Genomic DNA, 72,089 nt, shown 5'->3' on the forward strand with positions numbered 1-72,089 from the left:
AGCAGCATTGGAGGATAAGGCACCAGTAGCATGTTGGTTTGGAAATAACCTTGTTGGTTATTTTACGTTGAATCTGATATTAAGGTTGTCTGGTAACAGAAGTTTTCCTTTAACAACATGGAACTCTGTAGAATCTGTTGCCCCATTGGCTGAGCCGTCTGAAGTCCGTGCGGTGGCAGCTGAAGAGGCGGCTTCCCCATGGAGGAAGCCGCTGGATTGGCAGGAGGCACCGCCCTTGATTGAGGGAGTGAGGCGCCTTTGCAGGGACCACTACACCGCACCTGCGGCTCTCTCCTGCCCCTGCTGGCTGGCCAAGCAGCCTCGCGACAGTGTGCTCAGCGTGAATGTTCACGGCGCAGGCCAAGGCTTTTGTTCCAGAAACACTGACTTCAGAAACGGCCGGTCGTGTGTGTTGAGCATGGCAAGAAAGACTTACGTGTGTTTAAAGCTCTTGAACAGAGCAAGCTGATGTTTCAAAGGGTATTGACTTTGCTATGATCAATATTCAGGAGAAAATAGGGTTTGACGAAATAGAAAGACTGGAGTGGCAAGTGACGTGCTTGTGCCCCGTATGACTAAGCGATGACCTGGCCCTTCCACACCATGGCCTCTGAGCAGCCAGCGTTGCAGATACTGGATCAATTTAGATGGGACTCCTGGAGCTGTCAGCCCCCCGGGGGAAGCACGAGGAGTTCTGTGTGCCCATGATCATGATTCCCGCTAGTGTGTCCAACAATGTGCCGGGTTCCGATTTCAGCATCGGGGCAGACACAGCCCTGAACACTATCACCGACGTAAGTCCGTGTGTGCCTCACCAGGCGGGTGCCGGCCCTTTTTTATCTACCAGTGCGCTAGAAACAGCCTTTTACAAATACCCTGAATGAGAGCTTCTCGTTATTTCCCCACCCCCTAGAAAATTATGTTTTTAGACTCTGAACATTTTTGATCTCCTTCCCAAAAATGTTTTACTGCCTCTTCCTCTGTGTGGTCACCGGCGGGGGATGTAGCGTGGCCAATACCCCGGGAGTGCCCGTGAGTACCTGCAGTGCTGAGGAGGGCTGGGCCGCAGTCTCCTGTGATTGCACCAGCATTAAAATTCGCCTTTTTTTTTTTTTTTTTTTTTTTTTGGACATGCTGAGCCTAAATTTTCTTTAAGCCTCCAATACCCGTTATGATGAACCCCTGCCTTGATGCTGAGGGTAGAAATTGAACTGAATATTTTATAAGTGTAGTCATTGTCCTGAGCACACCATTGCATTTGTTATCTCTTTGGTCTTGTCTGTTGACCTCATTTTCCTCTTTGTAAACCGGGGCTGTTAAATTACATCTAAGGCAATATTGGGGCTAGTTTAGGTTTTTGCCAAGAGACAATAATAAAACATAGAAATATATTCTTCTGTTTTTTTGTTTTGTTTTGTTTTCTTTGTGGGACAAGGTCTTACTCTGTCACCCAGGCTTGAGTGCAGTGCTGTGATCTCGGCTCACTGCAGCCTCGACCTCCTGGGCTGAGATGATCCTCCCACCTCAGCCTCCCGAGTACCTGGGACCACAGGCACGTGCCGCCATTCCCGGCTATTCACGTGGGAGCCTGAAATCCATACCTAATGCAGGAAGCATTTCATTTTTTTAAAATTTTGGTGTCTAAAATTTTTCACTAATTCTCAAGTTTTAATTTTTCTTGTGTGACTTAGTTCTCATGAATATTTTTCAGTTTTTCTTTTCCTTTTTTTTTTTTTTTTTTTTGCAAATCCTTGGCATGAAACTTATTTCTAGCACTGGTAAATAAAAAAAAGCATTTACCATACAGCACATATAGTAAGTAACGCTTAGCACTTGATTCTTGCTTTTCTGAGCATCTTAAACTTTCTTCACTTTCTTTGCGAAGGAAACCTGCCCAGGTTTTCCCGTGTTCACTGGCTTTGGGGGCAACTTTCACCTTTTTTTTGGCAGTCACTAATCTCTGACCTAGACGTTGCTTCTCTTCTCCCGGTGATGGGTGTCACGGCTTTGCTGCTGCGGGGCTGGCCCAGCTCTGGGCTGACCTTCACGCTGGGAACATGAACATGAGTGTCAGTTTCACAGAGGGGATGCCAGCATGGCTTTCGCTGCTCTTTCGCTGGCTTTAGCTGGATTTTTGGGTCCGTGAAAGTTGGGTGTGCAATGGGAGGGATTGAAACTTCTTTTTTCCCAAATTGTTACCTAATAGGAACTTGCCCAGAGGGAATGGGTGGAGAATTTGAGAGCAGTCACTGCAGTTAGCTGAGCATCTGAAGATGTGGGACAAAGCTGCTGTTGATCTCCCTGTGACTTTTTTTATTTTCAACTTTCCACACAAAGCAGAGGTCCTTGTGGTATGTGATGTACACTTTCAGGCATAAAAAAATCTCTCTTTAATTCCAGGGTCCTCCGCTATAAATAACTTTTTTGTTGTTGTTTTTCAGATTGTAAATATGTAATAAATGTGTAGGGTCAAAATTTGAAAACCAAAATACGTGAGGCAAACACCCCCCAAATGATCAGTTCTACCCACTTTGACTTCCCTTGGAGGGACTGTGTAATTTATTATGCGATTGTTTTAAATTCAGTTTTTCATTCATTCAAGTTTCTCAAAGCTAGGTTAAACAATTTCGTTTTCTTTCTTTTTTCTTTTGTTTTCTTTTCTTTTTTTTTGAGACAGGTCCTTACTCTGTTTCTCAGGCTGGAATGGAGTGGTGCAATCACGATTCACTGCAGCCTCCACCTCCCAGGCTTAGGAGATCCTCCCACCTCAGCCTCCTGAATAGCTGGGACTACACGTGCATGCCACCGTGAGCAGCTAATTTTTTGTATTTCTATAGAAATGAGGTCTCCCTGTGTTGCCCAGGCTGGTCTCAAACTTCTGGGCTCAAGCAGTCCCCCTGTCTTGGCCTCTCAAAGTGCAGGGGTTACAGGGATGAGCCACCACGCTGGGCCTTAAGTTAACTGATTACAATAGAGAAAGAACTAGAAAGTGTAGTTAGTTGAGGCTCCCGTTGGCCAGGCACAGCCACCTTGGTAAGGGTATGTGTGTGTCCTCATTGCCCTTCTGATCCTGAGCTCCGAGGAATGAGGCTGTCTTGGGAGTGCTGTGCTTCTAGTCTCGTGATGGATGAGTGACACCGGCCGATCAAGGTCACCCCGGCGAATGCAGCAGCTGCTTGGGAGCCAGGACAGGGATGAGAAAGCTGCTGAGGGGTCCCTCTGTGGACGCCTGAAGGGAGAGGGACGGAGATGTGAACATGGCAGCTGTTTTCTCCAGAGTCCTGTTTACTGACGGCAAAACAGGATGAAGCCTGAGAAGGTTTGGATTTGGGTCTGAACTGGGCTTGTCTGGCCGTAGAACAGGAGCTGGTGACGAACTCAGGACATGAGGGTGTGAGGCGACTTGATGTGGATGGCTCCGGGTCGCTCCAGCCACTGTCCTGAAGCCATCGGAGGTTGAGGATGTGTGGGAGTGAGCGTCTCTTCCCTGTCCGGCCACACCCTCTGTGCCCCATGACTCATGGCCTGGTCCTGGGCAGCATTTATGTTTGGGGTCTGTGGATGGCTCCAGTTGTTCAGTATATTCGGTGATTCTCATTGGGATGATTGTGCCCCAGGGGATGTTTGCACCGTCCAGGGAGGTTTCTGGTTAGAACTGGGAGAAGGGATGCTCCCAGCTTCTGGGGCTGGAGACAAGGGACACTGCGGAAAGTCCCTCCAAGCACAGGGCGGGCTCCATAGTAGGAGTCTGGCTCAGGACGTGGCCGTGTTGTGCTTCAGAAGCCTTGGGCGGATCTGATACGGTGAAGTCATCATCTTCTTTGGACACGTGTGTCCTCATCCTCACTCGTGATTTCCTTCTCGCCAGCATTGATGCTTAGCTGATGCCACAGCCCCTCAGAATCTATGCGGTGCTGGTGAGTGGGTCTTCCAGGCAGAACAGAGTGAATGAAATACCTCAGAGCAGGTGTTACACATTCTCAGGATGTGGCTGCAGGGAGTTTCGGTTGGACTCCTTTCATTCCCTAGCGCTGGCTGATGCATTACTCTGTCCTGTAAGCTTGATCAGGTCACATCAGAAACACAGTAGGTGGGTGCCACGCTGCCGTCAGGTGTCGCGAAGGTGGCGGTGACCACAGCATTGAGAGTAATTCCTTGTCATAGTGCCCCCCCCCCCACGTACCCAGGGGCCCGGCTGTATTCGGTCTTGAGAGTTTTATGCTTTTCTGGGCAGGGTCTCCCCCGTCTTGAAGCTTCCCTCCCCTTTTTTGGAGACTGAAGGAAGGAGAAGAGGAGCGATAGGGAAGGAGGGGAGAGAGGATTTGCAGCAATGGGTCCATTCCCACAGATTTCAATGTGGAGTTAAGGAGCCGAGACCTCCCCCACCTGCCCTCTTGTGTGCCTCAGGCACCAGGTTACACACACCCTCTGGCTTCCAGTGAGGGCTTCTTGGAGAAGCAACCAGCTCCCCGCAGCCAGTCTTGGTCATTCCTGAGCTAGGGCATTCCACAGTAAAGGAGTGACATCACCTGTCTGAAAAGCATAAGGAGCCCCCCACGTGATGGTGCTGACGGGGCCACATCCTGGGCACCAGGCCAGCGAGTATCTCCAGATGAGTGTTTCTGGCTGGCAAGCAGGCTGGCATTTGGATTGAAGTCCTGCACAAACTGCCATGGCCAGAGCCTGCAAGGCAGAGCCTGTACAGAGCAGCCCAAGAGCTGGGCATGTGCTGGGCCTGGGTGGACGTGGAGGCCATGCCATGGGGCGTGGGGGACCCTGCTCACAGCTCACCTCGTGGTCGCCCAGCACTGACCCATCCACCTTACCCTCCTACCCACCACGCTGTGAACTCACCTGCCACAGATCTCCACCCACTGTCGGAAGCCCTCGGCCCACACGGACTCCTGGCCTTGGGATGCTTTGGGTTGCACCAGGGCTGCAGAGCCTGGGTCGCTCACTGTCCAACTCTCCTGGGGCGATGTGGGCCCCGCCCTGCGTCCCAGCAGTAGCATTTCTGCAGCAGATGTGGAGATATTCACAGGAAGAGGGACAAGTCCAAGTCCATAAACAGTTGGTTTTGCCGCCAAGTGGATGACAAAAATACCTTGCTGTGTGGGGCCGCTTGGAGGTGGGAACAGTGAGCGTGTAGACCTGTCCTGCTGTTACCTTGGTTAACACCTTGAGGTGGAGTCTGGGAAACCCCGGTGCACATGGGCTCCAGAACCGCTCCCCTTTCTGACACCAGAGCCCATTTCCCAGTGGAACCCCAGAGCAGCAACTCGGGCTCTTGCTCGCCTGTGTGGCTTTGTGTGCGGCTTCCTGCCGGTGAGCAGAGATGTGGCGTGGGGCTGAGTGTGGCCCGCCGGTAATCCAGCTGCCTGCCTCCTTCCCTGCCTGAGCGTGGAGGCTGCCTCTGCACGATGAAGGCTGTCACTTGGTGTGGTCCTTACGGCTGTGTGCCCATCCCACTGATCGTGGCCTGCCTGCAGGAAGCTACAGGAATGGCTTTGCCTTTAAACCTGCTGACCGCCCCGGCCTCCCTTACCCACGATGAGATGCCGAGAGCTGAGCTGTCCCGCTTGTGACTAACTCGCCACTGCCTGCAACCTGCTCTGCTGCCTGCCTCACCCCCACCCTGCTGTGCTGCCTGCAGGCCTCCCCTTTCACGAGGACCTGGGCTGTGCCCAGGCAGTCCCCTGTGTCGCTGAGGCCTGTCCTGCTACCGCACAGCCTCCAGAGCTCCCCTCGGCCCCTTGACCCGCAAGAACCGGCTTCCGCTGGTGATTCAGGCCCCTTCTGTCCCTTCCTGGACCTCAGCACAGGCCCTGGGGCTGGCAGGTGAGCACCCAGCACCCCCCGCTAACCGCTTGGCCCTGCTGCTTCAGGCTTACAAGAGCGCGTGCGACATGGCCGAGGCGTGAGGCCGCCACCAGGAGCTTTGCATCCACCTGTGTGTGGTGCCGGCCACGATTAGCAACAATGTCCCGGGCACAGAAATAAGCCTGGGCGCTGACACTGGCCTGAATGCTGTTGTCCAGGTAAGAGAACCCCGTTTCCTCCCATTGCTTTCTTTCATTTATTTTAGCAATTTGTTTTTTCTGTGCTAAGAATGAGCCAGATTTATTATTACTCTTCTCCACCCACCCCCACTCTTTATTAGCTTGACTTTATGTCGATCACACTGGCCAGAACAGGGTAAATTTTTTAGCTTCTCTGCCTTAGGGAGAATCTGTCTTTACTGACTAAAAGTGAGATGATATATTCAGTCCTAGGGGTCATGTTTCTATCCCACCTAGACTAGGGGAGCGGTGAGCACCATTTCTCTGGAGCCTGCCTCTCCTGCCTGCATTGACTAGTGAGGCTGCAGGGCCAGCTGTGGGAGCCTGCAGGAAGGGGTTTGAGTGCGTGGTACGTAAGAGCTCTGGGACACAGCCGTGTCCACTGGGGGCCGCTGCCTGGAACCACAGCCTTCCTGGTGAGATGAGAGGTTCTTGAGAGAGCTGAAATCAAGTCCTCCTGGGCAGGCAGCTTCACCAACATGTGCTATAGGAGGAGTGGATCCTGCCGGTCATGGGCGTGGTGCTGACAGCCACATGGTGGCCCCTCAGGTCCCTGATAAGCTGACCCACCTCTATGGTCATGAGCTGGACATGAGGACCTGTGGGAGTTTCACAGGCCTTTGCTGCGGAGAGGGTCCTCACTCAGCTGCAGACGGGACGGTGGCCACCTTGGCAAGTAGGGTCACATCAGTGGCTTGTCCGCCTGGTGCCTTCTGAAGAGCAGCCGCTGTCCTTTACCTTAGATCTTCACGTCCAAACCACCTCCGGAGTTTGCGGTGAAAACTCCCAGCCCTGTTGGATGCTCCTTAGTTCAGCTTGGCACAGAACCTCGGAAAACAGCAGTTCTGTTCCGGGTTCAGCCTCCTGTGCCTCCCACTCGAGCTGAGGGCCATCTCTCTCCTGGGCTTCTCCTTGTCGTGTTCCCTGGTGCTGTGCTGGCCTTGCAGAGGCTGGCCCAGGCTCGTTCCCTGGACTTTCTTGGGCCCCGTGCTTGTCCCCTGTTCATTGAATGCCGTTAGGTTCGGGCCATCGCTGGCTTAGCTCTCCTTTAGCACCTTGTAGATGTCCACACATGCTTCCACCCTCGCACCCCACACGTGGCGCAGCACAAGCCCGGCCAGCGGCTGTGCTTTGCTGTGGGTCCCTTGCTGTAGCAGGGACGGGACCCCCACCCCCTGCCCTGTCTGGCCACCGACTTCAGTAGAGGCTCGGCTGCCGTGAGGGATAGCAGTCATGGGAAAACTGGCCTCCCTGCAGATTCACAGAGCAAAGTGGTTCTCACAGAGAAGTCAGTGGCTTTTTTCTACCTTAACGCTGTAGCAAACGCCACCTTATCTTTCACCACCAATTTATAGTTCTTTACACCCACGGAGCAACGTGCCGGTGATGTTTGAACTGTAGCCTGGGCTCTCGCTCCCATGGGACTCCTTAGGGAATTTCCTAGCAGGATCGTGTGTGTGCCCTTGCAGGGGGTTGTGTCTGCCAGGCACATCCCATTGTGTGGCAAGAATGGCTGAGGTCACAGGCTCTGCCTGACGAGTGCGGCTCACAGCTGCTGTCCACACAGGGCCACGCTTGGGATCGGCTTTTTTCTTGTCAGTGCTACTTTGACTAATTGCCTGAGGCACGGCTGGAGTGACTTGCTATTTTTAGAGGCTAATTCAGGCTTCAGATGCCATCTAGGTAATGAGGAGAGAGTTCAGGAAAGCTGTATCTAAGCTCCAGCAAAGGCGGGTTCTTCCATCCCAGCTTTCACTGCGTTTACAATGAGAGGAGCACACGGTCGGGGGCGTGGCTCAGGTGTCAGGGCTGCGCTGTTCCACGCACCCACAGCAGCAGCCTGGCGGGAGCAGAACTCAGACACTCTCGGGCACAAATCAGCCTCTTGGGAGAGCTGTTTTGCCTGCGGAATTCTTTTGCCATTAAGTGGTTGATGTCATTCTTTGAATGAGTGACAGTAATTCCCCACCTCAGGGTGGGCTGCGGGGGAGATTCAGTAGGAAAAATAACCCATGAGGCTTTGTGCCTCTGGGGGTCCTGACGCCCCACCCACATTTTCCTTCCCATGCCCAGGATTCTCTAACACCAAGGGCAAGTCTTAAAGCCTTATGGCATCTTAAGTCTTAGATCGCAATTAGAGAGAGAGCCGGTACAGGTGGAACAGTGACACCGTCAGAATTCTGCACTGGCCCTTCAAGAAGGCAGTTGTGGGCTCTTTGGACCCTTGACGGGCTTCTGTCCTCTGTCCTTCCTAAGCACAAAGACAGGAATTCTTCCCATTGCCTGTTTCTCTCCCCACCTCGGCTTCTACACAATGCAAAGTGGCCCGCTAACTAGAGCCCGTGTTCAGTTTTGAATACATCAACCAATTATTTTGGGAGAAAAAGAATCTGTCAAACGAAGTATAGGTTGGAATGGTTTAATCAAGCCTGTGTTTATTCAACAAAGTGCGCTTTTAAATGTCATCCGAGGCACTCAAGTGAACATTTCCCAGTGGGTGTTAAACTTTCGTGCACAGACTCTCATATGGCTCCCAGTCTCAAGTCCACACCCCCACTTCATGCTTTTACTCTTGGCTGAGTCCCATGGAGGCCGGTTAGGGAATCCTGCAGGATCAGCCCTTGACCTGGACAGACGGATGGACAGACGACTGGCTGGGGAATACTGTGCTTATGTCATTCAGTGACAAGTATTTCTTGAGCGCCTGCTGTTTGGGCTCGGCCGGGTCCTGCTGATGGTGCAGTGGTGTGAGCCCAGCCCACCGTTCCTGCCCTCATGGAATTTGCAGCCTAGTGAGGACTGCAAGTCAAATAACCACGAGGTAACTGCAGGGAGAGACACCGGGGTGATTTCTATGAAGAGAGAACATGAGGTGCCCCGAGAGCCCATGACAGAGGGAACTTTGCGGTCCTAGAAACCAGGCGGTGTTTTCCTGAGGAAATGGCATTTCCCTCTGGGTCAGAGCTGAGGAAGGTGCCTGTGTGTGTCCCGTGGCCGCTGTGACCCTGACCATACACCTGGGGCTGGAAAATAATACTCCCTCTCCCACAGCTCTGGAGGGCAGGAGCCATGGACTGAGACCGGAGTGTTTGCTCCAGGAGAGTCCCTCGTGGCCCATTCAGGTGCCCAGAGCTGCGGGCCTTGCACGCCTTGTTCCCTGGCGCCGCCTCCTCCCATGTGGGTGTGCAGCATCCTGCTCCAGGGCCTTCAGCCTCTGCACCCCTCATCTGCCGATGCAGGTCGTGGCACTTAGGGCCCACCTGGGTAGTCATCAGAATTCACCTTTATCACCGCATGAGGGAACAGTCCCAGGTTGCAGGGATTGGAACCGGGATTCCTTTGGGGGTCGCTCTCCCGCCCACCACTGTGCCTGAATGTGACGCACACGGCGGCCAGCATATCCAGAGGCCCCAGGAGGACCTGGGGTGGCTGGAGCTACAGTGGGACCTGGTGTCAGAACCAGGCGAAGCAGGGATTCTCGAGAAAGGCTTGACGTGTACTTGAAGTGAGCAAAGGGTTTTGAATGACTGGATCAGATTTATGTTTTTTATAGATGGGTCTCCAGTCTGTGTGAACAGATTGGAGAGTGCCGGGGTGGGAGCTGAGGCACAGGTAGAGGCCCCGCGAGGTGGGGTCCAATAGCCATCCCCTCTCCCCTCCTTGGCTATTGGGAGCCATGGTGGACTCATAGCCTGTTTAAGATATTGTGAGTAATATTGTCTCCCCCTCTGGAAATAATGAACTCTTTCACAGACGGGTGTACACCTTCAGTGTATTGCTCAGGGAACAGTGATATAATTAATTATTAAACGTCAAGAATCGATTGTAATAATTATCAGTAATACTATCAATTAAAATTTTACCATTAATATGGATAATTATTTTAAATAGATGATGTCAAATTACCGTTTAATAATTATATCATTTATTAATGTTACTAATTTTTAATATTATCGTTTTTTGCCAGCATCACTCAGTATTGATTTAAGATTAATTGTTGATATCTTTATTTTATTAATAGTGTTAATATTAATACTCATCGTTAATATTTTTAATCAGTATTAATATTTAGTATCTTTATTGTCATTATTAATCTCGATGATTAACATTAATTTGTATTATATTTATTAATATTAATAATAGACTTGTTCCTCATATGCGGTGGGTAGAAGATGATATTCCTCCCAATATCGCAGAAAGTGTACATTCCTCTATGATGTTTTTCCTAATAACCAGGGGATAGAAGATGATATTATTGAAACTACCGCAGTCTGTGTACATCCTTTCGATCATCTTGTTCCTTCTATCCAGGGTACGAGAGGATGATATTACTCCCAATATCGCAAGGGACCTGGACCTCCACTGTGATATTTTCCCTCACATCCAGCCGGGGAGAGGAAGATATTACCCCTAATATCACAGGGGTGTACATCACCTTGTGATGTTGTTCTGTATATCCTGGGATGGAGAAGATAATACTAATGGCAATATCGCAGGGGTTTTACACACCCACTATGCTATTGTTCCGAACAACATGGTATGACTCCCAGTATCACAGGAGGGGTACATCCTCCTGTGATATTGTTTCTTATATTCAAGGGGAGAGAATGATATTACTCCCAATATCGCAGGGGTTGCACACACCTCCTGCGATATTGTTCCTAATATCCCGAAGAGGAGAGCATAATATTACTCTCAATATCTCAGCGGGTGTACACCTCGTTTGTAATATTTTTCATAATATCCAAGATGGGAGAGGATGATAAGACTCCCAATAGGCCAAGAAGTGTACATCCGCCTGTGATATAGTTCCTAACATCCAGGTGGGGATAGGATGATATTACTGCCCATATCGCACGAGTTATAAAACCCTTTCGATATTTAGCCTACGATCCTGTGGGGAGGGGATGATATTACTCCCAATATCAAAGGAGGTGTACACCCCCTTGAGACACTGCACCCAATATCCACGTTGGGTGACGATGACAATATGCCCAATATCGCAAGGGATGTACACAAACCCTGGGATATTGTTCCTTATATCTAGAGTGGGAGAAGACACTATTACTTCCAATAACACAGGGACTGTGGCTGTACACCCTTCCTGTGATATTATTCTTAATATCCTAGGCAAGAGAGGATGATACTACACCCAATATCGCAGGGGGAGTAAACCCACCCCGTGATGTTGTTCTTAATGTACTCAACCTCCCACCTCCAGGGATATCGTTTCTAATATCCAGGGGAAGAGAGGATAACATTATGCCCAATATTGCAGGGGAGTGTGCACACCCTCTCTGATGTTGTTCCTAGTATCCAAAGGTAGAGACAATGATGTTACTGGCCATATCGCAGGGGGTGTACACCCTTCTGTGATATCATTTTTGACATTCAGTGGGGGAGAGGATAACATGAATCCCAATATCGCTGAAGGTGTACAGACCCCTGTGCTGTAGTTTCTAATGTACAGGGATGAGACAAGAATATTGCTCTCAATATCACCGGGGGGTGTAACCACCCTGCCCCCTGTATGTTGTTCCTGATATGCAGTGGGGTGGAGGCTGATAGTACTCCCAATATCCCAGAAGGTTCACACACACCTGTGATATAGTTCCTAATATTCAGCGAGAAAGAGGCTGATTTTACTTTCGATATCGCAGTGGGTTTACACCGCCCCCAACCCCGGGGTATCTTTCCTAATATCCAGGCGGGAAGAGGATGACATGGCTGACAATATCGAAGGGGGTGGACACCTCTACTGTGATATGGTTCCTGATATCCAGGGGGTGAATGGATGATATGACTCCCAATAACGTAAGAACCGTACAGCCACCCTGGGATTTTGTTCTTAATAACCACAGCGGAGAGATGATATTACTACCAACATTGCAAGGGGTGTACCCCCCTCCTGTGATACTGTTTCTTATATCCAGGAAAGAAGATGGTATTACTACCAATATTGAAGAGCTATACAACCCCTATGGGATATTGTTCTAAAGATACAGGTTGAAAGAGGATGAGACTCCATCCAATATAACAAGGGGTGTACACACCTCCTGTGATGTGAATCGTAAAACCTAGGAGAGAATGACATTGCTTCCAAAAACACACGGGGTGTACACCCACCCTGTGACTTCGTTCCTGTCATCTAAAGGAAGAGATGATGATACTAGTCCCACTACCGGAGAAGGTACACACCCCTCTGGGATATTGTTCCTCATAACTTGTGGGGGAGAGCATGATATTATTTCCAGTACGACAGTGGCTTGACACCCAGTCTGTGATATTGGTTCTGCACACCAAATCTGTGCCCCTCATTTCCCATGCATTCTCTCCACACTTTTGGAACCTCGGGGGAGGCTTTGTCTTTGGTTACAGATGAAGAGACGAAGGGTCTGAGAGGTTAAGCAAGTTTGTTACTGGAAAGCAGTTCCGATCCAGACCCCAAGAGAGGTTTCTTGGATCTCACGTAAGAAAGAATCCCGGGCGAGTCCATAAAGTGAAAGCAAGTTTATTAGGAAAGAAAAGGAATAGAAGAATGGCTACTCTGGCCAGGCGCAGTGGCTCACTCCTGTAATCCTATAACTTTGGGATGCCGAGGCAGATGGATCACCTGAGGTGAGAAGTTCGAGACCAGCCTGTTCCAACATGGCAAAACCCTGTCGCCACTAAAATACAAAACATTAACTGGGCGTGGTGGCAGGTGCCTGTAATCCCAGCTACTAGGAAGGCTGAGGCAGGAGAATCACTTGAACCCAGGAGGTGGAGGTTGTAGTGAGCCAAGATCACGCCACTGCATTCCAGTTCAGCCAATAGAGCGGGACTCCATCTCAAAAAAAAAAAAAAAAAGAAAGAAAAAAAGAATGGCTGCTCCATAGGCAGAGTGGCCCCAAAGGCTGCTGGTTGCCCTTTTTCATGGTTATTTCTTGATCATACGCTAAACAAGGGTTGGACTATTCATGAGTGTTCCAGGAAAGGGGTGGGCAATTCGCAGAACTGAGAATTTCTGCCCTCCCTTCTGAGACCACGTAGGGTAACCTCCAGATGTTGCCATGGCATCTGTAAACTGTCGCAGCGCTGGTGGGAGTGTCTTGTAGCAGCTAATGCATTATAATTAGCATATAATGAGCCGTGAGGAGAACCAGAGGTCACTCTCGTGGCCATCTTGGGTTTGGTGAGCTTTGGCGGACTTTACTGCAACGTGCTTTATCAGCAAGGTCTTTATGACCTGTATCTTGTGCCGACCTCCTATCTCATCCTGTGACTAAGAATGCCTAGCCTCCTGGGAATGCGACCCAGCAGGTCTCAGCCTCCCTTTACCCAGCCCCCATTCAAGATGGAGTCGCTCTGGTTCACGTGCCTCTGACAAGTTGGCCTGGGTTGAGTGTTCCCTAGTGTGTGGTGGTTGGAGCTGTTCCTAGGAGTAAGAGGTATTGCCAGTAGGAAACAGGTCTCTGTTAGCCCGGGGGCTGGCACTCTGCACCAGTATGTCGGCCTCATTTTAGTGGTGACAAAACGGGCTCAGAGACATCAACTCCCTCATCCCGACCCCCAGACTGTCAGTGGTGGGCTGGGGTTTGAATGTGGGGCTTGAAGACCCATCATCTCCTCTGGTCCCCCAGTCTCTTCTGCCCAAGAGGAACAGGATCCCAGGATCCAGGCCCCTCATGGCACCAGCCAGGGTGGGTGGAGATGGGGAGGCAGAGTTCCAAAGCCCCCCGGACTCTGAGGCAGGTCAGGGACCAAGAGCAACCCGGACCTACGGGCCCCACCCCGAGAAGAATGGCTGCAGGCCCGGCCCAGCGGGCAGGAGGTCTGTGTCCTCACTCAACGTGACGGCGCTTCCGGCTGCTCCAGCCAGGCCGTGCTGTCTTCAAGTTTCCAATCATGCGGCCTCCTCTCCAATTCCCAAACCCAACCCACAGAGACAGCGATCTGGGGTCTTCGTGAGGTTTGTCAGCAGCTCTGACCCGCTGCTGGTTCTGGAAAGCTCTCTGCTGCCCCCTGCTGGGGAGGCTCAGGGTAGGGCTCTGGCTGCAAGCATGGGGTCCCAGAACCTCCTGGCTCTGTCACCTCTGCTGGGTGGAAAACCAACCCAGGATTGAACCAGCAGATGGGTGCCTGATTCCTTATTATCAGAGCTCCGCCTAATGGCAAGTCTCTCTCCGGGCCTCAGTTTCCCCTTCCATTAAACGAGGGGCTTGGGGGATACCAAGGAGGGGTAACTGCTTAGTGAGGATGGGAGGTTTCTTCTGGGGAGATGAATACATTTTGAAACTAGATGGCGTGAGTGGTTGCACAGGACTCTGAATGCACAAATGCCACCACATTATTCGCGTTGAAATAGTTGCATGCGATGTGAAAGTCACCTCATTTAAAGTGTTTAAAAGAGGGGCCTGGGAGAGTGCAGTGTACGTGAGAATCAAGTGAGACACCCATAGTCTCTGAACCTCTGTTTTCTTGTGTAAACTGGCAAAGAGACCGTGTGAACTGTGTTCCCTGGGGCCAAGAGATTCCAAGAAGGAAAACCTGGGATTCCTGGCTCTGGGATGAGGGCTGGGGGCCAGAAGGGGAGGGGCATGTGAGGATGGCTGGGGTCAGCCCAGATAAGGCTTTCAATACTGGGTAGCAGCGTCTACACAGGCGGAAATCCCTGCATCTCACTTCCCGCAGGGCTGACCAGTGGCCAGAGGTAGGACTGGCCAGGCTCGGCCCAACCAAGTCTGGGAGCAGAGGACACTAAGTGAGGGATCCCCGTCGCCACCCTCACTGGCCTGTGGCTCTCCTGACACCACAAGAGAGCTCCAGGAGCTGACCTTGGGTCCTAATGGGGGACACCTTCCTGGCTGCAGGCTGGCAGGGTGGTGTGGTGGTCAGTGTACTGGGCTCTTCGTTTCCGCCCCTACCTGCTGTGTGACGGTGGGCCAGACACCTAACCTCTCTGTGCCTCTATTTCTTCAATGGAGCCCCCACATTTGGGCACAGTGGCCTGAAGGTTAAAGGCAAGAGCAGCACGAGACCTGCAGTAAAAGCTCTGAGCAGGGAGAACAGGGACCTGCCCAGGGAGTTCCACCACCATCTCCCCTCTGGCCGCCGAGGAAACCGAGGTTCATGGTGACCTGGCCCAGGTCTGTTGGACTCAGGGTCCTTCTCATCCCCAAGATCAGAGGGCTGCCACCAGGGAAGGAGCTGGCCCCTAGACCCAGCCCAGGAAGCACACAGGGAAGGATGCCCTGGGGACTTCGGTATGTTATTGCAAAAAAAAAATTTATTGCTATATGAACCCTGCTTTCATTCCTCCATTTCCCAGAAAATGAGCCACGGGAGACACCAGGAGAGGCAGGAGACCATCCTCCTTGCACAATACCCACTCCCTTGGATGCTGTCCTCAGCGAGGGTGGCTGGGGTCAACCAAGGGGCCCACCCGCAGGGTGGCAGAGGAGGTAGGTTGACCCTGTGGACGTTGAGCTCGGTGGCAAAGGTCCTGGCCCTCTGGTAGAAGAAGAGCGACTTCTCACTGTCCAGGAGGAAGTTGTGGGAGATGGTGGCCAGCCGCGTGTAGATCTTCAGCTGTGCCTTCTTGTTGCCCAGGTCCACGGCGGCTGCCAGTGCCAGCTGGTAGTACCTGGCTGCATCAAACGGGTTCTGAAGGAGACAGGCCATGCTCAGCAAAAGGGGGACTCGGAGCCCATCTTCCCAGAGGCCATTCCTGTCTCCAGGTCATTCCACATGTCCAGCCAATGCTGGCTCACCCCATGAACCCCGAAGCCTGTGACACTGCTGTGGTCTCAGCTGCAGGAGGTGGGGACGACCCTGATACCCCTGGAAGACTTCCTGACTGTCCCTACGCCCCACTCACCCCAAGCCTCCTGCCCCAGTGCCACCCTCTCTGCAGGCAGTGGCTGCTTTCCCCATGGGCTGAGGTCAGGGCAGATCCTGCCTGCTCTGAGAGTTCCATGCAGGACCCGTGGCTCCAAGCCACAGCAGGGGCACAGTGTTGAGTGACCCAGGCTCCCCTCTGGCCCCTGTCCATGCTGACCATTTCCAGGCCCTCCACGGGCCAGGCCAGGTAGAAAACCATCTCTAAGGTGTCCTCTTTGGCAATGTTCCCTGAAATATTGACAGAATGTGACTCCCCAGATATCCACTCCCATTGTCAATGCATCTTTGGCTCAAACTCACCATCGCTGGGATGGGATGCCATCTCCCAGACCTCCTCCTTGACCCTCCCATCCCCCACCCGGCTTCTCCCCAGGCTCCTCCTCCACATGGGGGTCACCTAAGGGACCTCTCTAAGACCCATGCCTGGCCTGTCCCTCTTTACCATCTCAAGATGGCTCCCAACGACAAAGTCCAAGATGCAGCAGTCCATTCCCTCACTGTCCCACCCCACACACGGAGCAGGGGCGTGAGAAGGCCCCAAGTCACCGCCACTGCTCATCCAATGCACCCGGCCCAGCCGAACACTGGACTCTGTGCTGGGTGCGTGGCTGAGCCTAATGTCCTTGCTCCCAGTCTGAGGGCCTCGGGAGTGAACACTGACCACACAGGGTGGCCCGGGCTGTGGCAGAGGGAAGCCCAGGAGGTCCCAGACTCAGCCAGGGGTGAAAGGCAAAGGCTTCCTGAAGGGGTGGGGACTTCCCAACTAAACAGGAAGGAGCCAGCCAAAGCATATGTCTCTACATGTGCCTGTGCGTACGTGTCCCTGTGTGTGTGCCTGTGCGCATTTTCATCTGCCTGTAGTGTGTACAGCAGCTACTGAGTGGCAGGCTGAGCCAGGACACACCTAATCCACCCTATTCCAGGGCTCACTCTCATGTGTAGACTAAAGGGGACACCATTTTAGAGGCAGTTGGCAAAGATGCCCATTTACCCCTGCTTCTCTGCCAACCTTCCAGGTCCCATCCAGCCCGGCTTTTTCTCCCACTCCTCTGGGCCCTGGGTCCAGAGCCTCCTATACAAGGAGGAGGGTGTAGCCTTGGAAAGACAGCCGCCCTTGGGGAATTCCAAGGGGGCCTCCCTGTGGGAAGCTGGCCTGCGCTGACAGCATAGTCACGATGAGGCCCAGAGGGCTGTGCATGGGAAGGAGGTGAAGGAGGCCACTGTCCCCCGACCCCAACCATGGACTTTGGCCTCTCAGGTACTACTTGGCGCTTTCCTTTCTCCTGGACAGGCGGAGTGGGCGGCAGGCTTGACCAAGAGAGAGAAAGGCCTCTTCTGGGAGGCCCGTCCCCCTGGGTCCCAGGCAAGCCCCTGAGCAGTGAGCAGCGTCCCCCTAGGCCTGACACCTGGCACCTCCATGTCTGGCTGGGACTTGGGAGGCCACAGGGACCACATCTGACCACCAGGTGTCGCCAGCACTGGGCTGAGGCATATCGGGCCGCTGTAGGCCTGCAGTGGGGGATACAGGGCAGGGTCTTAGGGCTGCCCCGCTCCTCAAGTTGTTCTAAGGCCTCCAAGATCTCGGCCCCTGGACTGGAGTGCCCTGGCCCCTCAGCCCATAACGAGTACTGACGCGGTGCCGGTGTGATGCTAAGGAAGGGCGGTGCCTGCTGGGCAGAGGGGTAGAGACACCCCAGGTCTGAGTCTGCCAGTCCCAGCTCTCCAGCCCTGCAAGGCTGGGGCAGACAGAACACAGCACGTCCCCTCCAGACACACCCGACCCAGCAAGGCCTCAGCCTGGCTGGCTGGGGCCCCGCCCCACTGCACCTGCCCTGAGCTGGGGTTTCCCTGTTTGTGAACCCAATGGTAAGATACTGGTCCCACCCCACCCTTCCTGGGTGATGTGAAGATTCAAGGTGTCTCGGGACTCCAGGAAGGAGTTGCTCCCTGCAGGCTGGCACCCTGCGCAGGCTTCCTAGAGGAGGTGCCAGGATTTGGGTTGGATCTTGCAACGTGGATTCAATGTGAGGATGATGCTGTCCTCCGAAATGTCCTTCTCCCGACCCTATTTTCTTTGTTAAATGCACCTTGACACTTGACTGTCAAGACTCAGCTTTGATGTCACCTCCTCCAGGAGGGCCTCCCTGACTACAATCCTCCTTCTTAACCCAGAGGCCACCATTGCCCACTCATGTGTCAGCCTTCCTGGCTGAGACTGAGTTCCTGAGGGTGGGGCCTGGCCATCTTGGGAGCTGAATTGTATCTGCTAACCTTGCTGGCTCCTCCAGCCGGGCATAGAGCTCCAGGGCGGCCACTGGGCCATTTCTAAGGAAGGCTGGAACCCAGGCCTCGGGGCTGGGTGGAGATCCCACTCCAAGGGGACTGGGAACACCCCGAGCCCTGCCCCTCCCTCCCACCTTCAGGTCGTAGAAGATGATGTCACGGAGCATCAGGTACACCTTCACGTAGTAGAGGGTCTCCTCGTCGAACCCCAGTGGCAAGTTGCAGAGCTACAGGGTCTTGAGGTAGAAGTGCTCCGCCAGCTTGTCATGGCCCAGCCGGTGGTGCAGTGTGGCCAGCCGGTGGTAGGCCACGCGCTCATTCAGCCGGTCCCCTGGGGTGCAGGCCAAAGGGGCAGGTGTGAGGACGTGGCTCCCTGGGGCAGGCAGGGCACAGGCCCCTCAGGAGCAGGTATACAGACCCCAGGCAGCACTCGTGGCTTTCCTCCAGGCACCTGTGGTCACCTGGGCAGCTCTGGCCATTCCCTTCTGGGTTCCCAGACTCACTTTCCCGTCTGGAAAGCAGAATTAATAAGGCCTGCCCCTGTCTACTGTGAGGCTTTGGCAAAGTCGGACCTGGATGGCCCAGCTCTGTGTCTACACATAGCCACCTGCCTTTGCTCACTGGTTTTAACCAGGGGAGCCCATGCAGTTCAGGTGCTCCTGGGTACCCCAGCTCCAGGCAACCCACAGATGTGACATCTGACTCCTCCTGGGTGTGTCACGATCAGATCCCCCTACCTTGGGAAGTCAGCTGCACACCTACTGTGTACTGGTCCACAGGACACAAGGCACTGGCACATGTGGCCTGCCTAGGGTTCCCTGTCTCTGGAGGGGGACAGACGACCCTGGCACAGCACCAGGGGATGCCCGGCCTTAAGGGGCAGACTGCTGGAAGGGGAACTGGGATTTTATCAGCCAGAGAGCCGTGTGGTTGATGACGGTGGGAAAGGCACAAGACAAAGGGAATGTGCCACTCAGCCTGGCACATACAGGGACCAACGAGATGCCTGGCATGTCTGGAAGGCAGAGGGCACACTGGGCGGCCCTTGTGGTCAGCAGCGGGAACAGGCAGAGGAAGCAGAAATCAGGCAGGCAGGGAGCTCTGCACTGCGTGAGAGACCTCGGGCTGTGCCCCACAGCCGGACGGGGAAGCCAGTTGGGCAGATCTGCCTGCCTGGACAGGAGACCAGGAAAATGCAGCAGCTGTTTCAGCTCCTGGCCTGCAGACCCAGAGGCTGGGCTCTGGCAAAGTGTGGGTCCTGGCAGGGTGGGGGCTCAGGGGACGTACCCAGAGTGATGCTGAGTGCTAGGACCATGTGGGCAACCTCCAAGCTCTCCTGTGGCTTCTCCATTGTGACCAGGAGTGCCACCAGCTTGCTGCACAGCTGTAGCTGCGGCTCCACCCTGCGGTTGTCCGTAGTCACTGCCAGGGGCAGGGCCTGGTCCTACCACACAGGCAGGTGGGGTCAGGTTTCCCACAGCACCCACCTTGCGCAGCGTCCTCGTCAGAGCTCAAACATGTGCTTGGAGCTTCCCACACCCCAGCTACTCCTGCACCTCGACACAGCTCTGTGCTGTGGGATAACACATAGTTCAGACACCCAAGTTGGGGGCTGAAGAGTCACCTGAGGCCCATCCAGCTACTCCCGACAGCCTCAAACCAGCCTCTCCCACCTGAGCACTGGGGGTCTGACTGGGGGGAGCCAACACTCCTCTCTGCTCTAGAAACACCACACTGATCTGTGCCCAGGGCTGAGCCACACTGTGAGCTCAGAGGAAAGGAGAAGTCGTCCCACTTCGGGGTACATGCAGACCTGGGCCTCCCACTGATATGCTGTGTGTCCTTTGACATGTCCCTGTGCCTCTCTGAGCCTCAGTTTCCTCATCTGGAAGATGGGGACAGGACTTCCCACTCATGGTTGCTTGAGGTCATCAGGTACAAGGGTAGAGCAATTGTCACGTCCAGGCTCCGAGCGTTTTTCCCGGGCAGCGGCATGGTCATATGCCTCAGACCACCAGGTGCCCCACTGAGGCCCACCCACATCAGCCCACAGGCCAGCTCACTCGGTAGAAGGGCATGCCTTCCTCCTGCTCCCAGGGCCCATTGAAGAAGATGTCTCCAACTGCCTCCAACAGCTCCAGCCCCAGGTTGGGGTCGCCTGTGTGCACGTCCACATTCTGTGCCACCTGAAAGGAGACAGAAGTTCGCTCCAGACCCACACCTAGCAACGTGGCTACGCGCACCTTTGCCAGCCTCTTTTCTCCCACACACTACAGGTACACCTGAGCATTTTTCAGACCCTGTGCATGGAGGCTGCCCCCACCACTGGCATGAGGACAATGAACTGATGCACCTGAGTGCCAGGAGGTGACTGAGCAGCTGCAGCCCAGGAGCCCGACACCTGTGAATCCTACCACCAGGGGTAGCCCTAGCCCACTCCCCCTGCACTCAAACCAGTCTCCGTGGCCCCTAGATTGCTGGGAGCCCAGCCCCTGTCTCCTTGCTGCGTTGTCACATCCCTGCCACATCAGCAGTGTTTCAGTGTTTGTGGGTGGGCCTGGTCCCCTCTTGGCCATGAGCTCTTGATCCCTCTCCTCAGCTCAAGGAGGTATACAGCAGGTGCTCAATAATGAAAGCTTCACCAGGCTCCTGGGCTTCACAATTTGTACCAGATCACACAGTGTTTCGGAAAGCCTCTGAAAACAGCCACTATGATAGATTCATTTTGTAAGGAGATGTGCCACGTGTCGCTTGGAGCAAGTTCTTCTGTGTGTTAACTGAGTGGTCACATTATTTGAGGATGTGCTGTATACCAGCAAGTGCTGTGCACTGTGAGGGGCCGCGCCTCTGCCCTCAGGGAGAAGATGCTGGCCACCGGAGGAGGATGTGAGGGAACCAGTTGGAGGGAGGGAAAAGGCACACAACAGGTGCTCAGCAGTGGCTTAGGAATGAGTGGATGGATGGATGAATGGATGAGGAGATGAAGACACATGGATGGATGGAAGGGTGTGTGGATAGATGAATGCTTGGATGGATGGATGGATGGGTGGGTGGATGGGTGGGTGGGTGGAATGATGTGTGTATGTATGGGTGGGTAGATAATGTATGGATGGGTGGAGGGTAGATGATGTATGTACATGTGGATGGATAGATGGTGGACAGACGAATGTATGGATAAACAAATGGACAGATAGATGAATGGAGGGATGCATTAATAGGTAGATTGGTGGGTGGGTGGATGGACGAACGGTGAATGGATGGATGGGTGAGAGGATGGATGAATGGAAAGATCAATTGGTAGGTGGATGGATGATGGATGGATGATGGATGGATGAACAGGTGAATGGATGGATGATGGAAGGATGAACGGACGAACAGATGGACGGATGGTGGCTGAATCAATGGATGATAAAGGGATGGATGGATGAACAGGTGAATGGATGGATGGATGGAAGGATGAGCAAGCGAGTGGATGCATGATGGATGGATGGATGATGGATGGATAGAAGAATGAACAGGTAAATAGGTGATGGAAGGATGAACGGATGGGTGGATGGACAGGTGAATGGATGGATAGACGGGTGAATAGATGGATGATAAAAGGATGGATGAATGATGGATGGATGAAAGGACAGACGGATGGATGATGGATGGATGGATGGAAGGATGAACAGGTAAATAGATGATGGAAGGGTGAATGGATGGGTGGATGGACAGAGAGTGAACAGCACAGGAGTCCTCCTGCATCCCTTGCCACTCACCTGGATGTACAGGTCCACCAGCTCGCTCTGCCGCAGGAGGTAATAGATCTTCCCTGCTTGCAGCCAGGCATGTGCCTCCTCTTTCCTCTGGAGGTCCATGAAAATCCCCAGACTTCGTTTGGTGTAGTCCAGAGAGGATTTGTAGGCCCTGGAATCACTGGAATCAGACACAGGTGTCAGAACAAGGGCTCTCATCCTCCTGGAACCAGTCTGCCTCCTCCCGTGGGTCTGATGACAGATGAATCTGGCATGTGGGGACTGGGAACGGCCCTCTTGTGTGTGCAGTGTTCTGCCCTTCCCAGGCTGCTGGGATGGCCAGAGTGAACACACACGGCATGGAAAAGATGAAGGACATCCTTCTGAGGGAATCGAGCATCATGCTGCCCTGTGGCAGGAGGAGTGTGCTAGTCCATCTCCCCTGCCTCCCAGTCATGGCCTGTGTCTTCTCCAGACGCACCAGGAGCCGTTAGTGTTCAGAGGCTATCTAGGTCGATGGTTCTCAAGGTGTGCAGGCATCACAGTCACCCGGAGGCCTGTCCTTATAGCTTGCTGGCCCTGCCCCCAGAGCTTCCGGCTCCACAGGCCTGGGGCAGGCCCTAGAACTCCCACTTGCCACAAACTCCTAGGTGACATGGATGCTGCTCTACTGGTCCAGGGACTACACTTTGAGAAGCATGGCTCTAGCACACTGTCCCATTTTCCTTCTGTGAACTTGAGGCCAAGACTACAGTCAGTCTCCCAGGTCCCTATGGAATCTGGCTCCTTCTCTGCTCTCTCAGTAAGTCCAACACTCAAGGGGCTGGGACTGCAGCAATGTCACTGGGCCCTATGGGTGGGGTGGCCAGGGCCATGGTTACCCCACCAGGTCAGGATGCTTGGGGGAAGCTGACTAGGCCAAATATGGGATGTGAGACCTTGAAACCCTGCCCCAGGGAAGCAGGTGACACAACTGGCTCTGTCTTCTGTGGGAGAGAAGCCACAGGTGGCTGCTGTGGTCACATTTAAGGGGACAGACGAAGCCCAGGAGTGAAGATTCGGGGCAGGCACAGGTAAGATGACAAAAGCCACCATAGTAGGAAGAACAGCCCAGAGTGCACCTACTGCCTCTGCTGGGGTTGAGGTGACCTTTGCCCCAACAAGGGAGGCTCAAGCTGGGACTCATGGGCCAGCAGCAGCCCTGGGATGACCCCAGGCCGGCCAGCTCAAAGCATCTGATGCCAAAGCACCAAATGATCAAAAGGAGAGGGGCTGCTGGGCCCTGGGCCAGCTTCCCTGTGCCCTTCTCCCTGCCCGCCCCCACCTCCACCACTGCAAAGCCAGCCCTTACCGCTCCGTGCCCAGGGACAGGTAGAGCTGACTGATGGTCTCCAGGAGCTGCCCCTCCAGCACCTTGTCGGCCACCTTGCGGGCCAGGGAGAGCTGGAGATCGTGGTAGATGACATACTGGGCCTCGCTGGGCATGACGGCGCTGTAGAAGTAGCACAGCCACTGGACGGCCCGCAGCTGGTCTGGGCAGAAGACAAAATGGAAGACGTTAGTCTCCCAGCATCGAAGCGAGGCTGGCTGGGCTCAGAGGCCCCTGCTTGCCTCCTTCACACCTCTGTGAGCCTGGGCCCCATAGGCGGGGCGCCTGAGCGCAGACAGGCCATGCACCTGTGCCAGGGCAGACGCCAAGCACACTGTGACATGGGCACATCTTGGTGCAGATGCTCATGGTACAGGCCGGCCTTCTTTACAACTCCCAGGGCCGAGGTTGTGGATGGACACAGAGTGAACAGCAGGGGCTTGGCACCTGCACCAGGCCATCTATTTCTGCTTCACAAAGACCCTCTGGCCAGGATCAGGGCTGCCTTCAGCCTGAGCTGATGAGGCCAGGGGCACAAGTGGCCCCTGTCACAGATGGAACCCTGAGAGAGCAAAGCCAAGCATCACGTCTGCCACACATGGCATCATGTTGGGGGAATGGGATTCAAAGCTGGCCCCTGGCGTTCCCACACATGCTTCTCTCATGCAACCAGGCTCCCTAGCCACAGGCTCACTGGCCTCTCCCAAAGCCTGATTTTCTAGTGTCAGAAACATTCCGGAGATTAACATAGGAAACCAGGTACGCCGAATGGACATCTGTCACACACGCCACCCAACAACAGCCGAATACACAGTCCTCTCGAGCACCCATGGGACATTCCCCATGACAGACCATGTGCCAGGCCACAAAACGAGCCTCAGTGAATGGAGAAGGACTGAGACCAAAGCAGAGGTGTTCTTCAGCTGTACTGGCACAAAACTGGAAATCGACAGTGAAGGAAATGTGGGAAATTCAAAAAATATGTGAAAACTACACACTCCTAAACAACCAGTGAGTCAAAGAGACCAGCAGGGAAACCAAAAACTAATTTGAGAAGAATGCAAACAAACGCACAGCCCCGGCCAGTGCGGTGGCTCACGCCTCTCATCCCAGCACTGTGGGAGGCCGAGGCAGGAGCATCGCTTGAGTCCCGGAGTTTGAGATCAGCCTGGGAAACATGGTGAAATCCCGTCTCTATATTTAAAAAAAATACAAAAATTAGCCGGGTGGAGTGGTGCACATCTGTAATTCCAGCTACTCGGGAGGCTGAGGCATAAGAATGGCTCTAACCTGAGTAGAAGTTGCAGTGGGCCAAGATTGCACCACTGCACCCCAGCCTGGGCAATAGAGCAAAACTCTGTCTTTAAAAATAAAAATAGCACAACGTATCAAAAATTCCAAGATGCAGCTAAGGCAGTGCTGAAAGGGAAATTTATAACTGTAAATGTCTACATTCAAAGAAAGAAGAAAAATCTCAAATCAAAAACCTAACTTTCCACCTTGAGAAACTAGAAAAAGAACTAAACCCAAAGTGAATAAAAGGAAGAAAATAATAAACGTGAGAGTGGAAATGGAAAGTAAAAATACAGAGAATGGAAAAACAAAAGAGATAACAGAACCGAAGGTGGGTTTTTTGAAAATAACACAATTGACAAATTGTTCACTAGACTGACCGAGGAAAGAAAGACGGGACACAAATGACTAAAATCAGAGACTGAGCACCATGGCTGACGCCTGTCATCCCAGCACTTTGTGAGGCTGAGGTGGAAGGATCGTGAGGCCAGCATTCAAGACCAGCCCGGGGGAACATGATGAGACCCCATCTCTAATAAAAATGAAGAAATAAAAAATTACAAACCCAAGTTTCTAAAATCAGAAATGAAAAGGAAACATTATTGCCGACCTGACAGAAATAAAAGGATTCCACGAAAACACTACGAACAATTGTACACCAACAAACCAGACCATCTAGACACAACAGCCAAATTCTTAGAAGGACACAAACTACCGAAAGTGACTCAAAAATGACCCCAAGGAAGCATGTGGGGTATCAGCCCCGCCCTTGGTCTCCTCGATCGTTCAGCGCAGGGTGGGGAGACAGGGAAGCATGATCCCCGTTCCCTGGCCTGCATTTCCAAGTCTGAATCCCCCAGCACCCCGGGGAGGGCCTCGTAGGAGGAGGTACCACAGGCTATTGTGCCAAGAGCCACTGGAGGCTGCAGTGGGGGCTGGGGCACTGGGTTCCTGGAAGGTCTCCTTCCAGTAAGAGAATGTCCCTGCGGAAGAAGCCTGGGTCTGAACCCCCCAACCCTCCTTGGGCAGATGTGTGGGACCGGGGCCCCTTCACACGGTCCTTTCCAAAATCTTATCCCTCCTAGGGCCAGGAGTGGGTGCCAGGCCTGTGCTGGAAATGGGCAGGTTTGGTCACAGCCCCTGGGGCTCTGGTCCAGGTCACAGGAGGCACCTCTGAGTGGTCTCACTATGCCATGACAAAGCGCTGCAAGACAGAGGGGACCCACAACAGTATCCCTTGTCTCAGCCATTTCCCTGGACTCAACTTCCTCATCTATTCTCTGTGGCCTAGATTTCGGACAGCCCTGCCCACCTACTGTCCGTTCACTGCTCCGTCTGCAGTGACTGTTCGATAGCACTCCATGGCTCCCCAGTGCTCTTGGGGAAAAGGCCAAGCCACAGCCTGAGGCCCCAGGCCCTGCTTAGCGCTCCAGAAGAGCTTCTCACCATCCAGCACCCAACCCACCCCCTCCCAACTCTGCACCTCCCTGCATAAGCCCTGTTCACTCATCCCCGCTCCCACCCCACTCATCCCCGCTCACACTCCCACTCATCCCCGCTCCCACTCCCACTCAACCCCGCTACCACTCCCGCTCACTCACCCCCACTCACACCCCACTCATCCCCGCTACCCCTCCCACTCACTCACCCCCACTCACACCGCTCACACTCCCGCTCACTCACCCCATCACACCCCACTCATCCCCCCTCACTCTCCCGCTCACTCACCCCATCACACCCCACTCATCCCCGCTACCACTCCCGCTCACTCACCCCTATTCACTCATCCCCGCTCACACCCCACTCATCCCCGCTCACACCCCACTCAACCCCGCTACCACTCCCGCTCACTCACCCCATCACACCCCACTCATCCCCGCTCCCACTCCCGCTCACTCACCCCCACTCACACCCCACTCACACTCCCGCTCACTCACCCCATCACACCCCACTCATCCCCGCTCACTCTCCCGCTCACTCACCCCATCACACCCCACTCAACCCCGCTACCACTCCCGCTCACTCACCCCCACTCACACCCCACTCACTCTCCCGCTCACTCACCCCATCACACCCCACTCATCCCCGCTCACACCCCCCCACTCATCCCCACTCACTCCATCACACCTCCACTCACTCACCACCACTCACACCCCACTCATTCCCACTCACTCACCCCCACTCTCTCACCCCTAGGCCTTCACACAGGCTACACCACCAGCCTCTCCTCCACCAACTATTACTTGACTAAATGCTCTCAACCCTCTGGTTCTAGACTAAAGAGGCTTCCCTAACCCAGGGCCAAGTGCTGCCCCGCCATCACGCCATTCACCCTTTTGTGGCTTCTGTGGCCTGAAGCTCACATTCCCACGCTCAGTCTCTGCCACCCGAGGACCCCACAAGCCCCATTTGTGGGTGGGGCCTGGCACACTGCACAACGAGCTGCTTTTGCATGAACTGCTCTGCGGCTTTGGGCAATCACCCGCCCCCGTGTCCTCTGTGAAGTGGGATGACAGGTGCGCAGGCTGCCAACATACCAAGCAGATAACACGGGCACAAGAACTGGTGTTCAGGGCCTGGCTCATGGTGGGGCCCGAAGTCCCAGCGCAGCCGAGCCTGCCTTGATCCCAGGGTTATGTCTAGGAATTCCCAGCATGCAGGACTTTCAGTGCCCAAGGCAGGATGGTCCCTGGGCAAACCAGGAAGAGCTGGCTGCCTCAGTAGGCCACAGAGGGCCTGGCCCTGCATGGGAACCGCCTGTCTCCAGGGCGCTTGCCAACATCTGCTGCTGGACATGGCTCAGCACTTTTGATGGTAGAAAAACCACCACTTGTTTCTGAATCATAAACCCCAGGTGAGCCCTGACCCGAGTGGCCCCAGAAGGCTCACAGGAGGAACTAGGGCACTCACTCTCCACATGGCCTATTTCTACGGTGACCAGAAGGGCCCACTCATAGTAGCCCTTGCCCTGCTGGGCTGGGCCCTGGCGGGTGCAGAGGTGGCCCAGCTGCAGGAGTACGTGGGTGAAGTCTCGGCCACACTCCCTGCAGGGCAGCCTCGAGAACAGCCGCATGGTCCCCAGGAGGTAGTGCTGGGCCAGCCTGCTGGCACTTGCATGCAGGCACAGGGTCCCGAAATTGGCCAGCACCACTGCCTGGTTCCTCCAATGGCCCAGGTCCCAAGCCGCTCATAAGGCGCAGTAGTAGCCCTCAGCTGCCTGCCTCGTCCGGCCTGTCCTCTTCACAGCCACGGCCAGCATGTTGGCCATTACACCCTCTGGTCCTCTCTGGCCACCACTGCATCCTGGACAGACTGCAGGATGTTCAGGGTCACCAGGCTCTGTCCATGAAGCACGTGAAGCCAGGCCAGGGCCACCAGGCAGTCCACGATGGCACGGACTCTGGTCATGAAGAGGCCAGCTTTCTTGGCCGCCCCTCGGGCATGTGCCAGGCACTCAGTCAGCTCCTCCTCGTCGCTAAAGCTGCAGAACATGCCGCTCAGCCATGGCAGTGCCACGTCGTACAGGCCACAGAAGCTGGCCTTGTACCCGGGGGCGTTCAGGAACAGCAGCAGTGAGCTCAGGGCCTCTGGGTCCTCCCAGTCGTCCTCAGCTTCCAAGAAGAAGGAGGGGTCCTCGGGGTCCTGCAAGCTCACGTTGCTGGATGCCGCACAGAGACCCCAGGACGCTGGCTCCAGGGGGCAGCCTGGGCAGGTCTTGCATTGTTCCAGAACATTCTTCACCTTCGACAGGGTCTCCTGTGGATCCAGGCCCAGACAAGATGGAGGTATTTCTGCAAGTCACAAAAACACCTAGACATATTAGAGTCCGGCAGTGAGTCCTTGGTCCACTGGGGGCAGGGTCCCCCCATCCCTGCCCTCTGTGTCCCCGGCGCAGCTTGCCATGAGCCCTTAAGAATTATGTGCAACGCAAACTCGGGGCCTGGAGCACGTACGAACTCCGGCACTACGGGGACAGAGAGAACACGCAGGCCCGTGGCCCGACTCTCCTACAAAATCACCCTCCTGTCCTGTTTTGTCGCCCACCTGACAGCAAGGTTTTAGGAGACTGTGTCAGAACAGTGACCCCTCAGAGATGCCTTTCCCTTTAGAAAGAATCAAAGCCTTCTAACTGGACCCATGAATATGCAGCACCACAACTACAAATGTAACTTCTGTCAGCATATTGGGCCCCCCGGTGGGGTACAGGAATCCATGAAATCCTCAACAGCCAATCAGAGCTATGGATCAGCTCAAAAGCTGCTATGCAAAATTGGTAAAGCCACCGACGGCACAGGACAGGGGTGTTGTACCCATGTGCCCAGCTCCGTGCAGGGAAACGGACCATCCCTGCAGGAAGGATGGGAAAGCTTCCAGGCCCCTGTGGCCACCTTCACCGTGGATGGTCTGAAAACCTGAAGCCCACGGTTCCTAAAGGGTTAACAAAGGCCAGACTGCTCCAGCAGCCCACTGGTGTCTGCTGGCTTTGGTGGATTCCTAGCCAAAGCCCCCTCCCAGAGGTGAGCAAACAAGCGCATTTCCTGTTGGAAAACCTGGGATGAAAGGAGGCATTACTGGGAAGGGAAAAACCTAGCTTTAAACCGACCCTCTGTTTCAAGCTCACATGCAAAAAATATGTTCAATACAAACTGCCTCCTTATTCATCTGTAAAGCCTTAGAATTAAAAAAATAAATAAATATGATTTAGAGGCAAATGTCTGACTTGACTACACTAGATTAGCTAAGAAATCGCCCCCACCCAGCAGAGGCACACAGCCCCTCCCAGCCACTACCCTGGCCTCCGGGGCAGCTGGAGAGCCACGTGCCTTTGCTCCAGTGACTTTGGCAGAGGGTGGAACCACCCCCTCCCTGAGGCAAACCTACAACAGCCTTCCCTTCCCCCCTGGCTCCCCTCAGGAAGGAGAAGACCCTTCAGGGACCTCAGTTGAGGCCCCTGCAACCTAAGGCTCTGAATTCTGCTACCCGCTGAGGGCAGTGTGGCCTCCCATCTCTGAGGCAGAGCACAGGGTGAACTGCAGCTTCTCCAGGTCATGAAAAAGGAACCCACAGCTACATGTGGGTCCCAGCAGTGGAAAGGATGCCCCATCTCGGTTGGGGACCAGGCGGGGGTCAGCATGTTCATTGGAAGAAATGTGGGACCTCACGGCCTCCAGTGTCAGAGTAGACGGGAGGTTCAGGCCCACCTCAGGCGATGTCCCTCAAGTCCCCGGCCCACACCACAGAGGGGTGACAGCCGCATCCAATGCCCACCGTACTCACCTCTGTCCCCTCCCCTGCCATTACTCCAAAGCCCAGCTCATAACCAGAGAAGCCTGAGCCACGGGCAAAACCTACCTTGTTCCTGCGGCTGCTCGGTCTCAGCTTCCTCTACTGAGTCTGGCAAGGGAGAACAGAGAAGCAATGAACACCCCCAGCCAGCACCTCTGGTCCCATGTCAGGTTGAGCTGGTGTCGGTGTTGCAGGATGAGAGCATTGCAGGGTGCAAGGGTTGAAAGTCATATCGTCCTCTTCCCTCCTGGATCATGGGAACAACATCACTGTGTGGTGTACACTTTCTGCGATATTGGGAGTAACATCGTCTTCTGTGCCTTGGAATATTAAGGACAATATCACGGGGGGACGTGTACATCTTCTGCAATATTGGGAATAATATTATCCTCTCTCTCCCTGCATACTAAGAAAGATATCACAGAGTACGTGTTCACTTCCTGCGATATGGGGATTAATACCATCTTCTCCCCTTCCAGATATCAGGAAGAGTATCACACGGGGGTGTATGGTGTCTGAGATACTAGGAGTAATATCAACCTCTCAGCCTTGGAATATTAAGAAGAATATCACAGGGTGGATGTACACCCCCTGCCATATTGGGAGTAACATCAGCCTCTCCTCTCCATGGATATTAGGAACAATATCCCAGGCTGGGTGTACGCCTCCTGCTCTATGGGGAATCATATCTTCCTCTCCCAGGATATTAATAACAATATCACAGGGTGGGTGAACACAGCCTGCGATACTGGAATTATTATCATCCTCTCCCCCTCCAGATACTAGGAACCATATCACAGAAGAGCTGTACCCTCCCTGGGATATTGGGAGTAATATCATACGCTTCTTCCATGAATATCAGGAGCAATATCACCGGGTGGCTGTTCATTCATTGCTATGTTGGGAGTCATGTCATATTCTACCCCTCTCAATATTAGGATCAGTGTCACAGGGTGAGTGTATACCTACTGTGGTATTAAAACTAAAATCATGCTCTCTGTCCCTAGATATTAGGAACAACATCACAGGTAGGTGTGAACCCCCTGCAGTATTAGAAGCAATAATATGATTAATTAGCAAACATCAATCATCGATTTTAATAATTATCAGGCTAGCCTCGAACTCTTGACCTCAGGTGATCTGCCCGCCTCAGCCTCCCAAAGTGCTGGAATTACAGGCGTGAGCCACGGCGCCCAGCCAACACTACTTGACATCCCTTTTTGGACCTCAAATTTAGCATGCGGAAAACACACTTTTGATTCCCCCTACTATAACCCACTCCTCCCATAGTCTTCCCGATCCCAATAACAGCATCTCTAGTCTTCCAGTTACTCAGGCCAAAATCCTTGACATCATCCTTAATACTTCTTTTTCTCTCTCTTGTCATCCAACCCATTTAAACTCTCCTTTCAAAATATGTGCCAGACCTAACCACTTCTCACCTTCCTCATCATTTCCAACCAGGTCCAGCCCTCATCATAGCACTCTGGGTTACGGCAAAAGCCTCCCAATCGCCAGGCACAGTGGCTCACGCCTGTAATCCCAGCACTTTGGTAGGCCAAGGCAGGTGAATCATCAGAGGTCAGGAGTTCAAGACCAGCCTGGCCAACATGGTGAAACCCCTCTACTAAAAATATAAAAAATTAGCCGAGCATGGTGGTGGGCGCCTGTAATCCCAGCTATCCGGGAGACTGAAGCAGGAGAATCACTTGAACTCAGAAGGCAGAGGTTAGAGTGAGCCGAGATTGTGCCATTGCACTCCAGCCTTGGTGACAAGAGCGAAACTCCATCTTAGAAGGTTTAAAAAAAAAAAAAAAAAAAAAAAAAAGCTTCCCAACCCACGTCTCTCCTTCCACCTTTCACCCTGCCCTGCATTCTACCTTCCTCTCTCAAACATTTCAGAAAAAAAAAAAAATTATATCCACAGAGAGGGAAAGTACAAATGGGGTGAAATGTTTGGGGAATCTGAGGGAAGAGTATATGGGAATTGTCTGTACTATTTTTGCAACTTTTCCATAAGTCTGAATTATTTCGAATTCAAGAGTTAAACAAAGAAAAAAAAAAAAACATTATCTCCCTTTGTGAATCCATCCTGTCTTTCCCCTGGCAACTTAAGGACACTCTCAACTAACACATCTATTTTTTCATGAACACTAAAAGAACCCTTGCCGAGTTTTGACTTTCTGTGCTTGGCAGTAGAAGTGTGTGTGTGTATGTGTGTGGTGTGTATGTATATATAGAGAGGGAGAAATATATATATGAGTATATATATAAATATATACTATATTTACAATGGTAATGTATATATATATAAATATATGTGTATGTGTAGATATATATAATACGTACCCCATAGCTTGTCCTTAACCAGTTCTAAACTTAGTCCGAAAAACACACATCTAAGCACAGAATTTCAAAATAATACGATGAATATTTTGATAGAGGGATGTGTTGCTATGGAACACGCTGCTAAGACACAAAACCTCCTAGATGGGACAGTGAATGAACGAAGTTTGCACCTATAGGCACCCCCTCTGATATCCCCTCAAACCTTTATAGTTATATGCATTTGCTTCCGCCAGGACCCCTATTTCATAAGGGTTAGTCCTAGAGTCTAGCAAGTTCCTACTACAGCTGGCACACATATGCCATTCAAAAATCAGTGGCGGAGTGAATGACGAGTTAAGAACCGTTTGTCAGCCAGTGCTCAGTAATACAACATGCACTGGTATGCAAATGATATTTTTGTTGAAAGCAACAGCAGGATCACAAATTATCTTTCCAGAGAAAGCAAACCTCAAAAGCTTCTTTACCCTACTAAAGCACATTATAAGAAGCTCCCCTTATATAAAAGAAAACCTCCTCATTCGTTATCAATGGCATGTAAACCTAATAAGCCTCCGTCTCTGATGACATCTCTTCCATCCCCAGGGCTAGATAAAGGAGGTTCTGGAAACCCTGGGAGTTGTGAAGGTGGCTCCCAGCTCTGACAGTCTTGAACCCTGCATGCGTGGAGGTCACACAGCAGAAGAACAACAGAGGGAAGCATCATCAGACTTCGAATATGTTTGAACCAGAGATAGCAAATAGGCTGCAGCCAACTGAAAACACCAGAGATTCATGGTGGCCACCTGAGGGGTTGTGCTCTTAAAAAACAAAAATAAAAAATAAAAATTAAAAAATTAAGAAAGGAAGGGGTCAAGAATCCATCAGGTCTGACTGAGACGTGTATCAGTGACTAACACCCCGTATGGCAAAAGTACTCCGGTGCGCTTTGGGTACTCACAGCTTCAGCAGTATTCAAAGGCGTGTGCTCCCCTAAGACGAAGCCACGGGAATACCCCCAGCAACACTGCCAGGAGAAACATCTCCCATGGATTTGGCTAGAAATACAGTTGTCTTTAACAAATTCACACTGAATAAATCCTGACTTATTAGAGCCTGTGAGAATGGCATTCTCAATGATAACAGTTATCACTACAATCTCCAAACATCTGCGATCCTGCAGGGAGGAGCTGTGACAGTGCAGGCCACAGGCCACTTGTCCAGAATGTTTCCCAGATTGCCTGTTACAGAATAAAAGAAATGAATCCCCCCCCAAGAATGTCTTCACTCACATTTAGCCAGTTGTTCCTTTGTGTGCATCTCTGTGCTAAAATGGCCATTCTTCCCCACAGCCTGAAGTCATATGCTAAAATAAAAGAGACTCACATGAAGCCAGAACCATGCAGATGCAAGGAAACCACCACAAAGGAAATGGGCTGGAGAGTGTGGCCAGGAGGATGGTACTTCCCAGGAAGCAATTACTTCATCTCTGCCCATGAAGCAGGCAGCTGTTATTGTCCCCCAGGCCCACGCCAGCCACTCAAAGTAGGTTCTAACCAAACTACCTCCAACAATCAATATAAATACACCACACAATTGGCTTCTGAAAGGACACCTTGCAACCAACAAGAAACTGTTAGCACAACTTTGACAAACTGTGCAACTAAAAACCTTGGAAAGGGATAAACACTGCCACATTTTGACTCAAATACTGCTACGTGGTAGCACCGCAATAATTCACTGAAACAAAAGAATGAATGAGGAATACGTTTATATAGGAATCAGAGGAAGCATGACTAATCATTTAAAGAAATAGGTCAAGAAACTGCTAGGTTCAAATGCTACCGTGAGACACTGTCAGGGCCTTAGGCAAATTCACTTCTCTTGGTCCTGTTTCTAGGTTCATGAAAAACCAGCTTTGGATTAGGGAATCTATTGCTTCCCCAAGTCTTCCTTCTGTGATTCCAGCCCAGATTTTAGGACTGCTCTCCCACTTGGTATATGAAAGCACTTTCGATGTAGAATAGCACTAGTACATTTCTGTGTTGAATGCGGTTTGGGACCTACTCTATGAGGCAGAATATCATCATGTAACTTTAAACGTGACGACAAGGCGCACTCTAGATAAGGATAACACATAAGATGTGGCCATACACCTGTGCATGCCTGACAGGGAGATGGGGAAGTCTCATTTAATGAAGCCAGGGTGCCTGTTGCACCTGAACATCCTCAGTCCACGTCAAGTTCACAACGTCCTTCTGACATCAAACCACAGGTATCACATACTTTTCCATACTTTCCACCCAAGATTAAAATATGCAGAGCACCGTGATAAAGACACCTCCATTCCCAGCATGTTGGCTTTCATTCCATAGAATTACATACTTTCGGTGCAAAATGGTGACCAGGTTCCAGCGGCAAGCAAGACTGGACTCAGTGGGGACAGCAGGCCCTGCAGGAGCCACCACTCCTGTCGCCACAGTCTGATGCAGCTGCAGAGAAGCTGTGGCTGAGGCCATTCACTTTGTGAGAGAACCGCACAGGAGGGAAAAGGTAGGGAAGAGGGCAATGTCATGCTTCTGAGCCCAAGCCAAGGAATCGCATCCCCTGTGACTTGCACTTATATGCCCAGATGACCTGAAGTAACTGAAGAATCATAAAAGAAGTGCAAATGCCCTGTCCCACCTTAACTGATGACATTCTACCACAAAAGAAGTGAAAATGACCGGTCCTTGCCTTAAGCGATTATATTATCTTGTGAAATTCCTTTTCCTGGCTCAAAAAGCTCCCACACTGAGCACCTTGTGACCCCCACTCCTGCCCACCAGAGAACAACCCCCCTTTGACTGTAATTTTCCTTTACCTACCCAAATCCTATAAAACGCCCCCACCCTTATCTCCCTTCGCTGACTCTCTTTTTCAGACTCAGCCCGCCTGCACCCAGGTGATTAAAAAGCTTTATTGCTCAAACAAAGCCTGTTTGGTGGTCTCTTCACAGGGACGCGCATGACAGGCAGGTGCAGAGCCAGGGAAGGACCAGTGATGAGAACAGAAAGGAATGCGTCTCCCTGTACACACACTCGGATTTTATGACAATGTGCGCAGGGGGCTGAACTGGATGCCTGAGAACATTCCTCCAAGTTCTTTTGCTGATTTTCTAAATATTGGTGTAAAATCTGAACTCAGACAAAATTTTTTTAAATCGCTTCAATCAACATCTTTGTCTAGTGCTCAGCATCATATCTACATGATCATCTAGAAAACCAACTTCTGTTCTAAGGCTCACATCTTCCTATTAAGTCCCAGGGATTTTACAAGGGAATGCACCTCTCATTTGCATCAAGAACACACACAACTACTGTTAAAGAAATGATTAAATTGCTTACATAATTTTTTAAACACCCAGATTTGAAATACAACAGAGACAACTTTTTGATAGCCCTGCTTTCCAACTGCGAACTGCGAGTGGAGAAAATAACCTACCATGATTTCTAACCAGTCAACAACCTGTCTTCCCTGGCTGCAGTAGGAGCAATCTTTCTGAGCTCAGGATGAAAAAGAACCCAGCTGGTTAGGGGACAGACAATCTTCAGTTCTCAGTGGACTTCCCGGGTCCCAAATCCCCATGTGACACGTGGAAGTAAACAGCTATCATTGACCAAGCATCTGAATGCTTATCTCACCTCGCCATCTGATTCTCCTGCCATGCAAATTTAAAATTAATAAGCCTGCTATTAGAGAACAGAGTTGGTGCTACATCTGTCTTCCTAAAATTATGGATAATTACCAGCCCACAATGGCTTCTAATCAGATTTGAGTAGTCCCTTAGACAGGAAGCTAAAGTGCCTCAGCCCTAAACTGAGAAGAAAACAGAAACTGGAATGCTCTAGGTTTGATTTTTTCCCCCTTGTTCTAAAGTTGCTGTTCACGAATCTCCTTCTACTGTCTTGTTTATAAAATGTATGAGAAACAGGGAAATTCAAAGACATGATAGAAATGGCCACGTTTTCTAGGTACAAACTTTGTGAACATTATTTTTAGGTGTTGGGCTTTTTCTCCACAAATTGTGAGCCTGGAGTACATTTTCTCCCTCGTGGTTACACATTCAGAGTCAGGGAAAGTGGCTTTAGGAGTAAAGAGGGGAGTGCAGTGAGAAGTGACCGGACACTGAGAAGGACAGACAGGGACTCTACCTTGGTGGCCTACAGCATTCCTGGGCCTCCGACTTTACTTTTCTATCTGTACAAGGGATCTAAAGGCCCGTGATTCTAGGCCATGACAGCTCTTCATACACACATACGCAAACATCACACGCCTGTGTGAAAAGCTGTGACACTTGGCTGATTTCCTGAAGAAGTTATCTTGTATCATTTCTACTCAAGTACTCCACCTCCTTCCAGACAAGTATCTGAGGATGATGGGCTATCCCACAGCCATGTGTGTAACCTCTGCTGCTTATGATCCCTGTTCATATAGCATTTTCCAAAAGCATTTGGTGTGAACTGACAGAAGAAAGAAGAATAAGGTTCTTTCAGCCCATTCATTCATTCATTCATTCATTCAACAAATATTGACTATCTATGTGCCAGGCACTGGTGATATAACAGCGAACATATATTTTTGTAGGTAGCGACAGACAACCAAAAAGTATGTTAAAGAGTGATCAATACTGTAGAGGAAAATACACCAGGAAACAGGAAAGAAGAATACCCCTAGCCACCCTACACTGGGGTGACGCTAGTGTTACAAAATGGAAACAGCGGCCGGGGGCGGTGGCTCACACCTGTACTCTCAGTTCTTTGGGGGACTGAGGCAGGCAGATCACCTGAGTTCAGGAGTTCAAGATCAGCCTGACCAACATGACGAAACCTTGTCTCCACTAAAAACATAAAAATTAGCTGGACGTGGTGGCACACAACTGTAATCTCAGTTACTCAGGAAGCTGAGGCACAAGAATCACTTGAACCTGGGAGGCAGAGGTTGGAGTGAACCGAGATCGTGCCACTGCACTCCAGCCTGGGTGACAGAGCAAGACTCTGTCTCAAAAAATGTAATAAAAAAAAAAAATGTAAACAGAGAATAAGATACCAAAAGAAAGAACATGAACGATTAATTGTAACAAAAGCCTTTGTAAGCTGATTCTTTCCTTCCTGGATCCTTGTCCCTTACAAATGGAAAAAGAGGGCGGAGAGGGGGTAGTATCCAAATGATGTTGTAAGATGGCTTCGGGTTTCAGATGTCTGACAGCCATACTCATGTACTTCAAGGAAAAAGCTCTAGCTCTATAAGCAATCTGGGCAATGGTTTAATGATCCTGTAAGATCAGTACCATATTCTCTCATTTTTCATAGAGGAGGAAACTGAGGCATAGAAAGGCTAAGTAAATTGTCCATGGTCACAGGTGATTTAGAAACTTTTCTTCAAACTTTCAAAAGTTAACTACTGCCACTATTACACATGGGTTTTTGTTTGTTTGTTTTTGTCTGTTTTGAGACAAGGTCTTGCTCTGACCAGGCTGGAGTGCAGTGGCGTGATGATGGTTCACTGCAGCCTCGACTTCCCGGGCTCAAGTGATTCTCGCACCTCAGCCTCTCCAGTAGCTGGGATTACAGGCATAAGCCAATACACCTGGCTAATTTTTTAATTTTTATTTTTTGTAGGGATGGGCTTTCACCATGTTGCCCAGACTGGTTCCAAACTCTGGGCTCAAGAGATCCTCCCAGGTTGGCCTCCCAAAGTGCTGGGATTACCGGTGTAAGCCACTGTGCACAGCCCTACAAATGTGACTCATACAAAGTGAGAGCAGTGAGCAGGAAGAGAACAGAGACTTCAGCGAGTCTCCTGGCTGTGTCAACGCCATATCCCTCCTCCATACCGTAATGTGTCTACACCCACCAAGCTCCTAGACGTTGAAGGCAGGCCAGCTCAGAGACGAAACAGCAGTCAAGAAAGAGAAGATGCAGACATGCGTCTTGATTTCAGCTCGAGCGTGCCTCTCTGCCCTGCAGCTGCACAGGCAGAAACCAGGGGCCGTGAGTCTCAGGCAGTGTGTTCGGTTCCTGGCTGGTAATCTTTTGGGAGACCATCCCATACAATTGGTGTTACACTTCTCAAAAAGGAAGTGTGAGTTTTATAGAAAAATCGATTCCGTTTGGGAGAAAGGCCTAATAAAACCACAAAAGGATAACACATTCATACAACAACAAATTCAATTCATCTGTCACAAACTGAAATCCCAAAGCCATCTGGGCACACAGCTGCTTTTCTGAGCTGAAATTCAACTTCAGTTGAGAAACAGGTCAACTTTGCTAAAAAGATTTCTTTTTCACATGCCTCCAATAAAAATTCCTTTCCCTCACTTGTCATTTTCCAGATTTAATGACTCTGTTGGCCTTTCTTTCATTTAGGCTGTGAACACTGACTACATGTCTAATACCGCCAGGACTCCAAGGGAGGCACCCTAGGGAACACAGATGACCACAGCACAGCGACAACCTCAAGGAGCACACACAGGGAAGGCAAGATGATACAATCGAAGACTTCACACAGAAAAGAACTTGGCATCCATACCCCGTCCCATTTCTAGAAAACAACGATGCTGACTTAGGAACATTTACCGAACAGCCTGCAGTGTGGAGGCAGCACGAGGGGGTTCCATGCGGGGAAGAGCACCTTCAGAAGGGGGCATGCAAGCAACGTGGAGGCAGGAGACGCCCCCACGCACAAGGGCCAGCCTGGGGGCCTGCAGAACTGCCCATGCATCTGGGAAGAGGGAGAGAGGACAAGATACTTAAATGCTCCAAAACGAATAGAAGCCTCCCAAGAACCTCCCCCGAAATGGGGCAGGGATTTACAAAAGACCAAACCGAGCATGCGCCAAACCTGACCAAACCTGACCAAACCTGAACATAGCGCCACCAGAGCGAGCTATCAAGGAAGAAACAGGGTCACTAGAAGCCTGAGCCTCTACTCGCAGCTCTGCGACTCATTCACCCTATGACCTTGGTGAAGGCTCTTAGCTTCTGTGAGCCACAAGAGAATCATGGGAAAACAGAAGATATGAAAGTGCTCTACCTTTTTCACAGAACTGCTGAGGGAATAAAATCAGATAACGGATTTTAAAATTCTCTGTGAATTACAAAGCGAAATGCAAACGTATGAAATCATTCCTACCATTAATAACAGTACTGTAAAATTAAGAGAAGAGTTAAGACCACAGCATTTTCCATCCCCCGACTCCCGAGAGAAACAGTGAGTCCAGCTGACGTATTTGGGCAACCCCAGTATCTAGGCTTTGAGAGTCTCAAACAGCTCATGAACTCTGACAGTATCACTCCAGCCCAGTGCTCATGAGGTTCTCCAAGACAGCCAACTGACCTAAAATACTACAGCTTTTTCAGCTGGACTTGAAGCCCTCCAAGCTGACAGCACAGCTAAACAATGAAGAAGAGGTTTTCTGCCACTAGACTCAAAAGTTGGCTTTCGTAGATTCCCATAGAAAGAACATTCAAGGCCAGGCATGGCGGCGCATGCCTGTAATCCCAGCAATTTGGGAAGCCGAGGCAGGAAGATCACCTGAGGTCAGAAGTTCAAGAACAGCCTGGCCAATATGGCAAAGTCCCATCTGTACTAAAAATACAAAAATTAGCCGGGCATGCTGGTGGGCACCTGTAATTCCAGCTACTCAGGAGGCTGAGGCAGGAAAATCCCTTGAACTCAGGAGGTCGAGGTTGCAGTGAGCTGAGATCACGCCACTGCACTCCAGCCTGGGCGACAAGAGCGAAAGTCCATCTCAAAGAAAAAAAAAAAGAAAGAGCATTCTTTTTTGCTGATGTTAAATTTCCTGTGCTTAACACAGAGAAATCATACAACACTGAAATCCTGAAAAACATATCATAAAAAGCATTTAGTGACTGAAAAGACATTCAATATAACCTGCAACAGTGAGTTCCCCTCCTCTTTCCAGCCAGCTCCACTAACGCTGTGACCCTTAACAATGCTTTCACTAACACAGAGGAAAATTAATAGGACCACTTATCCCTCTCAGCTGACAGCTAAACCACTGTTTCTCCCTGGGCTCACTAAAGATGACCTTTACCCAAAACCAGGCTGCAACGACCCTGTAGATGTTGACTAACAATTTCAAAATTCCCATATTCTTTGTCCCCTCCTAAGGAAGATGAACTGAAGTCAGGTGTCTCCAAGTCAGAACTAACAGAGGCCTTAAACATCAGATGGCCCATTCCTTTCTTTGACAACCGGGGGATTTAAAGCTGAGCTTATGGAAGAAAACAGCCTGTTTAGTAACAAAGCGAAAACCAAACCCTAGTCACCCAACCTCTGGTCCAGAACTCCTGCGACATTCCAGCACCCATACAGGATGTGTCTCCCTAACCAGAAACTCTGAAATCCACAACTTTTGAGTGCTGACGTGACGCTCAACGAAACGTTCATTGGAACAGCTCAGACTCTGAATTTTTGAATTCAGGATGCTCAACCAGCAAGTATAATACAAATATTCAAAAATCCAAAAATGTAAAGAAATCTGAGACACTTCTGGTTCCAAGCAGTTTGGATGAGGGATATTCAACGTGCATTTTTTTTTTTTTTCCTCTAATGAAGGAAATTAAAAACGAGGCCCAAGCAAAGTCATTCAATCCATACTAAAGTCATTCAATAGTTTAATTAGTACCCATTTAAAGTTAAGTGCTACCCGCAGATATTTAAAAGGATGAATACATACATGCCTATAATTCCAGAACTTTGGAAGGCCAAGGTGGGAGGATCACCTGATGTCAGGAGTCCAAGACCAGCCCGGCCAGCATGGTGAAACTCCATTTCTGCTATAAATGCAAAAATTAGCCAGGCGTGGTGGTGCACACCTGTTATCCCAGCTACTCGGGAGGCTGAGGCACGAGAATCGCTTGAACCTGGGGGAAGCACGTTGCAGTGAGCCGAGATCACACCACTGTACTCCAGCCTGGACCACAGAGCAAGACTCTGTCTCAAAAAAAAAAAAAAAAGAAAAAGAAAAAAGAAAATTTAAATTGTGTTTTCACATGGAGCCGATGTTCCCAGAACACAAACCCTGCTCTGTGCTCCAAGGGCACACAGGGTGCCCCTTTATCTTAATGCTCACCATATTCCATGGCAGCCATTGGCACGTGTCTGTCCATCGCACTAGACTTCCTGTGCATGAGGCAGGGATCATATATTATTACCTTTCTGTCCCCAGTGTCTGGCCTAGAAGACACTCAGTAAATGATTCCTGAATTAAGTCAGTTACTAAAATATGTTAAACTTGTATTAACAAAATTGATTTAATAAGTTTGCCAATGCAGCGTTCATACCACACAGCTTAAATCTCAATCTGCGGATTTATCTTGTGTTCTGCTAGATTATCACCTATTAACATTCAGAAGGCACCTAGTATGTGCTAGGCATTACTAATTGCTGGGGACCTAGCAGTTACAAAACAACATTCCTTGTTCAAAGACAAGTTCTAGTATAAAGAGGAATAGAAGGAACAGGCTAGATTGATGAGAGAGCTAAGAAAAGGACAGGCTGCCATGGGAAGCACCTGGTCTTGTCTGGATGGTACACAGTTAACAAAGTCTGAGTGCTTCATATAGCATAAGATCATCTCCTCCAAAGAAGCGAATGAAGCTTTGATTCCCCAGTACCAGAAGTCACCATAAAGGTGTGCACAGCCACATGTTTAGTGTAGGAAGTGAAAGCAAACGAACAAACAAAGCTCCAACTTCCAGAGGCAATGGTCCAATTATGAAATCCTCTGGCTACGTTCAATTGAAATTCAAGGTATTCAAGAGGCCAATATTTAAGGGATAAATTAACCCAACCACTTAAAACTAAAGTAGTCAATGGGTAAACGTATAGTACCTTTTACACATTTATTAGCTCTTAATATTTACATTTAAATATGACGACGATGGTGTAATAACTTTATTAACTAGTTATTATGTGTTAGGCACGAAACTAAGCACTTTACACACACATTTACACGATCCTGTGAGATGATAATGACCCCTTGTCATCCCATTTCATAGATGAAAGTCAGGTTTATATAAGCTTAAAAACTTGCCCCAAATGACACAACTACTTAGCAAAACCCAGGCAGCCTGACTCCATAGGCCTTGTTTAAAGAAGTAATATTTATAAACTGTCCAGCACAGCGGTGGTACAAACAAGAGTTCAATCAATGCCTAAAGAGTACTTCATACCCAAAATCGTTTCCCGCCAATCAAACTAGACTTACTCTGGTTCTGCATAACCAACTGTCAAATTATTGTTCCATGAAGAAAAGGTGGAATGGGTAGAGATCAGAATAGAGTGAATAACTGGTCAATGTACTTCATGACAGGTAGTAACAGGATGTGGCATTTAGGCTATTTCCACACTTGTTTGCATAACACTTTTTCACAGTTCTAAAGCACAAGAACCATTCTAAGCTGGTGAAAGCGTAAGGCGTGTCTATGATCCAGGACTCCAATTCACTGTGGATCAGTGGATCTCAACCTTTACTCAACCTTTAGGGTATATCAGAACCACCTGGGGGTTTTTAACAGCACTATAGCTGCCCAGGCTCCATTCCTGCAGATTCTATTTCAACTGGTCTGGAGTAAGCACGCATGTGTTTTTCACAGCCCCCCAGATGCAGCTAGGTTTGCAAACCACTGTCCAAGATGCTCTCACACTTCCACTCCGTTCAACACACACTCACTGAGATTCTAAGCACTATGAATCGGACTAGGTTAACAAGTCAGGCTCCACTCCCTAATAATATTGTCAAAGAAAACAATATCAGAGATTTATTCCAGTCCAAACCAAATAAATTGCCGGGTGAAAAAAATGCCCTGGCATAGTTTGTCATACAAAACAACTTCCTGCGTCTTCCCGGTCCGTAGCCTAGAGACTGACTCTGAGCCATGAGAATTCAGAATCAGGGGAAAATGCCAGTTTGAGGCATCTGCCTGCCAGTTTGAGGCATCTGCCACACTCCTAGCACACCCCCAAAAGCGTCCAGCTACATTTCACATCCACTGTCCTAACAGGGGTCGAAACAGGGAAGAGCAGTGCAATACAGAAAACAGAGCCTGCTGGGCGCCAAAAGGCTGGAGAATTCCAGTCCTAGCCCTGCTACCAATCGGTCTGGTCACTTCTCTCTGGTCCTGGTGTGGCCAACAGTTATGCGCGAGGGTGAGGCCTAAAAACACAGATGTCAGGCAAGCTCCAGCATCCAAAATACATAGAAATTAAAAAGCATTAAGGTGATATCAAGGAAAGTATGCCATCAACCAGAAAAGTAACTGAAGTATTCCTTTTCCCATTCTTAAGAAATCAAAAGTGGAAGCAAAAAATTGAACAATCAGCCTACCAAGTAGACTGGGGCAACAGAATACACTCACGGATTCTGTTCACAACAGCGGGAGTGACAGACCAAAAGGAGAACGGCAGAGCGTCCCTCTCCCCTCTGTCCACTCATGCCACCAGCACGTGAGTGCGTCCACATGCAGCGCCCAGTCTCCTGTTCCACTGACGCCAGCGTCCACTCACCACAAGCCTACTAAGTGCCACATGTGCTAGGATGCTCCCTCATCTCATCACCATAGACGTCCCTGCTGGAGGTGAGTATGTGACAGACGAAAATCACGGAGGCCTAGGGAGGTTGAGACCCGCATTCCCACTGCGGTGAGGGTGTGCTTGAGAGGGACCCCACGGCTGGGCCCTCCATGCCGCTCTCCTCAGTCATCACTCCCAGACCAGAGCAGTGAGGGTGAATTTTCTTCCTCTATTTTCAGCCCCTTGGCTGACCCACCGTTCCCCAGAAAGCTATCGAGTTCTGGCAGCTCTGAGGCCACAAAGCCATAAACGCACGGGACACACAGCCCATCTGTCTCTAACGGGTCTTTTACTTGTCATGCTGGTCATTTCAAAGAGCAGATGGGTTAAGAAAGACTTGGCGAGTTACCACGAAATGACCCCTCCACTCCTTCCTGGGGGAACGGTGACTAGCGAGCAGTCAGGCCGGCTTTCTTCCCCCACTCCCTGCATTCCTGTCCCCAAGGAGCCACAGACATTCCCACCAAATAGAGGCAGGAGACAGCCGCCTCCTTCCTACAGCTGGAGGGGGGAAGGGTCCTCTCGGGCCTTTCTAACTGCATGAAAACCAAACTGTGAGCTGTACTGACCCGGGCCTCACCCATGTTGCAGTCACGTACAACACAGGTGCCCAGTGGTATCATCAGGCAGAACTACGAATGTGCTTTCCATCGTTTTCATACAATGATTCCAGAACCGCTATCCACACAGTTCCACTTCTCACACATACGACGTACTTCACGGATTACACAGCATGTTCACCATGGCCCTCATCTGCTCCTCCCAGCAGCCTTGTGTGATCCCTTGAGTATGTTTTCCCATCTCCATTTCTTAAGAAATGGAGTTTCTGAGGTTATGAAATCAAAACTTTCCCAAGAACATCCAGCTAGTGTTAGAACCAGGATATGAGGGCTTCTGATTCTAGAACCGGTATTTGTGCCACTATTCCACATGGGCCCCTCCAGGGATTTCTGCCTGATCTGAAAATGCAGACAGCAAATCCGTCTCTCTACAGTCCTGGGGTTCCCTATAGACAAGAAGTCAAACTTCTAACAGAAAGCTTATACTTATTTGGAAGGCTACCTGGGATATTTCTTTTAAGTTAGTTTGTTCATGTTTTGGAAAGATTGTTCCAATGGCAATGTGGGGCATGAAGTGTAGAAAGGATTCCATGATGAGACAGAGAAACAATTTGGTGGCTCTTACAACGGTTCAAATGAGGCATGAGGTGCAACCAGAAAGGACAGAGGGAAAATGCATTGGAAAGAAATGCAAAATGAAGTCCACTCAGACCCAGGATGGAAAAAAGGGGAGTAAACATGATGGTGGTTTCTAGTTTGAAAGACTGATGAACAAGGATGTCATTAACTACTACAGAGTGGTATCTGGGGTCTGGGTGCACCAGTTTGTTTAACCATTCACCTGCTGAGCAGTCTCCAGGTTGTTTCCAGTTTCCAGCCTTTATAAATAATGCTGCTATGAACAGATACATATAGGCTTTTGTGTGAACATAAGTCTTCATTTCTCTGGGATAACTGCCCATGAATGTGAGTGCTGCATCCTATGGCAATTGCACATTGAGTTTTTTAAGAAACTGTCAAGCTGTTTTCCAGAATGGCTGTACCGTCTTCCATTCCCACCAGCCAAGTGTGAGTGATCCCGTTTCCCCGCGTCCTCACCAGCATTGGTCTTGTTACTACTTTTTATTTTAGGCATTCTGATAGGTGTATAGTGACGTGCCTTTAGTGTGCATTTTTCTGATAGCTCATGATGTTGAACAGCTTTTCATGTGCTTATATGTTATCTGAAATGTCTCTTCAGGTCTTTTATTCATTTTCAAACTAGATGATTCGGTTTCACTGCTGAATTTGGATAGTTATTTATATATTATAGATATGAGGCCTTTATCAGACATGTGGTTTGCAAATAGTTTCTCCCAGTCTCTAGCTCCCCTTTTCATCTTTATTTTGCATTTTACATTTTAGTCTATGATCCATTTTGAGTTAATTTTTGTACTAGGTATGAGGTTTAGAGAAGAGTTCAGGTTTTTTTCCTATGAATAATCAGGTAGCCAGTAAGTTTTTTTAAGAGACAAGGTCTCACTCTGTCACCCAGGCTGGAATGCAATGACAAGGTCAGAGCTCACTGCAGCCTTGACTCCTGGGCTCAAGTTATCCTCCCGCCTCAGCCTCCTGGAGTAGCTGGGACCACAGGCAGGTGCCACCATGACCTGTTAATTTTTTTAGTTTTTGTAGAGACAGGGTCTTGTGCCATGTTACCCAGGCTGGTGTGGAACTCCTAGGCTCAAGTCATCATCCCACTTATATGGGGCCAGGCAGTAACACATGCCTCTAATCACAGCACTTTGGGAGGATGAAGCAGGAGAATCACTTGAATCCAGGAATCCCAGACCAGCCTGAGCAACAGAGGGAGGCCCTGTCTCTGCAAAACATTTTAAACATTAGCTGGGCATGGTGTTGTACACCTGTGGTCCCAGCTACTTGGGAGGCTGAGGTGGGAGGATCTCTCGAGCCTATGAGGCTGAGGCTGCAGTGAGCCATGATCGCACCACTACACTCCAGCCTGGGAGAAAGTGAGACCCTGTCTCAAAAAAAAAAAAAAAAAAAAAAAAAGAAAAGAAAAACTAGAGCATCACCCATATTAAAGACAGGTATTGTCTTTTTGATAATTTAATTACAGTTATATAATGGACATGTAAAATATCCAGTTTGGAAGTTTGAAAAATACATAACTTTAAGTATTCTTACCTTAAAATTCTGATTCCTACCTATCTCATACTGTTTACATAAGTATCACAATGCCGGGACAACAACTAAAAATGTGTACGAGGGAGCAAACTGAGCATGTATGCCTATTAATTCAGGTATATTTCCCCCTTATTACATAAAAAGGTCATCACGGCAAATCCCTGTGACTGTATCTAAAGCAAGCCTACAGTTTTACTTCTCTGTATTATAAAATGCAAGGCTAAAATTCAAATACTAAACATTTCCTGAAGCCAAGGGTAGTTTACCTAAAATAAATGCCTAGGGTCTATATAAAAAATATGAAAAAGCTAGCTACTTCATAGTCATTCCAATCTAAGTTCAGTTTTTTCTTTTTTAATTGACACATAATTGTGTACTGTACATATGTATGTAGTACACATGGTGATGTTATAATACATGTATTGTAGGTGATCAGCATAATTAGCATATCCACCATCTCAAACATTTATCATTTCTTTGTGTTGGCAACGTTCAATACCCTTCCTCCAGTTATCTGGAAATATATATATACACACACACACACACACATTTTTTTTTTTTTGAGACAAAGTCTTACTCTGTTGCCCAGGCTACAGGGCAGTGGTGTGATCTCAGCTCACTGCAACATCTGCTTCCCAGGTTCAAGCTATTCTCCTGCCTCAGCCTCCCTGGTAGCTGGGATTACACAGGCACTCACCACTATGCCCAGCTAATTTTTGTATTTTTAGTAGAGATGGGGTTTCACCACGTTGGCCAGGCTAGTCTCAAACTCCTGACCTCAGGTGATCCACCCACCTCAGCCTCCCAAAGTGCTAGGATTACAGGCATGAGCCACCGCGCCCAGTCTGAAACTATATATTCTTGTTAACTATAGTCATCCTATGTTATAGAACACTAGAACTTATTCCTATCCAGCTAGAATTTTGTATCCTTTAACACATTTCTCCCTATCTCCCTCTTCCCCCACCCTTCTCACCCTCTAGGATCCTCTGTCTACTTTCAACTTCAATGAGATCCACTCTTTTTTGCCTTCCACATAAGAGAACATGTGCTGTGTAACTATCTGTCTCTGGCTTATTTCATAATATCTTCCAGTTCCATCCACATTGCTGAGAATAACAGGACTTCATCTTGTGTTATGGCTGAATAGTATGCTACTGTGTATAAAGACCACATTTTCTCTATCCATCATCTGCTGTTGGACACCGAGGCTGATTCCGTATCTTGGCTATGGTGAACAGTGCTGTAGGAAACAGAGGTGCGGATGCCCCTCTGACACTGATTTCCTTTTCTTTGGGTATCTACACTGTAGTGGGACTGCTGGATCACACTATAATTTCATTTGCAGTTTTCTGAGGAACCTCCATACTGTTTGCCATAGTGGGTGCCTTAGCTTACTCTTACTCTTTCTCTTTTTTCTCTTCGAGACAGAGTCTCACTGTTGCCCAGGCTGGAGTATAGTGGTGTAACCTCGGCTTGCTCACTGTAGCATCTGCCTCCCAGGTTCAAGTGGTTCTCATGCCTCAGCCTCCTGAGTAGCTGGGATTACTGGCACCCGCCACTGCACCTGGCAAATTTTTGTATTTTTTTGTAGAGATGGGGTTTCACAACATTGGCCAGGCTGGTCTTGAACTCCTGGCCTCAAGTGACCCACCCACCTCAGCCGCCCAACAGTGCTGGGATTACAGGTGTGATCCACCGCTCCCAGATAATTTTTGTGTTTTTAGTAGAGACGGGGTTTCACCATGTTGGCCAGGCTGGTTTCAAACTCCTGACCTCAAGTGATCTGCCCGCCTCCGCCTCCCAAAGTGCTGGGATGTCAGCGTGCGCCCCACGCCCAGCCAGCTGCTCTAGTTTACACCCCCCTACAGTGTGTAAGAGCTCCCTTGTCTCCATATCCTCGCCAGGATTTTTTGTCTTTTTGGTAATACTCATCCTGACAGGTGAGATGATACCTCACTGTGGTTTTGATTTGCATTTCTCTGATTATAAGTGATACTAAGAATTTTTCTCACATATTTTTTGGCCATTTGCATGTCTTCTTTAAAGAAATGTCTGTTCTGTTGGGTGTGGTGACACAAACCTGTAAGCCCAGTACTCAGAACGCTAAGGCAGGAGGACAGCTTGAGCCTAGACCAGCCTAGGCTGCATAGTGAAATCCTAGCTCAAAAAAGGAGGAGGAGGAGGAGGAAGAGGAGGAGGAGGAGGAGGAGTAAGAAGAAGAAGAAGAAGAAAAAGAAGAAGAAGAAGAAGAAGAAGAAGAAGAAGAAGAAGAAGAAGAAGAAGAAGAAGAAGAAGAAGACGACGACGACGACGACGACGAAGAAGAAAAAAGAAATAGCTTTGTCTGTTCAGCTTTTTGACCTCCAAAAATTAACAGCCCATTTTGGAATCTGATGACCTGCCTGATTCAGAGACAATCTGTGTTTGGTTCTACTCTGCTACTTCCTATGTGACTTTGGGAAGTTCCCTTAGCCACTTTGAGCTCAACTTCCTCAACATTAACCAGGAATAAGTGCCACCTGCCTCTGCTGGTTAACGCTGAGGACTGAAAGGAGAACCTCCAGAACGCCACTTGACAATGCCACCTGATGGAAGCCCCTCAATGCGGGGCTGGTAGGATCATCTGAAGCTAAGTACAACTTTCCTTTCCACTTTCCCAGGCTCATTCTGCATACGATTAGAAAGGAATAGCGAATAAAGGAAACCAAAATACTTGCTTAATTTTTTATAAGAAATTTTTAAAAAGTGGGGGTGGTGGAAAAATAGGAGGGAGACGAGGGGAAGGAAAAGCAGCCGGTCACAAGTTCTAGTCCAGAGCTCATCCCCGGCCTCCTCACTCAGGCAATCACCAGTCCCCACCTCCTGGGGAGGGGTACTTTCTCGGCGGGCTTCACCCACATGGAAGGCACTGCCACAGGTGTTCAGAAACCAGGAGCACCTTGAAATGGGCAATGTGCTTTGGGTAGGAGACCTACAATTTCCTCAAAGAAACCACGGCACAAAAGTGACCCACATAGGAGGTAACCAACGGCTGTAAATACTTGGTGGCAAAAACTGATGTCATACCTTGTGTACAGGAGACACACACCAAATAAAACTTGCCAAAATAGCAGAGAAAAAAATACAGCAGACATCCAGTACCATTCTGTTACAGAAATATTTATATCCCAAAGCCAGGGACCTCTCTGGAACACTGCCTTTATTTCCATGTTTCATGGAAGATGTTTGAGTGCACTCACGTGTGTCTCAACAAACTTCCAGTCCCTGCTCTAAACCCTGTGGCTCCTCAGCAAAACCCAAAAACAAGTATCCGTTTTCCTTCCAAATGGGAAATTTCCTGACCTAACGAAACCAGCATCAAATCCACTTATTATGAGATAGCTGATTACAGGCGAAGCCCTCTAGTCCCAGGATGACTCCCCTCCTGCAGGAGCGGGAAGGATGGCCATAGCACTGGCCTTCCAGACCACATCTCCAGGTAGTTCGAAACCATGGCTGCTCAGGTGAGCCATGATAAAAATCTTAACCAAGTATCTCTGAAAAGTGTACATGTCAAGAGCCACACCTCGAACCAGACTCAGCAGAAATGGACGTTGCAAGGTTTGTTCAGAGACCTCTTCTCCATACCCCCTCTCCCCGGGACCTCCCTCCTTGCACTAGGGGTCCAGGGCCAATGGACCGCTCCCTTACCTCTAGCCCAGTGCATTTTCAGGAACAGCTCCCAGACTGTACCAGACCCTGAAATGTATTCACTGAATGCACTATTTCTTCAAATGATCATAAATCACCTGACTATAACAACAATTGTTTTAAAAGTTTTCTCTCTCTCTGTTGGGAATCGTGCCATGAGTTTGAGCAAGCAGCTTTGCTTCTCTCTACTGCAATCCTATCATTTGCAAAATGTTAACAATTACTGTGTTCACCCATAGCATTGTTGTAAAAAGCCTTAAGATCCACTTCATGTAGTCTGCCTGGAGCACAGACCCTGTCATATGGCAAACGTCCACTGAAGGTGAGTTATCTGTAGCTATTAGTACCTAGCACTCCAGCGAACAAAAGGAGTCGATCAGGTCTCATCGTATCACCATGAAAGGATGTCCATGTAGACTGCGCAGTGGGAGTAGGGGGACTCAGTGTTTATCAGGTACTATTTTGTGTTTTACAAAGTGTACATATATATTTGTAGGTACACTGGAAAAGATCTGGAAGGAAATACACCCAGTGTTAATAGTGACTACCCCAAAGACACATTCATCCAAACAAACAGAAAAACACTCACTATCTTTCTGTCTTCCATATCATTTGAACTATTTTCAATAAGCATCTATGGCTTTTGTAAAGTTTTTGAAAGGAATTTATTACATTTTTTTCTGGAGAAACAAGCAGGAGCATGAGAAAGGTGGAAACAGAAGGTAAAATGGAATGGGACTCAATGGAATTGAGTCCAAGCCAGGCTCAGCAGGCACACGAACCACACACCTCTCACTACAACTCAACACCAGCTCTCTCTTCTCTTGATCCAATGGCCCAAGACTTAGAGATAAAATGTTTATTGTGATCACATCAATCACACCACGGAGCTTGGAACCACCCTTCAAACTCCTCTGGTTCTGTGTACCTGCCCAGGGCTGTTAGCTTTCCTCCTGTGTCTTTGGCTGGCCTGTAATCCCCTAGTGGTGGAAATGCACCCTGACACTTAGCCATCATCCCTACAACACTCAGCACCGCATAGAGACCAGGGCAGTGATGTCCACTCGGACTGTGATTCTACTTATAAAGCAAAGGACCAGGGACCAGATGCGATTTGTCTTTGGTAACTCACCAGCTGTTGCTGGAACCAGAACAAACTCGGGTCTCCCGATGCCCAGAAAAGAACTAGTGCCTCTCCCACTAGAAAAGTGATGAAAATGTTTTGCTTGCTGTGAAAAGATGTACTACTGGAGAAGATGGGTGCAAGTTCTCATGGAGGCACTCAGCCCAGATCACCAGGAAACAGGGCTGCAGGATGAGACACTCCGCCCAGATCACCAGGAAACAGGGCTGCTGGATGAGACACTCGGCCCAGATCACCAGGAAACGGGGCTGCCAGATGAGATACTCGGCCCGGGTCACTAGGAAACAGGGCTGCCGGATGAGACACTAAGCCCATCCACCGGAAAGGAAATCTGGCAGGGCAGTGGAGGGAAATTCACACAGCCCAAGGACAGCAACAGCATGAACAAAACAAGAAATACCTGACTGGAAAGCCATAGCCTGGCTAGCAAATTCGAAACAGAGCCACAGTCCTAGCAGCACACATCACTGCAACACAGAGCTTCAGTCAGTGTGCGCACACTTTAAGTAGAAATGTAAAATGTCCATGTTTTTGGAACAAGCGGGCTATTTTTGTGTGTGTGTGATGTCAAAGAAAACAGCTGAGAAAAAACTGTTGGCAAGGAAATAGAAATAGGCGCCCTTACACATTGACAGTGAGATAACGGTATGGCCCTAACGGAAGGAAATCCGGCAACACCCATCAATATTTAAAATGTGCAGAACCCTGGATCCCACAATTCCATTTCTAGCAATGCATCCTATGAACATATTCACGCAAATATGCAAGAATTATGTACAACTCAGCATTGATTAATCCAAACGGTTGGGAACAACCTAAATACTTAGCAGTGGGGAACTGGTGGAGAAACGTTTTTATCTTATGCCAACATCTGTGTTTTTAAAAACAAGACACATAGGCTGGGCACGGTGGCTCATGCGTGTAATCCCAGCACTTTGAGAGGCTGAGGCAGGTGGATCACGAGGCCAAGACATCCAAACCATCCTGGCCAACATGGTGAAACCTCGTCTATACTGAAAATACAAAAATTATCTGGGCGTGGTGGAGCACATCTGTAGTCCCAGCTACACAGGAGGTTGAGGCAGGAGAATCGCTTGAACCCGGGAGGCGGAGGTTGCAGTGAGCCGAGATCACGCCAGCCTGGTGACAGAGCAAGACTCTGCCTTGGAAAAACAAACAAACAAACAAAAACTGGCAACAGTGGTCACAGGCCAGTGATGGGAGTAGGACTGCCTTTCACTCTCCAGTACGTTTTGAATGTCGTTCATATTACATATTCAAAATATATGGCTACAGCAAATATTTTCAAAGTAACTATGAAAAACTGGGAAAATAATATCTAACACACAGAACTGCTGTATAATTAAAGGATGAAAAACAGGCACTATCAGAGTTCAAAGGAAGAAAGATTAATTCTAGCTTGGATGTCAGAGCGGGGATTGTGTAAAGGAAGTGAGTATTTCAAGTCTTGAAGGATGGAGAAGATTTAAAGAGGCAGAAGTGTGGCGATGATGTCCCAGATGGAGATAAGAACATAGGCGAAGACCATAGCCCAGATGGAGATAAGAACATAGGCGAAGAACATGGCCCAGATGGAGATAAGAACATAGGCAAAGACGATGACGAGATGAGAAGGTATAAATTCTAAGTGCAGCTCTCAGGCTGGGCTTCAGAACAGGGCTTAGGCAACAAGCTGGAGTGCAAGGCTGATGGCGGGAATGGAAACACTGAAACTCAAACTTGCATATCACGCCCTGATCATGAGCCTTGAATGCCAAGCCAGGGAACCCGTCCTTGATCTTAACAATGAAAAATCACTGGGCCAGGTGTGGCGGCTCATGCCTGTAATCCAGTGCTTTGAGAGGCTGAGCGAGAGGACTGCTTGAGGCCAGGAGTTTGAAACCACTCTGGACAACACGGCAAGACTCTGTCCTTACAAAAAATTTAAAAATTAGCTAGGCAGGATAGCACACCTGTAGTCCCAGCTACTCAGGAGGCTGAGGCGGGAGGATCACCTGAGCCCAGGAATTTAGGGTTACAGTGAGCTGTCATGGCACGCCTGCATTCCAGCCTGAGCAACAGAGCAAGGGCATGTCTCAAAAATCAAATCAAATGAAATAAAATCACTACAAGTTTGTATAGACATAAAGTATAAAATCATACCATATATGATTTAATCCAGCTATATAATATAAATTAGAAGGGGAAAAGAGAAATTAGGAAGCTATTATAAGAAAACAAGACTCAACTAAGACATGAGCAAAGGCCCTCGGCTCACAGTGCTATCTTTATATAAAGGAATGAACTACCACATTTATTTTCATGGCATCACCAATTCAGATACAGGCTACAGTATTCTGGAACCATCTCTGTATCAGTCAAATCAGATGGCCATAATACCGTAGGCAAATACCATCAAAAACACCATAGGCTGTGTGGTTTAAGCATTAGTTTATTTCTCACAGCTCGGGAGGCTGGAAGTCCAAGATCAAAGTGTCGGCCAACTCAGTTCCAGGACAGGGACCTCTTCCTGGCTTGCAGACAGCCATCTTTCTTCTTGTTTCCTCACACCAGGGCAGTGCGAGCTCTCTGCTTTCTCTTTTTATTTTTGAGAAAGTGTCTCACTCTGTCACCAGGCTGGAGTGCAGTGGCACAATCTCAGCTCACTGCAACCTCCGACTCCCTGGTTCAAGCAACTCTCCTGCCTCAGCCCCCCGAGTAGCTGGGATTACAGGCACCTGCCACCACACCCAACTAATTTTTGTATTTTTATAGAAACAGGATTTCAGGATGGTCTCAATCTCCTGACCTCGTGATCTGCCCACCTCGGACTCCCAAAGTGCTGAGATTACAGGTGTGAGCCACCACACCCGGCCTGGTTTCTCTTCTTCTAAGGGCACCAATCCTGTCAGACCAGGGCCCACGCTCATGACCTCATCTAACCCTAATCACCTCCCAAAGGTCCTACCCCCTAATACCATCACACAGGCAGTTAGAGCTCCAGTACAAGAATCTGGGGGAGACATAAACATTCAGTTTATAACAATGTCTTTTCAATCCTGTTGAAAAAAACAACCAAATGAGTAGGCGACAAAGTACCTCATATGTAAACAAGTCAGGACTTTTCATATTTCTGCTAACACATTTAGGTCAATTTAAAATGTCTGATAGCAAGAGTCAGAAGCAGAGATAAATGAAAGTTAGTTACTCTGCATTTTAGGCCCACATTGAGCTGTCTTCCAATGACATTGTGGCACAAAGAACACTGCTTTCTATTCCTGGTTTTCCCTGTATTTCCCTGTATTTTTCTGTATTTTAACTGGAAAATTTCCCTGTATTTCTGTTTATCTCTAAAATCACTTGGTTGACTTAGCAGACCTCCAAGGTCCCTTCCATTCACAAATTCCACAAATAACTTCCTACCAACAGAGGCTACACAAATAAACTACACTGACGAAGGGGAAAGGTAACACTAGCAAACAATGAGATACACACAAGGTAAGACGTATAGAGAACTGGATCAACCACAAACTGGTGGACGATGAGCCGGCGGTGCATAAAAACACATTCCCTAACGATGGACAGAGAGGCAATGGCGCCGAGGTAGTATTGTTGAAGATTTCCTCTTTTAAATCTTCAAGATAAATGGCCCCATTGTTTATATTCATTCTGATTCAATGTGAATGTGAAAACTTCCTCCAAGGGACACAGACATCTAAAATCTTCCCAATGTATCCAATTTGTCACTTGATATTTTTACTGACAAGAAAAATGAGGGACTGAATATACAAACAGACCTTGCCTGATCATATGTAGAAAGACAGAACTCAGATCACAACCTGTAGCTGCCCACCCAGGAAACCAATCCCCTATCTACAGTCAACAGCCAGGAGGCCAGCCAGGCTAGCACATCAGACAGGAAGCCAGACGGCTCTCTCTCCACAACCCAGAGACTAAACCACAACTCTGTCCCAGGTGACCAGGACTTGACTCAAAACTGACAGCCACCCTAATTTTGGCCCATGTTTCCAGTTAGGATCATTCAGAGAAAGCCAAATATGCCCCTAACCAATCACATAGGACACCCCACTTCTGCACAGCCGCCTCCAGCCCCCACAACAGCCTCCACTGGGAGCCGTTCTTTCCATCCTGAAGCTTCCCCACTCCTCATCCGCCACTCACTTGCATGTCAGTCCCTGCCACACGCAAGTGACGGTGCCGACTCTCTTGCCACAGCAGCTCTGAGAAAGTCGCCTCTGCCTGTCTCATGTGGGTGGCCTTCCTTCATTTTCCTCAAAGAATAAGTCTTAAATGAGGGGCTTCTCTATATGGTCAAGCTACACAATTCAGAAGCCCAGCATGGCAGATTCCAAGCCTGGAAAGACCATACACCCCTCAGGTGCTCTTTCCACAAAACACAGCTTCCTTGAGTTCTTCAGTCACTCCGACCAACCAGGGAAGGAACCACGTGTTATGGAAAGATCAAGGGCCTTGAAGTCAAACTTCTGAGTTCATCCAGTACTTCATCTTTCAACTTAAGAAATTACATGGCCTTGGCCAGGCTGGTGGCTCGCATCTGTAATCCCAGCACTTGGGGAGGCTGAGTTGGGTGGATCACCCAAAGTTGGGAGTTCAAGGCCAGCGTAACCAACACAGAAAAACCCCATCCCTACTAAAAATACAAAATCAGCCCGGCGTGGTGGCGCATGCCTGTCATCCCAGCTACTCGGGAGGCTGAGGCAGGAGAATCACTTGAACCTGGGAAGCAGAGGTTGTGGTGAGCCGAGATCACAACATTGCACTCCAGCCTGGGCAAGAAGAGCAAAACTGTCTCAAAAACAAAACGAAACAAAACAAATGATGTGACCTTGAACAATTTTCTTAACTTCTCTAAGCCTCTATCTTCATCTTCAATAACATAATTTTACCTCCAAGATTGCATTAAATGGAATCCCACATGTAAACCAGCTGGCAAATATTAGGGGCCCTACAGCTGTGCGCTGCTACTGCCGCCCCACTTTACCCCAAGGGAGAAGCGCAAGATGTCCAGAAAAAGCCTGTTGATCCCTACACCTCAGCATCCTGTGTTCACACAAGGCGCAGTGGCATCCAGACTTACCGGGGTCACCCAAATACAAGACATGGTTTGATTTTTCAACTTAGGTACACATGGCTTCTAACGTTCACCATATGTGATCCATAATTTAGAAGAGATTTTCCTACACTACCCTGTGGTTCTATTTTAGTAGACTTAGATGTGCCATAATAGCTCACTCTCTTAAGCCCTCTTCAGTATCAAAAACAAAACTTTCATCTGTAACACAGTCATCAACAGTGAAAGTGGAAAAGGCACCTATGAGTCAAAATGACCCTCTGCCCCGCCCTGCCCCACCCTACAAAAAGCTGTTCAGGAGGATTTGGGCTGCTTATGAGAACGCTGTCTGTATTCCCAGGGACAGACAAACGCCTACCCTGGTTAGAAGCTGCGCTGCTCAGCCTCCAGGGTAGAAAGTGCCCAAACCCTCTACCCAAGGAGAAGAGAAGCAAATGGGGTGGCTAGGTTCCAGGATGTGGACTGTTTAGTGTGGTTTCTGCAGTCCAGGTCACCGCCATGGGTGAAGCTCTTCCTTCCTTCTTTTCCACCCAAGTGGCCAAGGTCCTACGGCTGCTGTAGGGCCTCTTCCCTATGAGTCAGCCCAGCCATTCCCCTTCCCTTTCCTTCTGTTTTTTTGAGACGAAGTCTCGCTCTGTCACCCAAGCTGTAGTGCAGTGGCATAATCTTAGCTCACTGCCACCTCTGCATCCCGGGTTCAAGCAATTCTCTTGCCTCAGCCTCCCAAGTACCTGGGATTACAGGCACCCGCAAAAACGCCCAGCTAATTTTCATATTTTCAGTAGAGACGTAGTTTCAACTTGTTGGCCAGGCTGCTCTCGAACTCCCGACCTCAGGTGATCCACCTGTCTCGGCCTCCCAAAGTGCTGGGATTACAGGCATGAGCCACTGCGTCTGGCCGAGTCAGCCCAGCCATCCTGACTTTTTGTTCTGGTAAAATTACTCTCTTCTACATCTACCTTCCAAGTAGCTAAATCAGAGATCTGGCCCTTGGGGCAGGCTTGAAGAATCCCTGTTTTTGCTCCTCAAGAGGTCCTACCAGGGTCTGGGACAATTCCAAGACTTGTGTTCTGAAAGAGGAAAGAAACCTCACATACACGGCTCTCGCAGAGCTCAGGCAAGGCTTGGGAGGGCCCTAAGGTTTGGGTGTGCCATCTATGATAACAGCTAAGAGATCTGAAGCCAGCTGTCTGGGTTCAAACCTCAATTCCAACAGCACTGGCTGTGTGATGTTAGACGACGTCCCCAGGCTCGCTGTGGTTCAGTTTCCTCACTGTAAAAGGACCACAATAAGAGAGTTGCTCTAAAAGTTAAGTCAATTGGTGCATATAGGGTATTCAGAATAATGCTTGGCACATGGGGGAGTTCAATAGACACGTACTGAACAGAGTAACTTAGCAATTACTAAATATACTCATGCAGGCCAGGCGCGGTGGCTCACGCCTGTTATTCCAAAACTTTGGGAGGCTGAGGCGAGAGGGTCACTTGAGCCCAGGAGTTTGAGACTAGCATGGGCAACACAGCAATATTCCATCTCTAAAACTGTGTGTAACATACATGTATACATACACTCAAATGTTCACAGTGTATTTATAGTATACAAAATAGCTGGAAAACAGACTTAACTATTCACAATGGTTACTTCTAGAGAAGGGGAAATGCAAATTTCAGCTTTTTACCCCACACATATATTCTTGTATCATCTGAAATATTTAAGCAAATTGTATGTATAAATTTGCCCCGAAACACATAGCAGAACAATGTAGTTTTCACTCAAAAATCTTCAAATCATGATGGAATTGTCCTGTGAAAGTAAAGTTATAGAGATGAAAAGCCTCCCTCCAGCCTAAATGCTCTTTCATATGACCTATATTACACAAACCAATGCAGACACCCCAATCCTTTCCCCACTGTCATAAGAATTTTTCAGTGAACTGCGTTCCCCTTTACAAACTAGATGATAGTTACAGTTACCAGGCAAGAACGTGGATCCAGTTCTGCTTTTTCAAAGGCCAATGTTTCTCCCATAATAGCAATGCATTCTTCAACCGGTCAACTGCCCCCAACACCTGAGCTCTCTGTTGTACACAACTCAAGGAGGCCTGGGAGAAAACAGGTGCAAATTTCACTTAGTAACAACACATCCCGCCTGATTCCTCTGCTGGGCTAGTTCTCAAGTCGTCCTTTTCTAAGCTTTCATTCGGCTCTACCACACGTACCTAGGCTGGGTAAAACACTTGACCAGGTTTTTTTTTTCGAGACGGAGTTTCACTGGGTCGCCCACGCCGGAGTGCAGTGACGCCATCTCGGCTCAGAAGCCAGCGCCCGGGTCCATGCAGCCCCCTCGGCGGCAGACGCGGGGAGCCGGGGAGCAGAGGGGACCGGCCCCTACCGGCAGGGCGACCGGGACCCCCGCGCGGGCCCACGCGATATCGTAGCAGGCGCGAAGCCCCCGGTGCCACCCGAGGCCGAGACAAAGCCCAGGCGCAAGGACCCCGGATCCCGACCTCGGACCCTGCGGAACCCAGCTCGGAGCCGCCACGCCCGGGGCAGAGACCCCCGCCCGGTCCGGAGACCTCGTTTCCCGTTCTCACCTCAGGCCGCCGCCTCGGAGCGCTGGCTCCTCGCCGCGGCGCCTGGGCCTACTGGAGCGCATCTGAGCAGCCGACAGAGCCGAGGCAGCCTCAACCACGGAGCCCCGGGGCGGTGCCGCTGCCGCCGCTTCAGCCCGTGTTCCACGCTCAGGATCCGGCTGGGATCAAGGAGCTGCAGCTGTCGCGGGGCTGCGGCCGGAACACACACCATGCAGGTGCACAGGGCCCCGCCTGCCGCCCGCCGCCTCGCCCCCAGCGGAGTCGGGCGCCCAGGGCCCGCCCCCCGGCCAATGGGGAGCGAGCCGCGCGGAGAGGGCGGGACCTAGGGGAACAAATGGAGGCTGGGCGGGGCGGTGCTGGGATTGGGCATACAGGGTTCCCCGGGAGGACCCGACCCAAGAGCTGGCCGGATCCTGGCCTCCTAGAAGACCCAGCTCTACGTCCACCTGCAGTCTGCTCTACAGGACGCGCTCATCTCAAGCCCAGAACTCAGGCTTTTAGGGCAGAGAGCGAGAGACAGGCTTGCTTTACAAAAAGTGAAACTGAGGTCCAAGGAATAGGATTGCCTGCTGCCCGAAGTCACGTAGTCCCATTCACTCATTCACTTTGTGATTCAGCAAACATTTGGAAGCACCTATGGTGGGCTTTAGGAGTGAAGTAGGGCCGGGCGCGGTGGCTCGCGCCTGTAATCCCAGTACTTTGTGGGGCCGAGGCAGGTGGATCACTTGAGGCCAGGAGTTCGAAACCAGCCTGGCCAACAAGATGAAAACCCATCTGTGCTAAAAATACAAAAACTTAGCCGATCGTGGTGGTGCGTACTTGTGGTCCCAGGTACTGGGACCTGTGTAAAACAGGACCTGGACCCTGAAGGCACTCACTCAGGGATGCTGCTGGGATGGGTGGATGCACAGTTCAGGTCTTCATGGTGGCTGAGGCTGACCTCATCCCCATCGCTTTTCCCACACACACCTGAACACTCATCACTCCCACGCTCGCACCCACCACTGAAAGCCTGGCCCCTAATCTGATTTGCCTAACAAGGTCTCCAGATGAACATCACATGCTTCCCTACCTCTCCCCTGCTAGGGCCCCACCGTGTTCTGGGATGTACTCAGGGATCAGGAGAACAAAACCTCAGGGAGTGAAAGGACATTCCAGGGTGCAGGCCTCTGCATCCCCCTCCATGCCCTCACCCCTGCCTGACACACCCTCACCCCTGTACCTGGCCAGCTCCTACCAACCCTTAAATTCTCACCAAGTTCAGTGGTGGCAGCCACACCCTAAAGTGGCTGACCCCCCAATAACCTATGCCCTTGTATAGTCTTCCTGACCTTGGGTACGAGCAAACCGGTGACTGGCTTCTAACCCATAGAGCCTGGCAAAAGCAATGGGATGTCACTGTCACAGTGCATCACCTTCGCACACTTGAGAGAAATGTTCCGCCTGCAGGCGCTGCCGGAGGGAGATGATATGCTGAGAAAAGACCTTTGGAGGGGCCCCGTAGGCAAGGAAGCAAAAAGCTGGTCCCATGCCAAGCAGGTCCGAGGAAATGAATTCTGCCAGCAACCTCAGCGGACCTGGAAATGGATTCTGCCCTGGTGGAGCCTCAGATGAGGATGCAGCCCAGCTGCTTAGCGTGAGATCCCAAGCACAGGACCCACTAAAATGTGCTCAACTCCTAGTTGGCCAAAATTGGCTTAAAAGTGTGTGTTGTTTTAAGCTTCTAAGTTTTTAGTTATTGCCTGTGAAAGTGTTAAAATATGAGACAATAACTTAGGTCCCTTCCCCATCACACACATTCTTCTTTCTGGCATTCATCACAATTATAGTTATTGATTGAAAATCTCACTCTTGACTGGGTGCAGTGGCTCAGGAGTTCCAGACCAGCCTGGCCAACATGGTGAAACCCCATCTCTACTAAAAATACAAAAATTAGCTAGGTGTGGTGGTGCAATCCTGTAATCCCAGCTACTCGGAAGGCTGAGGCAGGAGAATTGCTTGGATCCAGAAGGCAGAGGTTACAGCGAGCCGAGGTGACACCATTGCACTCCAGCCAGAGTGACAAGAACAAAACTCCGTCTCAAAAAAAAAAAAAAAAAAAAAATTGTCTCTTGCCACTAGCATGAAGGTCCCATGAGAAGAAAAATGGAAACTCTTGCTCATAACAGTGCCCCAAATGCCCAGCACGGTGTAGTTCTAGGGCAGTGGGTCGATGGTGGAAGCTTCTGGTTGGAGGGCCCAGCTGGCCCTCCCAACTGCCTTCTCCCTGGTGAGGTTCCATTATAGAGAACAGAATAGTTTCTTGCCTTTCTAGAGTCCCTCTTAGTGGGGATTGGCCAAGTGACATTGTCCTGCCCTGGGACACATAAGTGGAAGTTGGCTGAAAGGTTTCTAGCCATGGTGTGCTGGGGCGATTTGAACCAGGACATGAGAGCTGACCATCCTTGTTCAGGAATTCTGCAAGTTGGTTGTTCAACACATTCAGTACTTCAAAATATTAAATAATATAAACTCGCAAATTAAAAAATGCATTAGACCAGCAAATTAAAAAATGCATTAGACCAGCAAATTAAAAAATGCATGGCCCACGTCTAACACATTGGAAGCCTGAGGCAGGAAGATCACTTGAGCCCAGGAGTTCAAGACCAGCTTAGGCAAAAAAGGAAGACCCTGTCTCCACAAAAAATTTTAAAATTAGCTAGGCATGGTGGTGTGTGCATCCAATCCTAGCCACTCAGGAGGCTGAGGTGGGAGGATCGCTTGAGCCATCTGTTCAAGGCTCCAATGAGCTATGATAGTGTCAATGCACTCCAGCCTGGGTGACAGAGCCAGACCCTATCTCAGAAATAAGCATATTTCATATATCAATAAATTTATAATAAATGTATATTTATATATACATTTATGTATTACAATTATATATTTAAACGTAAATATATATTTCTTGTTTTATTTATTTATTTTGAGATGGAGTTTAACCCTTGTCACCCAGGCTGGAGTGCAATGATGCAATCTGGGCTCACCACACTCTCCACCTTCCGGGTTCAAGTGATTTTCCTGCCTCAGTCTCCTGAGTAGCTGCGATTACAGGCACGCACCACCATGCCTGGCTAATTTTTGTATCTTTAGTAGAGATAGGGTTTCTCCATGTTGGTCAGGCTAGTCTCGAACTCCTGACCTCAAGTGATCTGCCCACCTCGGCCTCCCAAATTGCTGGGATTACAAGTGTAAGCCACTGTGCCCAGCCTATATGTTATATTTATATATTATAATTATGTATATTAATTTTATATAATTATATATAAATATAAATATAAAAACTTTCCTTGCCTTCTCTTGTTTCTACCTACAGTCAGTCCCATGACTTCAAATACTATCTACATGTAATAGTTTTAAATGTATATTATATATATATATATTTATATATATTTTTCTTTTGAGACGGAGTCTCACCCTGTAGCCAGCCTGGAGTGCAATGACGCAGTCTTAGATCACTGCAACCTCTGACTCCCGGGTTCAAGCGATTCTCCTGCCTCAGCTTCCCAAGTAGCTGGGCTTATAGGCTCCCAGCACCACGTCCAACTAATTTTTGTATTTTCAGTAGAGACAGGGTTTTGCCATGTTGGCTAGGTGGGTTTCGAACTCCTGACTTTAATTTATCTCCCGCCTCGGCCTCGTAACGTGCTGGGAATACAGGCACGAACCACCTTGGTCAAAATATTGTTCTGTTTCCAAGCACTTTACATGAGAGGAAAGCGGAGAATAAATCATCTGACACTCTACTGTTAAAAAAAATCTTTGTGTCTCTCTTCTTTTCATCTTTCCTAAGTGTACATATTACCAAAATGTCTTTAGGTTGAGGTCCCCACGTGAAAACTTTACAGGGTGTCGAGTTCTCAGTCACCCTCCTGTCTTTTCCTAGTCCTGGTATTTTAGAACTGTCTGGGGATGACCCAGGATACCCACAGTGGCCATGTCTTTTGGAGGGTCTAGTGAGTATCAGCCCCGGGGTCATCTCATCGCCAAGGACAGCCTGAGGTAGAGGGTAGAGTCTCTCAGGGGAGTAGCTGGATGCTCTTGGCCTTAGAGGAATCTCCTGGTATAGTTTCATCTAAAATGGTGACCCCTTGGGGTTATTAAACTTTTAGGACATTAAAATGAATGGAAAATACAACGTAATGTGATTAAAGCTAGGTCATTAAAACTGTTCCTCCAGCTGGAGTTTTTATTCCTCGGAGACACATTGACGGTCTGCCAATGGGATGCTGATATTGAGAGGAAAAGCCAGAAATGGTTTCTGCTCTCTAGATTGTCTCAGACTTGTGAAGAGAGAAAAACTGTCCCAAAGGACAAGGAAAACCCACCCCAGAGAGGATGTGCAACAACTTGAACATTAAAATGCACTGAAGGCGCACAGGAGGACAAAGAGCAGTGCCAGTGCCTCCTAGGTGGTCACTGAGTACTTTACTGAACAGGATGGGTGTCCCGAGGGATAGAATGGCCTGCCGTGACACTTAGAAAGGTGTTGGAGTCTGCACTGCCTCTCCCTGAATTTGTTACCTTGAAAAGACTTCTCCACTTCTTTGAGTTTCAGTTTTTCATTGACTGTGAGATATATTTAATCTGTACAGCTTGAAAGATAAACATACTATTTCCAAAGAGGCAAAGTAATATGATGTATTTTATTTGCTAAAAATTCGTATTTATTTCTTCCCCAGAGTGAGTGTAGTAAGTTTTAAAGGTCTGTTCTTTTCAAGGGTAATTTCAAATGGAATTGTAGGACTTAGCTTTGTCAATGCTACCGCTGAAATAAAAGTGTGATCGATAAATTGGTGATTTACAAAGATTCACCAAAATGTCAGTTTCCCTCTTGTAGCACGGTGAAGAATTTATGACAGTGGACACATCCATATCCTCTTATCTGGATACCTGAGGGTTTTTTTTTTTTTTCTTGGAGACACTGTCTTGCTCTGTAGCCTGACTGGAGTGCAGTGGCGCCATGTCTGCTTACTGCAACCGCCGCCTCCCGGGTTCAAGTGATTCTCCTGTGTCAGCCTCCTGAGTAACTGGGATTATAGGCAGCCACCACCACACCCAGCTAATTTTTGTGTTTTTAGTAAACATGGGGTATTAGGCCTGGCACAGTGGCTCAGGCCTGTAATCCCAGCACTTTGGGAGGCCAAGGTGGGTGGATCATGAGGTCAGGAGATCCACAGCAGCCTGACCAACATGATGAAAACCTGTCTCTATTAAAAATACAAAAAAAATTAGCTGAGCCTGGTGGCAGGCACCTGTAATCCCAGCTACTCGGGAGGCTGAGGCAAGAGAATTGCTTGAACCTGGGAGGTGGAGGTTGCAGTGAGCCAAGATGTTGCCACTGCACCCCAGCCCAAGCGACAATGTGAGACGCCGTCTCAAAAAACAAACAAACAAACAATAAAACGACAGGGTTTTGATATGTTGGTCAGGCTGGTCTCAAACTCCTGACCGCAGGTGATCGCCCTCCTCAACCTCCCAAGCTGCTGGGATGACAGGCGTGAGCCACCATGCCCTGCCCACTCTATTTTCTTTTTATTCCCTAAATTTTAATGTTTGAGTTTGTCTGTTCCTTTATTACTGTTTTCTTACATAAAAGAAATTCTGCCTAATCCTTCGGAAAAAAAAAAAAAAATCTTCCTGTGACTTCTGAAAGTGTTCTGGTTTTATCTTTCACATTTGAATATATAATAAGTTGATTATGGTTCATGGAATAGAGAAGAATACAATGCATTTTCCCAAGTAGATGCCAGCCTGGTTTGTCTCATATTTTAAAATGCATGTGATTTCTTTTTCTATTCTACAGTGCCTACTCTATCATTCGTCAACTTTCCATATAAATGCTGGGTCATTAACACTTTTTTTTCCCTTTGATCTGCTTGCTCATCTCTCTGCTAATACTGTGCTGTCCTGAATATTTTCGTTTGAAAATCTTAGAAGTATGTTAGACAAGCCATCCCTCTTTTTTTAGATGACTAAAAATCATTAGACATTTGTCATTTTTACTACGTAAGAAAAAGTAGTTTTTCTTGCCCAAAAACAACCTGAGTTGGGAATTTATGTGATTTCATAGGAATAACATCTGGAAGTGGTGATATAAATGTCATTTTAAAAAACGTGTGTCGCATTTCCTCTTATTCCTTTCTACCTTGATATTGTGCAATAGAAATTTTTAAAATTGTGGCATTAGTATTACCAAATATCAATTATTGGTTTTATTTACTACTCAGTTAAATCTAATGAGCCTACTCTGTCTTGGTGTAATCACATCACATGGGCTCAACTCCTCAGTTAACAAGTGACAGCATGTGTAAAATATTGTCTACCAGGGAAACTCATTGAACACTTAGTGTTCAGACTGTGTTTTGGTGTCTGGTTCCCTAAGCACCACTGCAGTGACACAAAATAATAGACCTTCAGCAGAAAAAGTTTTGGCAAATATAAGCCATTTAGATGCAGTGACTCATTCTTATTACTTGGGTTGGTGGAATCCCTTTCAAAATGTAAGTTACTAATACAAACAAAGATGGAACTTTGCGAGCAGGCATTTTTAAGAATAAGTAGTCTCAAGACTTATAATATTAACTCTCTTATGCACATCAGGTAGGACTTTATTATGACAGATACTATAAATGTACAAAGTGAAGTTAAATGGTAACTCCTAGCAACATATCTTACGCCCTGGTTTCTCTAATAAGATGGGAGTTTCTACTTTGCTGCTGCCTTTTTGAATAGTTCAATTCTAGCATTCGTACTGCTGTGTGGGAGGGAGTATGTGTGAACAGAGTAAGAGTTGTGACAATCAAGTCACAGAATAAATGCTTGAAATTTTAGAATCATGTAAACAGCTTATGGATTGAGTATAGATTCCCAGTGCTGTCAGTTCCACCCATCCTTCTATCCACATGTGTGGGATGTTCTAGGACCCCGTGGCTTTTGAGGATGTGGCTGTGAACTTTACCCAGGAGGAATGGGCTTTGCTAGATTCTTCTCAGAAGTTTCTCTGCAGAGAAGTGATGCAGGAAACCTGCAGGAACCTGGCTTCTGTAGGTGAGAATGACAACACATTTCACTTAATTACAGAACTATTTCCCTATCATCAGTGCTATTTGTGATTTGGAATGTGGCAAGGGAATGATTTGGTGAAGAAATCAGGCATGGGCACTCTGTACAATGAACATGAAATCTAGTAATGTTTCTATAGTTTGTAAAAATTTATGATAATTTTGTGGGTCTGTATTTTAGGAAACAAATGGAAAGGCCAGAATATTGAAGATCACTTTGAAAAATCTGGGAAAGAGATAAGATAATTTGCACTGAGGAGAGGAAATAAAGTCCTCTGAAGGAATCTTAGCTTGTCATGAACTTAAAAACAAGCGATCAAAACAAATAAGAGTCACTTGAAATTTATTTCTTTTTAGAAAAATTTCACCCAAAATGTAATGTGCTTCAGTGTAGCAGTCAGTGTTTGGAAAACAGTTTACTTGAAAATAGTACTACAAAATTGTGCACATGAATGTTACTAATTTGGTCATAGCCATGCAGGTGGTAGCGGTGTTTTCAGTAGTAACCCATTTACTTTCAAATAATTCAGTCATGGCAAAAAAAAAAAAAAAGCATTTTCCTTGGTATTGGTAGCAGTGTAAGTCAAAGACCTATTAATAAGTAGAAAGTTATTAAACCAACCAATAATAATGTGCTTGTCTTTTTTTTTTTTTTTTTTTTTTTTTACAGAATTCATATGATACAGAGACTGTGTGAAAGCAAAGACGGTAGTCAGTATGGACAGTTGTCAGCCAAATTCCAAAGCTTGATCTGAATGAGAACATTTCTCCTGGATTAAAACAATGTGAATGAAGTATTTGTGGAAAAGTCTTTGTACGTCATTCCCTCCTTAACAGGCACATCTTAGCTCACTCAGGATACAAACCATATGGAGAGAAGCAACATAAATGTGAACAGTGTGGGAAACTCTTCGTTTCTGTTCCAGGTGTTAGAAGACACATGATAATGCACAGTGGAAATCCAGTTATACATGTACGATATATGGGAAAGCTTTTTATTTTCTCAATTCAATTGAAAGACATCAGAGAACTCACACAGGAGAAAAACCCTATAAATGTAAACAATGAGGTAAAGCGTTCACTGTTTCCGGTTCTTGTCTAATACATGAACAAACTCACTCTAGAGAGAAACCCTACGAATGTAAGGAATGTAGAAAAACATTCAGATTTTCTTGTTCCTTTAAGATGCATGAAAGGACTCACACGGGAGAAAGACCCTATAAATGTACCAAATGTGATAAAGCCTTCAGCTGTTCCACTTCCCTTGGTTACTATGGAGGCATTCATACTGGAGAGAGACCCTATGAATATAAACAATGTGGCAAAGCCTTTAGTCATTTGAGTTCCCTTTGTAACCATAGAAGTACTCATACTGGAGAGAAACCCTATGAATGTAAACAATGTGACCAAGCCTTCAGTCGCCTCAGTTCCCTTCACCTCCATGAAAGAATTCATACTGACGAAAAACTCTATGAATGTAAGAGATGCGGTAAAGCCTACATTCGTTCCAGTCAGTTTACTTGCCATGAAAGACGTCATGATATAGAGGCTGGGTGTAGTGACTCAGCCTATAATCCCAGCACATTGGGAGGCCAAGGAGTGTGTATTGCTTAAGCCCAGGAGTTTATAACCAGCCTGGATTAAAACAATGTGAAACAACCTGGGCATCATGGTGAAACCCCGTCTCTACAAAAAATAAAATAATGTCAGGCGCGGTGGCTCACGCCAGCTACTCGGGAGGCTGAGGCAGGAGAAGGGCGTGAACCCAGGAGGCGGAGCTTGCAGTGAGCCGAGATCGCACCACTGCACGCCAGCCTGGGCGACACAGCGAGACTCCGTCTCAAAACAAATAAATAAATAAAAATAATTAACTGGGCATGGTGGCACATTTCAGTGGTCTTAGTTCTTTTTCAAGGACATAAAAAGCAATCGGGGGTTGGGGAAAAGCCCTGTGCATGCAGATCACGAGGTCAGGAGATCGAGACCATCCTGGCCAACATGGTGAAACCTCATCTCTACTAAAAATACAAAAAATAGCTGGGTGTGGTAGCATATGGTTGTAATCCCAGCTACTCAGAAGGCTGAGGCAGGAGAATCACTTGAACTCAGGAGGCGGAGGTTTCAGTGACCCGAGATTCTGCCACTGCACTCCAGCCTGGTGACAGAGTGAGACTCCATTTCTAAATAAATAAATCAATACACAAATAAATAAATAAAGCCCCTTGAATGTAAGAAATGTGGTAAAACATTTACTCTTTCCCATTCCCTCATAAACATGAAAAGGCTCACACTGCAGAGAAAACTTAAGAATGTAGGAAATGTGGCCAAGCCTTCAGATTTTCCCGTTTTTGAAGATTTGGGAGGCCTCAGACTGGAGAAAAGCCTTTTGAATCTAAATTTGTGGTAAGGCCTTCAGTTGTGTTAGTTCCATATGAAGACATCAGCTCAGTCCTGAGAAAAACCCTATGAATGTCCAGAACGTGGGAATGTTTCATTTCTCTCATCCCCACTCAAGGACATATGAAAATGCACACTGTAGCTGGCTGGACCTTGTAAATACAAGAACGTACACAGGATTAATACTCTAATAGTTTAGAAACTTCAAAAATATTTTCAGTTTTCACATTTACTTGAAAAGTCATGTGAAAACTCCCATGGGAAAGAAGCTCTATAAGTGAAGCTTTTCTAATTTGGAAAGCCTGATGCAAATTAATTATCGTGCAGTGTTTGAAAAAAGTGTATGAAATGTTACACAAGTTACAAGTATATTGTTTTTATCAGTGACTCATTCTTAAAGAGTCTTGAGTATGCATTTCTCCTTGTTTTGCAGGGAAAGCTAGAGGTGAGAGTTCTGTAAATGCTCTTTAAGCAGTAGTACTTGAGTTTCATAGATAATGAGATGAAGTTTGTTGGTAGAATTTTTGTCTATTCATTTGATAATGTCCTGGATTCATGGTTGAATTTTGATGTTTTTCTAATATGTAGGTAAGTTCAATTTTTTTATTTCATTATTATCTTTTTTTGAGATAGAGTCTCACTCTGTTGCCCAGGCTGGAGTGCAGTGGTGTGATCTCGGCTCACTGCAACCTCCACCTCCTAGGTTTAAGCGATTCTCCAGCCTCAGCCTCCTGAGTACTTGAGACTACAAGCGCCCGCCACTACATCCAGCTAATTCTTTGTATTTTTAGTAGAGACAGGATTTCGCCATGTTGGCTAGGCTGGTCTTGAACTCCCGACCTCATGATTTGCCTGCCTCGGCCTCCCAACGTGCTGAGATTACAGACATGAGTCACCGTGCCCATCCAGGTAAGTTTCATTTGTATGTATTGCCCTGTGATTAATGGACCAGTGAATAATGATTGTGAATTTTTGAGATAGTCTTACTAGCCTCATTTGGTAAACTTTGATTATACCTTGTTCATTATACACATTCCACCTTTCTTTATTAAAGGTAAAATTACTCTTGATGTAAAGATGTTTGTTTTTTGCTAATACTGAGTTGGTATTAATTCCTAAGTACATAAAGTTTATCATAGAGTATCATCTCGTGAGTTCTTTGCATCTGTTGCCCTTTATTCTTTATTATTTCTGTCTGTTATTTGGATCGTTCACTTTGAATGAAGGAGAGAGGACTGTGATAGGACGATACGTTGTAACCAATCTGAGGGAGGAAGCATTCAGTCTCTCAGTCACATACGATAACATTGGGCTTTTCATCGATCCCTTTGGTATTGTAGTAGATCGTATTACACCATTAAGGTATGATAGTTTATATATTGTATTTTAGAATATTACAGTCTTACCAGTCAGTGTCACATGATTCAGTTCCCTACCAGCCAACAGATAAACCAATCACATACTCCTGTAGGAACAAAGGAACATCCTCAGCCGGGCACAGTGACTCACGACTGTAATCCCAGCACTTAGGGAGGTCGAGGCAGGCGGATCACGAGGTCAGGAGATTGAGACCATCCTGGCTAACACGGTGAAACCCCGTCTCTACTAAAATTATAAAAAATCAGCCACGCATGGTGGTGGGCACCTGTAGTCCCAGCTTCTAGGGAGGTTGAGGCAGGAGAATGGCATGAACATGGGAGACGGAGCTTGCAGTGAGCCGAGATCACACCACTGCACTCCAGCAAGGGTGATAGAGCGAGATTCTGTCTCAAAAAAAAGGAAAAAAAAAAAAAGAAACATCCTCACTTTTTTAATGTGATACCACTCCCTGCTCCCAAGTTAATCCGTGTTTGGGCCTGTGGGAGCTTACGCCGTCTTCCTGTATGTAATTAATAACTGATGTCTGGCTTATCTGTTTAGTAGTAGATATTATGTGTTTAACGGTGCCAGTAAACTTAGGGTGCTCATTTCTTCCTCACCAGTGGGGTGCATGAGACGCTATTGAAACAATTGGCAACGCAACACGAATGGAATGGACCAGCCCTCATGCAGGACACCTGCTCAACTTGACCTACCTGCTGTCGGCTGATGGTTCTGTAACACATCAGCAGTCACCTGAGTCAGAATCATGAGCTGACGATGGGCCTTCCCTTTGTTCTGCACAGTGTCTTGTGGTCTTCAGGTGTTGTCATCTTCTCCCACACTAAAATGCTCTCATCTCCTAGACATGAATGTTTAATTGCACCCCAGCATGACATTTGGCCTGTGCTTAACAGGCAGTTTTGAGGCCCTGGATTATTAATGCACAGAAGCACAGCCCATAAGCCGACACTTAAGTCCTAACTAGCAAGAATCAGGCTGTATCTCTGTAGTCCCTGCATCTACTCTGGTCACCATCTCTGTATGTTTAGGGCAGCCATGTGAACATTATTAATTACTGTACACTCCAAGACAATAGTAATTATGTAGGCAGAAGTAGTGGCCTTGTTTGTTTCTTGTGCTGCTGCTCCCCTTGCCGCTGTCCCCTACACCCTCCTGATGAGGTGTACATCCATGGTGCCTCATGGTTCAAGAGAACCAGTAGATGGCTCACAAGAACACTCTGTCGCTACTGTCTGTGCCTCTGTCACAACAAATATCCTGATCCTTCAGTTTGAAGGGTGCAGGGCCATTTTCCTCCCTTTCTTACTGGTAGTTCTCAAGATAACTGTATGATATACTGGGAAGGCGATATCCTGATAATCAGGTGCCATTGGTCAGAACAGCCCAGGCCCTGTTAGAGTCCCTGCTCAAAACAGAGTGGCCTTTAACGTTTGTGTCCAGCAACCACATCGTGGGAGAAAACCCAAGGTGGGCTGCTTTCTGGGGTCCCTCAGTTGTAGTGCAAGTGAAGCATTTACAGTCAAAACTCCATCCATCTGCTATGAGTAGCCTTCCTGATCTTGTGGTAGCGGTTCATATTGAATCCTAGGCTTCTGTTGTCTTTTGTTTGCTATTTGTAAGTAATAAACTCATTTTATGGAATTTATGTATGGATGTGTTTGGTCTCATTGTACTCAGAAAAGTTGGTAGCCATTACACAGTGAACTCGCTTCATAATTGGTGAAAACACCTATGGCCCCTTTGTGCCACAGCAAGGAGGTTCATTCAGCCAAACATAAACTTCATGTTCCTAAAACCCTGTAGCACAATTATTACCATGTGGGAGGCCTTTAACAATGGTGATGCTGATTTGAAGAACTCTGAAGGAAGAAATTTACACAAATGGGTTGGGTACACGGGAGTCCCTCCTAACTTAAAGCAACCCTTACTCCCCTCCACCTAAAAAGAGTGGAGAGGGCAGGCACAAAAGTTGGGAAGCCTCCGTGTCTGAAATTCACATGTGGCTCAAGTAAGAATTATACCTGGGGATACCCAAAAGTTTAAA

General features: G+C 48.6%; 1 protein-coding gene and 1 long non-coding RNA gene across 2 annotated transcripts; one reads left to right on the forward strand and one right to left on the reverse strand.

The window, feature by feature from the left end:
* Positions 1-15,305: 15,305 nt before the first annotated feature.
* Positions 15,306-34,425, reverse strand: LOC140711122 (SH3 domain and tetratricopeptide repeat-containing protein 1-like). The gene is given in 10 exon segments (XM_073014029.1): positions 15,306-15,704; positions 18,359-18,555; positions 19,512-19,668; positions 20,288-20,410; positions 21,986-22,133; positions 23,313-23,493; positions 27,534-27,896; positions 27,899-28,414; positions 29,976-30,156; positions 33,527-34,425. Coding segments are annotated over 8 exon segments (1,740 nt in total). The 5' UTR covers positions 28,116-28,414; positions 29,976-30,156; positions 33,527-34,425; the 3' UTR covers positions 15,306-15,350.
* A 5,173-nt stretch (positions 34,426-39,598) lies between these two features.
* On the forward strand, positions 39,599-49,930 carry LOC140711123 (uncharacterized). Its single transcript, XR_012092257.1, has 2 exons — positions 39,599-43,879; positions 47,717-49,930. It is a non-coding gene; the product is annotated as an uncharacterized lncRNA (long non-coding RNA).
* The last annotated feature ends 22,159 nt before the right edge of the window (positions 49,931-72,089 follow it).

The sequence above is a fragment of the Chlorocebus sabaeus genome, unplaced genomic scaffold, assembly GCF_047675955.1.
Source record: "Chlorocebus sabaeus isolate Y175 unplaced genomic scaffold, mChlSab1.0.hap1 unalloc_scaffold_159, whole genome shotgun sequence".
Lineage (NCBI taxonomy): Eukaryota > Metazoa > Chordata > Mammalia > Primates > Cercopithecidae > Chlorocebus > Chlorocebus sabaeus.